Source organism: Haliotis asinina, chromosome 2 (assembly GCF_037392515.1).
Source record: "Haliotis asinina isolate JCU_RB_2024 chromosome 2, JCU_Hal_asi_v2, whole genome shotgun sequence".
In the NCBI taxonomy this organism is placed as follows: Eukaryota; Metazoa; Mollusca; class Gastropoda; order Lepetellida; family Haliotidae; genus Haliotis; species Haliotis asinina.
The window spans coordinates 51,248,616-51,320,704 of NC_090281.1; the positions used below are offsets into that span (position 1 = coordinate 51,248,616).

Below are 72,089 nucleotides of genomic sequence, written 5' to 3' on the forward strand. Positions count from 1 at the left end.
TTCACAATTCTTGTGACGTCATAATATAGCCTCGTTAGGAATATTAAACCGCAAATGGCTCTCATCAAATCTTTTTTTGCGCGCTGTACACCGAGAGTACAGCTCTACGTTCCCATTGACCTTATAATGAGACAAGTGTTCGTGTTTTTAGTAACAGCTGGGGGAAAATTACGATACTTTAGGCAATGACAGCTGCTGAAATCGGTTAAGGGCTGAGGACAAAGTTTAAAAAAGGGTATTATGAGTTCGCAACTGTCAAGGGCTGGACTTCCAGCATTGTTGCCTTTACAATGACTGAAAATATTACATAAGTAACTACGAAAGCAAGCTGAAAATATGAACTTCAAGGGAAATAAACTTTCATGTTTAATATTACATCTGGTTACACACGCACATGCGTTTGTGGAATACACAATAACTTTAAGCTTTGTTTTTAGAAAGAACAGCATGGAAAAAGCAGAATGTACATTTACGGTTTACTTTTTTCCATGCAACTATGTGAGAATGACGACTAAAGCACAGCCTTGAGCGAGTCTGTGTTTTGTTTAAAGCCTAACTCGACAACATTCCAGCTGTGTGACGGGCTGTAAATAATCGAATCTGGACCAGACAATGACTGACCTCATGGGCATCGATTTACGCAGTTGGATGTATCACAAGGCTGATCACCCGTTATATAGTCGCATCTGTCTTGAACAAATACAAACATTGTTTCGAAACACTTCTAACCTGGGGAATTACCATGAGTCATCGCAAATGTCTTCACGATGTCTTTACTTTAAACTGTACTAAAACATTGTGCACACAAATGTTTGATACCTTCATGTCTACCAAAGAAACAATAGGGTCGTGGAGTGATTATTAAAGCGTTTGCTCGTCACGTAGAAGACACGAGTTCGACTCCCTACAAGGGTACAATGTGTGAAGCATATTTCTCGGGTCCCCCGCCGTTATATTGCTTGGAATATTGCTGCAGCTGAATAGGTGTAAAGCTAAATACAAACACCAAAGAAACAATGGAATATTACATGTTCACATTGACTGTATGCTGTACCTCTTCGACTTATTGTTATTTAATTTACGATTAAAACATTGGGAGATATATCGAAGTCAATGTTGAAAACCGTGGAAATCAGGAATGACACGTGTATGAGGCTACTGCGTTGCGCACGTGCATCCCATGCCATGTGTTTAGGGGTGGTGATAAAGGGAAATAGTGGTGCGGTGGTGTCTGTCTTTGAAAGGCTTGTTAACGTGTCTATTTCCTATCCAAACTGAAATTCAGGTTCCCCCACTTTTTTTCGAAGAGTATAGTTCTTCTGGAAATGGTTGGTATGTGGTAAGTCTGGATTAACCGTAAAATGCGACTAACGAGATCGGGTGATCAGACTCGCAGATATGGTTTACACATGTCATCGTATCCTAGTTGCGTAGATTGATGCTCATGCTGTTGAGCACTGGATTGTCTGGTCCAGACTCTATTATTTACAGACTGCAGCCACATAGTTGTATTGCATATTGCTAAACTCACTCACCCACTCACTCGCTGCATTACCGGGGACGGCGGGGTAGCCTAGTGGCAGAACTCACTCACTCACACACTCAATCACTGCATTAACCAGTGATTTCTTATGAATATAGGAATGGATTTGTGGCTTGTATTTACAGACCATGGATTATAATCAAGGCCAATCATTCATTTGAATCCTTGATTAGCATATCCTGTGATTCTGTGACTGTACAGATTTAGATAAAAAATACTTGAAGTTCATTCGTATTACATGTAAAATTTTACGTGCAAACATTGAACGTGATAATGATCACAGATCAATACATATACAGTTCCTGACCTTTTCCCCAGTCACCCATCCCGCGTCCTTGACACTGAAATTTACATTGACAAGCTGAAATTATCACCCTCTTGCAAGATCTTCTTTAATCGTCATATTAACATTTAGAGAGTAATGGGATATGTCCGTTACCTAAGTGGTTCGACATTTATAAGCCCATAAACCAGTTTATAATCTTAACAAAAACAACGCACGAATAGTGATAATTATTATATATACACCATCATATAGCGAAGGTGTTTGAAAGTTACGCAATGGATTTGCACATTGGACGAGTCGATAGTAGGAAAATGTGAACGCACACTCATTAAGTGGTGTTTACATCCTACACTCATTATTTGCGAAGGATCATTTACATGTAGAATGTATTTGAAATGTACAAGAAATATACATGTACATCTTTTCTTATCTCACTCTTTCTCGCATGTGACATTGATTGCTATAGAAACCGACATGTTATGTAAACAGTGCCACAATGCCCCACGTGCGGGGATCTCAGTGCACGGTGTCGTGTAATTGGAATGGTAATAGATTCCTTTGACAAGTCTACATATTAAAAATAATAACCTAATGTGAAGTCATAATACATTGCATTAATATCTGTATTGATGACGTCATATGGAAGTGTTCTGGTGCACCAGTGTCCTGTTACGATGTATTGATAGCTGTTCTTGTACTGATCTTATCAATCATACTGCAACTGCGACTGCTGCAGTTAAAAGCTATTGTGAGTGAGTGAGTTTAGTTTTGTGCCGCTTTTTAGCTATATTCCAGTAATATCACGGCGGGGAACACCAGAAAATGGGCTTCACACATTGTAGCCATGTGGGGAATCGGACCCGGGTCTTCGGCGTGACGAGCGAACGCTTTAACCATTAGGCTACCCCACCGCCCCTAAGAACTATAGACCAGTTGCTGCTGCTGCCGTTAAGAACTATTGGCCAGTTGCTGCTGCTGTCGTTAAGTACTATAAGCCAGTTGTTGCTGCTGCTGTCGTTAAGAACTATAGACCAGTTGCTGCTACCGTTATAAACTATATGCCAGTTGCTGCTGATGCCGTTACGAACTACTGTCCACCCGCTACTGCTAGCGCTGCTTCAGCACGGTAACTTTGAGTTCTTGACTCGCACATTACGGCATTCCTACTGCTACTACAATTCAGCTGCGTCTGTGACGTCCTGTATAGCTGGTGTTGTTGATTCTTGTACTATTGTAGTGCTACTGCGTCCACTATTGTAACTGTGACTGCTAGTACAAGTGTAGTGCCACTGCTTCCACTATTGTAACTGTAACTGATAGTGCTAGTGTAGTGCTATTGCTTCCACTATTGTAACTGTAACTGCTAGTACAAGTGTAGTGCTACTGCTTCCACTATTGTAACTGTAACTGTTAGTACAAGTGTAGTGCTACTGCTTCCACTATTGTAACTGTAACTGATAGTGTAGTGCTACTGCTTCCACTATTGTAGCTGTAACTGCTAGTGTAGTGGTACTGCTTCCACTATTGTAACTGTAACTGCTAGTACAAGTGCAGTGCTACTGCTTCCACTATTGTAACTGTAACTGTTAGTACAAGTGTAGTGCTACTGCTTCCACTATTGTAACTGTAACTGATAGTGTAGTGCTACTGCTTCCACTATTGTAGCTGTAACTGCTAGTACAAGTGCAGTGCTACTGCTTCCACTATTGTAACTGTAACTGCTAGTACAAGTGTAGTGCTACTGCTTCCACTATTGCAACTGTAACTGCTAGTGTAGTGCCACTGCTTCCGCTATTGTAACTGTAACTGCTAGTGTAGTGCTACTGCTTCCACTATTGTAACTTAACTGCTAGTACTAGTGTAGTGCTACTGCTTCCACTATTGTAATTGTAACTGCTAGTACAAGTGTAGTGCTACTCCCTCCACTGTTGTAACTGTAACTGCTAGTACTACTGCTAGTGCTACTGCTTCCACTATTGTAACTGCAAGTGCTAGTGCTAGTGCTAGTGCTAGTGCTAGTGCTAGTGCTAGTGCTAGTGCTAGTGTAGTGTTACTGCTCCCCTAGTAAAACTATATCTGTTGCTTCTAGTGTAGAATGGTTGACATAGGTGATGTGCTGGCGATGATGAAGGGAGGATGGAGGACACATATGATGCACTGGTGATGTAGGAGGGAGGAGGGATGACATAGGTGATGTTGGTGATGAAGGAGGAATGGTGGAGGACACAGGTGATGTGTTGGTGATGTAGGGGAAGGGGGAATATATAGGTGATGTGCTGGGAATGTAAGAGGTAGGACTTTGGTGATGTGGTGGTGATGTTGGAAGGAGAGTGAATGACATAAATGATGACTTGGTGATGTAGGTGGGTAGGATGGAGGATATAAGTGATGTTTTGGTGATGTAGGATGGAGGATGGAGGACATAAGTGATGTTTTGATGACGGAGCAGGGACGGTGGGGGACATAAGTGATGCTTTGGTGTTGTAGGAGGGAGGGTGGAGGACAAAAGTGATGTGTTGGTGATGTAGGAAGGGGGTGTGGGGGATGTTCTTGTGTTGATACGTCCAACCATCGACTGGTTTTCATGAATACTGTAATAAGTGTAATTAAAATATCTGTTATATTTTCCCTTGCCTCTACACTACTGGTTATATAGTTAAATATAAAATGTGCAGTTGAATATACTGCTGGTGCAATAGTTTGACCTGAAGGGTTTATTTACGTCGAATTTAATCTGCTATTCATATTATGCCTATTATATTATATTAGTGATTCTATGCACCGCCATAGATCGTATATTGCAATATTAAAACCTAAAATAAACATTTTATACTTAAAAGCCTTATGTTAGAAAATAATAACCTGTTAGTGAGAAAATATGTATTATCATAACGAGTGATTGGCAACATCTATCGCTCCACAGCCATATGCAAACATAAATATGATATGTCCCGCTTTGCTATTCTCCCTTGAAACATGGGCCCTGCAACCACGTCGTCACATGGGCGGAGTTAACCGCATCACGTGACCGGTCGCCTTTGAAGAATCCACGCAAGCTTTTAATCGATTGCACGGAAGGTATCCGACGTGTTAAAGACAATATAGCCTTCATTGGAAGCTTCACTCGATATAGTGTCGTCAATTCAGCGACCGAGCCTATTGAACAGTGATAAACTGTACATTTACGTATTGTCGGTTTGAACGTGATGAAATTGACGCGCCGACGCAAATCGAAACAAATATCACCCGTGTACAAACGAGCCAGGTAGAACGCTATCTGTAACCAGGTAACACTGTTTGCATATATCAACTTACCTGGCAGAGTTTGGACAGCATTGTGGGGAGTATTACACTGTCGCTGATGAGTATGGGACGTCAATAGCATTTTGGAATTTTGGTACAGTGCCTCGAAGTCGTCCTGCTCTTGTATAGACTTAATTCAAATGCTCGTTGAATACTTCAAACAAATATTTTGTATTCAATTTTTATTAGTATTCACTTGTTTTCTTCACGTAGCAACATAGTGTTGTGATTAATTTTGGAAGCAATACTTTGTAGAATTTTGTCTCCTAAAAAGACATGAAATATTTAAGCATTTATTTAACATTTACCGATTTTAAGGAGAGCTGGACTGTGAATAATGGGTGTCATATAATAGCTAGGAATTCATATACTTGCAAAAGTGATAAATCTGATTTTTTATATTTTTTACAAGAAGTTAGTCATACTAACTCTTACGTCACCACAAAAGGTGTTACAGATTCATTTCCCAACAACAGACATAGGAAGGAGAAGACATTAAGAGGGGACGCTGGGTAGAACTCAGGCAACAATGACCTCATCAGTTATACACATATACTTAACGTTGATGTATCCCTCAAATCAGCACCAAATCATCCGATAAAATAAACACTTTTCACAGTTAAAATCCTCGGTGGTGAAGGGTGTTATCAGCCATTGTTCTCAGCCAACTGTTTACTTTACATACATTTATATCGTCAACTCATCTCTCCCGGGATCAGTTATTTACTTACATATTAACCTATATATGCCATATATCCCGTTTAACCTCTATATGCCCCACTTGGCCCCCAAAGTGTATATATTACTGTAAATGTGTCAAATAATATTTACTTAGACTATTTTCAAAATGCCTATACATGTAATTTTTTTGGCAGACAATTAGTAGAAAGTCAAGATAGCTAAAACAACATCACCAGAATAGAATCAGTACAAACAGAAATAAAGCGAAAATAGAAAGGGGAAATGTGCATTCAGCCCTGTCATTTACAGCTATAAACTATATATTTACCGTCACATCGGCAATATTGCAGCCACATCGTGACGGGTACAATTAAAAATGACATCGTATACCAAGATTATCAGAAACTAAAGCCCTGATGACGAAGAGCGGTAAAACCACTAGTATATCACAGGCATCCATTCAAAACTAGTAGTTAAATCTAAAACAGTGTAACCATAGAGGACAATACAATATAGGAACGGGCTATCTATAGATTGCCAACAACTCTCTCTCTCTCTCTCTCTCTCTCTCTCTGTCTCTGTCTCTCTCTCTCTCTGTATGTGTGTGTGTGTGTGTGTGTGTGTGTGTGTCTGTGTGTGTGGTTAACTCCGTATAGAACGCCATATCACACATAATCCCTCTGCAACAGCTGAATACCCTCCCCTTCTCTCTCCCCCAACACATCACCCACACATCACACATATGCCTTCTGTGCCCCATATCGGACGTATCCTTTCCGCGGGCTGTGTTTACCCGTACATTAACTGAACACACATGGCAATAAGCTATTAGAAGTTGACAATCGCTCCGGTTCCTCCTTTCCTAACACCGCCCGGCACCCTCGGCTCAAGGGGTGTGTCACATCTCCGGGGGACAGAGGTGGCCTGACCGGGGTAGCTGGTCGGTCCTTCTGGAACGTATTTTCCGCCTTATCCCCTACTACAAGCAAGTTTACGGACTCGAGGGCGGTGTATGGCAAACTACACCCCAGCGACGAGTTTTGTTTGACACACAGGTTCTGAGATAGCGTGAGTGACGCATACGAATCGTGCAGTACTTATCATAAGCGAGATTCTCTCTCACAGGGGCAAGATGTGCTAACTCTTGGGCAAATTTGTCAGCTAATTTTTGTCAGCGAATTTTTGACAGCCACCCACACTTCCAGCATTCCAGCTGCGAGACGCCTGACTTTCGTTCGTTCATTTGAAACATATTTATGTTGAGAGGAAATGGCTTGACATCGAATACTAATCATTCAATGATTTCCAAATTGCATGTTTGAGGCGCTATGAACGGTCTTGCTAAACGCTGTTGAGTCAAGTTGTCTGCAAACAAACGTGTTCACATAATATTCCTTACAGTCTTTGTTACCGTATTGTGATCAGTTAGCGCTCATTTTTTGTGACTTACAATAGAAAGACGACACAAGACAACAACAATATTTACAACAACAACGACTACGACGACGGTGATGAAAGCGACGAAGCAATTTTTTATTCATACTGTTTATGTCATTGAATGACATCATGACAAGGGCAGCGTTTTTATTTTCTGTTTCATATCGCTCGACCGACCCTTTTAGGTTTATTGCCGACTTCCCAAATATCTTTGGTTCTTTCATTTCACCACTGACTCGAACCTAAAACGTACGTACCGCCTCGTCATTTAAATGTTCAGCTTCTAATCACAAGTCCAAAGAACGCGAGAAACTGCACTAAGAATTACAATAAATGAGAATCAAGAATATTATTCAAATATTTTTGTCTTTATTGAGGTTGTTGCTCCCGACCGACCGACCGACCGACCGACCGACTGACCTATTTGGTGGCTACGTGAAACACACACACAAAAAAGATGCCACTATTCGAAATTTGTGTTTTGTTTTGGATTTTACTAACATTATTTATTTCGATATTTTTAAAAACAAATCATCTTTCTTGATCAAATTACGAAATCAATACGTCAGTGAAATATACTCATGGTCACAGCGTTATGGGCTAGGGAAATAAATTTAAAGTTGAAAAAAAATCAGCTTGAGGAGGACCGAGGGAACCCTGGTTTGCATAGAACATAGTGCGTACTCTATTTTGTGGCAACAATGCTACACCACAAACTGTGTACTTGGATAACACCTCGCCAGTTGTTTCAAAGGTATCGACACACGACCACAAACAACGTTGTACTGCAACTTAAACCACTGTATAAATAGAAATATGTCAATATCCAAAACTTCAGCACTATAAGCACATCAGCATTCACTCACAGGGATATGGATTTGGAAGCAAGGCTGAAGGAAGGCTATTTAGACTATTTCCATATAAAACGACTGCCACTTGGAATCCCTTTAGCTTAACGTTTGCCAATTGGGGACTATTTGCATTGTTTAGCTGGTCTGACCCCTGAGCCGCCAGGTCAAGCTTATGACGCCCATGTGTGACACTCGGTGTCTCAACTCCGTATTATAAATATACTTCCATCACGAACATATGTCCACGGCGCTTCGTGGTAGGCCGTTCTCCCGTGTAGGCTTGGCAAACGCTCCCATGTTTCCTCGTGCACTTGTATCCAAAGACAACGCGATACAAAACATGATATTTACTCTCATTTTGTTAGGGTATAACAACTTGGAGTGTTATACCATGTTGTAGCGTCCACAAATCATCTCATTTATATGATCAATATTTTTTAACCCAGATACATATTTTCATGGGGATATATATTGATTTTGATTACAGTAAAATGAACAATGAAATTATGTGACTTAAAACATATCACTCCATGTTTGATTGTAATATTTCTGTGTTTCTCTGATACCCACAATTCTTCCACAATGGACCTAGCGAGTATTTGAATAGACTGGCATATCTGATTATATCAAAGTTCAGCTGTACATAACTGATCATGTGCGTTAAATGCAGTCTAGCAAATCAAATGAAACAGGAAAATGTGAATCTTAAACGAGGCAAAACATATGAAACTAAAACGAGATGAATCATTTGAAACTGAAAGTAAAACAAAATGGTGTGGATTACGCGAAATATTAGTTCATTAGACTGTCTTTTTTATAGAAAACGATTTCTTCGTTCTGTGCAACGACCTTTCAGGGTACTTGCTGCCATTACATCAGGTGATAAATCTTTATATGTTGTCACATCGTCGAGTGTTGTGTAAGTTATGAAACCTGTCACAGAGCGGACGAAAGACGTCATGCTGTACGAAGATGGAGCATTTGAAACAAATAGAAGAAGAAACACGATGCCTTTGGCGAACTGTCTGAGGACGGTTGTTGTCACAATTTTTGCATCTGAAATAAAGGCGTAATTAGCAAACTCCTGTTGCTTGTCCTTACCTTTGGATACCTTTATTCATATTAGCGTTTACTGTGGAGTGAATCGCTTTGTTATGACAGACAAGCACTCATTAATATCAGCACGCATGCTTGGTCGTTGTACTGAATGGCACACTTTCATGTGTTAATCTACAGAACACTCACAATGGGGTTCTGGGAAAGAACAAGGACTAAGCACCCCAATCTGCTAGGCTGACTGTATGTCGCCCTGTCGGCAAAGATCTTACTGCCACCTCCGCAGACCAATATTTGCCAATCTTAATCAGGTTTTTAATTCATGACGGAATTGTTAAGGCAATGTTGTAGATAACTTCGTCCTTACCATTTCCCTATACCAAAGAAAACCTCTTCACATCTAACAAAGGATAGAAGATGTGAATGGTCCATCCATATATTTCGTCGAAGGTCTTTAACACGCGACCTGTTCTTCAAGCACTTTATTTCTTTATGCATGTAAAGGTAAGAATATTTGCATGTTTCGCACATCAAGTGTCTCAAAAGGGTTCGCAACCTATCCTCCCACGTCAGATATCTGCAATCAATGTACAGGTAAGGCAGGTGGGCAGTCCTGAAGAAAACACAACGTCATTTGACGTCAATCTATCATCCATTTAAAGGCGTGCATATGGACAGTAGGGAACCCAAAAGACAGAAACAAACTGTTAACTGTAAAAATGATAAGGATAAATGACACGTAATGTAAAAACTAACCGTCACCAAGCGGCCTGAGGCTCCTAAGATACCATCTGTTTCCAAATATTACACACATGGCTTGGATGGACTTTATCGCAAGCTTATGACTTTAATTATGCCGTTTCTCCTGCACTGGGACAGGTCTGTGTGAATGGAAACAAGATACGGCCCTCTTACACTAAAAACCTTTCATCGGTTCACGTGTATTTGAAAATATCAAAATAAGAATGACAATACAGCACACGCCTACATTCAAAGTCTGACTTGCACATTTCAGTCTTATCTCAAACTCTTTTTTCCGACATATCTTGCCTGACATAATCTTGCTGGTTGACTAAATATGCACGTATCGAAATGTCCATGCTTTTACCAGATACATTATGACTGTATCGGGGCTGGAGCAAAGCATGCATATTTCAATCAAGTTGAGTTACTCGGAGCACTAAAGTGATGTGTCACCCCATCTTGAATATTTACTTTGTAAAGGCTTTCTGTTTGTACGTGCATTGCGTTTTGAGACTGGAAGTAACGGACAGTGGCAGGGAACCCTAATGGACTTGTTACTGGATTGTGTACACAATGTAAAGTTTCAACGAACCTGTCTAACTCCCCAGTGGAACTTGTTCATAGTTCGACCATTATGTTCTTAGGTCCTGTCTGGTGGTGGTGAATAGTTAGTTCAGATTTAGGCATGTAGCCTTCTGATAAAAATGTCTATACACATTTAAGGTGTGTGAACTGCTGTTGTTAATAAGCAGCACGACCATTTCAATGAATGTATCTTTCAGGAATGCTAAAAAGTAATAAAAAATAGAACAAATATCATTCGAAAAGCCTTATTGGTTAGGAGTGCATCTTGCTGCTAATTCAGAGATTTGAGGGTGGTGGATTTGGAATCTAAGCTTACCCCGAATATGAACCTTGGACATGAGACGTTCATCCGTGTTGATGGGTTTCAACAACAGTGTAAACTATCACACGATTATGAGCCATGGACATGAGACGTTAATTCATATTGATGGGTTTCAACAACAGTGTAAACTATCACAAACTGCATCAATGAAAAGTTGCTCTGAAAATACTGAAATACAATGAATAAAAGGGACACCGACTGACTCCTTCCTTCAGGAAGATCTTAAACATCATCACGAGTTCTTAAACCTCATAACAAGATATTAATCAAGCCAGCCGAAGGTGTATATATTTCTTCACATAATATTAATATAATTACACCATTCAGGCTTTGTATGATATGATAGTCTTCTAAATAAGGGTTTTGCGCTGTATGCAACATGTTGTTCCAAAGTCAACATCGTCCAATTTATGAACACATGAGAACCAAATAGACTGACTGGACAAGCCGTACAGGCGTACTGGCGTCTAGGGCTGAGAAGGTGAGAAATGGCGGAGATCCCTTCATAAATGTTCAGAGGTCGGTGAGTGAAACTATCCGCGATGTGTCACACAATGTGCGTCAACATTTCTCATCCCTAATATTTGTCGTTGTTACCAGATCATGAATCATTCCCGAAAAAACAGTCGTATGTGGAATAATATCCTCTTCTTTGTCAAATTTAAACACGTGCTGGTAATGTGCATTTACTGAATTGAAGGAATTACGACAAAGTAACTGAAACTCCTGCATATTTTGTTACCGTATCTGTTTTCTCATTAACGCCTCATTTGCATAACCTTTTTTATACAAGTACTTTACATTCTCCGTATTTTCATAAGTATATTTTCAGGCTAAACCGTTCTTTAAGTATTGAATAAAGTTGGATTTTGCATCTTTCTCCTCACAGGTTTGTCTGTGTATGACCCATGGAAAATTCAGCGCCAAACCATTACACTAACGTGAAAACACTCACACTAGCTTCAACATGTGTTTCAGCTGAAGCTGTTTCACGGATATGAGGTGATTTAGTTATTTCGAAAGCTTGAAAAAGTCATTTGACTGAAGGTTTCGGACCGATGAAGAATTCCTTCACTGGGGAGCTGGGCGTTAAAAAAAATGTCATGTGGGTGAAGGTCCGAAACTCTTCCCCATCCCCCATCCCCCATCCCCCATCCCCACTCTCGACACCCGATTAACTCAATATACCCATTCTACACGACGTGCTTTCAAAGAAAAATGGAAACAAATATATGTATGATATAATATTATCAATTTTGACAAGCAGTATTGGATTTGACCGATTTTGTTCATGTTAACGTCATCAAACACAGAGACTGATGATGGAAAGCGCTTGCCCCTTCTGTCACACATTTCTACATTGGTATATAGAATTACTTCACACGATTCATATCTTGGTAGTTAATCCATTATGTGACTGTCCGACACTGCCTCAACCTTACTAGCAATATGTGATTTCCGTAAATCATTGGCACAGGCGTGTTGATGCATACACAGTTGTAGTTTGATTAGGATATGTATCTATACATTCTTCACAGTGCTTGAAGTAGAGAAGAGCAGGGTATGCTAAACCTTACAGCTAAAACCTGATGTCACCACTAGTTTTCAGTGTCCACTCATATGACTTTCACAACTGTTTTAACTTTTACGGAGATTGTGTCGATTGATATTCGAGACTGATTATTATCTGCCTTCTTATATTTCTCTATTAACTCGTATGTAAAACATGACTTGATGTGCCTTTTCAATTTCCTTTAGTAACAGAACCCAAGACAGCATTAAAAAAACCCGAAAAATAACGAAAAAAAGAAACCAAATATCATAAGGAAATTTGACAGACTTAATCATACACAATGCATTATGATCAAATAAATGTTCTGTCCATAAAATAAGAAAGTGTTTTTTTTTCTGCATATAACAGTATGACATACATCCGATCATCTGAGAGGAACACGTTTTAGTCATTTCATTACATAAAATCTTCTTTCCTTTGTTTCTTTATACACTTAATAACTCAGTTGGTTTACCTTCCCTAATTGGACAAGATTATGTCCTTGTCATCGCCAAGACAAAGAACATGATCCCACAATTGATTAATCAAATTATTCTCAGATTCTCAAGATAACATCGTCTTAATAAGAGACGTTTAGCAGCGGGCAGCTCATCCAATTAAGCATGGAGGCATAATGATTCCTCCCGCCTCTGATCTTCAAGAGACGGTCGACATCACTCCCATAATACACAGCGTTTCCGACTCTGTTTTTCCCCACGTGAAATGCACGTTCAAACTGTAGTCTTTTCACGGAGTCACATATCAGTCACTGCCTATCTCTCGCTCTCTATTGATACATTGATAACTGGCCTTTCACGCAATCGTTTATATCGCGAGCAATAATTGATCAAATCCGGTGGTTTTACGTTCACGAATAAACGTTGTATGCACGCTATCCAATCAATGAAGACGTTGTAAATGGTGGGCGGGGCAAGGACGCACTCAGGTAAAGGCCACCTGCAATTTGCACGTGCAATATGTACATAACGCCATTACGCTGATGTTTTTCACAATCTATTGCAAATAACATTCGTCATTTTTGTGCGTTTATCAATATTTCTACAGCAAATGAATTGTTGCAAGAAAATAATCATGATGCAGTTGAGGTCGGTTTCGTTTGTCGCAGGCACAAACTGTGCGTCTTATTTTAATTTTCTTAACAATGGTATGAGCGATGAACTTAGAATAAACAACTGGGCTGATTTGTGAAGCTGTTCATGTTATCCATTGTATCGATGCTGACTTGATTTAGAAACAACCACTTTAGCGACATATTGTCGGCAACCAATAGCCGTCGATTCCATGTGATAACGGCAGTGATAATACGGACGGCCCAATGAGCAGAGATATCGAACGTTCCAAATGGAGGCGATGCATTAACGGAGACAAATACTGTCTGCTGTTATTAGAAGTATAAATATATATGACATATTACGATAAACTAGATTGCTTCAGACTGATAGAGTTGTATTTCGACCCATTCCTTTTTAAAAAGTTACTTGCGCAAAAGGCATATCAGTTGTTAGGAAAATGAAGTGTATAAAAAGGTTGCCTAATTTCTCGTCTCATCCTGTCAGATCAGATTATGTACACCGCAGTATCTCAAACGGTCTTCTGTCTCAAACATAAATCGTGGATATGACAAATATGCAATGTAATAGATCGGTTCTCTAATATATGGCATTTACAATGCTTTATTGACGAATAGGGATATATGAGAATATACGTAATGAATTGTGTGGAAATGGGAGATTGGGAGAGTATGCTTATCTGTCACTCGGCAATGAATGAATTAAAAAGCTTGTACTGTTGTGTATAGTTCATTAGTTTTTATATGAATGCGTTGAGCAAAGCAATCATTATTCATATATTTTTGTTTTTTTTTGTCTCTCAGTCACTTGTTTGACTCTCCAGAGATTGGTAAAAAATATTAAAATCATTATTTTAAGGATTCGGCAAAATCGAATGATGATGCCCGTCAATAGAAACCCTTCTGCAAAGATATTGTTACAGTAGCATGATTCGGGTACATTCAATCCGTTTCTGTGTGTCCACATACCATTGATTATGTTCCATAACTGTTTAATCAGGTACAGTTTATATTACCTCGTGTTCCAGGTGACGGATGTCGCTCTCTGTGCCGTCCTCGACGTTAGAAGACCCAGGCCTGCTTTCACACTGCGGCTTCTGTTTGTACTCATGGTCAGTTTGTACACCATTATTACAGCCAGGGAAGGCGTGATCACCTTACCATGAATTAAAAGATGTACGCACTAAGATCATCATCACCTGCAGTCAACATTTACATAAGAACACAATAGCTTTACGGGGGTTCAATGGTTCCCTGGTAAGCTGTTATATGCTGCCTATTGTTGTCGTGTGTGCCCATGGAACATCGCCGTTAACCAGACAGTTAATTTATTATGTCAGTGCTTGCATAACGGTATTTATTAAGTTGACATGTTCTTCATGTTTTCCCCATGTCCTTCTTTTTGTCCTTACATCAGACTAATAAAGTATAAAAGAAATCCTATTTGATATCCTAAGCTATTTGATTTCAGAATAGTTATGTCAAACGGAATGTCTTGGTGCTCTTCCTAAATATATTTAAAACTGTCGGTTATAAGATTGAGTTCTGTAATCATCCATGTTGCTATTTGTTTAACTATGAACATTGTGGGAATTCATATTGTAATATGACAATATCGCCCAGTTCACCTATTAGATTTAATTGTTGGGTTGTTGCACTATTCTGCGTGGATAGCTGCATGCTTGCGTCAAATAGTAATAAGGAATTCAATCATGATATTACTCAGTTGATTATCTTTTACTTTTCGCATTGTTCGCATGATGGAAATATTAACATAAGTCAGCACAGGTGACATCTGAGGCCATGGTGAACCAGAACATCATAACCGGTAACCAGAAGTCCAGTGACCCCAACCAAACCTCAACTCTTGGATACAGTGTATATGTTTCAAAGTGAAGTAATTTCTCCTAGACATAAAATGCTAACACAACTTTTCTCAACCTAACATTCCAGCCTTGGTTCAGACGTTTGTATGATTGCTTGTTTCGCGAGGCCACCCATGCATTACCTTCAAACCATTGACAAGTATGAGTAGCCTCACTATGGTCAGCAAACACACATCAATAACCCGACTCTTCTTTAGAACTAGTGACATTAACATTTTAATGTATTCGTTCTGAATCTAACTATTCAAATATTTAACACTAAGACACAACAAATATGCCACTTTCCAAAAGTACCACGCCAGACCGGTATATCAGGAACATTCTTCAATAAAGCACCTATCAATTTCAATTGCTATTGCCGCATTTTCCGTAACGACCTGGATGAGGGTGGGAAGCGGGTTTGCAATACAATGACGGATGGACATGTCAAATTTACTTTCACCTCTTCCCAAAATAACGGCATTGAAAAGATGACATTTCTTGGCAGTAATAGGGACGTAACCTTGTGGCTTGTCAGAATATAATACTCAAACTATGTTTACCACTGATAAAGTCCTTCTCGAGTTGTTCTTGTTTGTGACACACAGAGGATTGTCATGGTTTTGCACTGTCCATTATCTTCTGTCAACAGTCATTTCAGAAAGGAAATTTGGCACCTAGCTTTTGTTTGATCGATTTTGTTAATCGCCACCTGTGTGGACATTATGAGGCACCGGCAGGGCACATGCTTTATCGCACCATTGTGTTAGGTAGGTAGAAAGGGGACCGCATGCATCTACTCATCGCTGTTTCAACTTTCCATTGTTGAACATGGAACAGATTATCAATGTCTTTGATAGTAATATTACAGCTGAATATAACTTGTTTTCGCACAGATGTTACAAGTATGCAGTGGGAGGTAAAAACAACTTCACAATTTATTAGAATGAAAACTTTATATGTTATGTACAGATATATTTAATGAAACTAGCAATTTCGATGACTGTGATTCGAACGATAAAACGTAAAACAGTTTCGAGAAGTTGGAGCTATCAAAATATATTTGTTTAAAAATATTGAAAAATAACAAAAACCTTTAACGTTTTCTTGTATCAACAAAGCATAAATTTCCTATTACCCTTAATGCCTTGGCGTCACGCCCCTCGCTTTCCTTATTTACAGACAATGACCAGCTATTGTCTGATGCGGTCGAAAATCTATCCCAGTTTTGTCTATATCATGCAAACTTTATCTGAGATACTTCTGGGTTAGCGTATGCATTCTCTTACATGTTTGTTCAGTGACACAAGTGTGTAGGCTAGTTTAATTATCCTGATGTTTCTTTAGATCAGCTGTTTCAGCAAATGTAGATATATAATGTAGTCTATTACATTTCGTGTCAGTTTCATGACTTGATCAATAGAACTTTGAAATGGGATGTACATGCACACGGTCCAGTATGGAGGATGAACAGAATTGTTTTGTTTGAAACATGAATCAAATAATGGCCTCTTTTTATTTCCTTAATAGATTTCGATAATTTCCTTGTTTGAATACACCATGTTTTGTTATCTTATTACAAACGTTCCCTTTGTGTAATATTCTGAGGATGGCATGGTTGAAAATTACTTTTTAAGTCCACTACATGTACCTAGTGTTTTCAATAATTAGTATTCACTATCGATATATTCTTAGGCAATTAGTCTGTCGATACACAGTACATCAAATACACAGTACTATTTTGCTGTTGCAACCATTCTGTGACGTTTCTCATTCTGGATTATATTTCCATGTATTCCAGTATGACTTCCTGCATGAAAATCTGACTGAAATGTGAGCGAAAAAAACCAATTATCTTTATTACAAGTAATTTCTGCTATTCCGATATCAGCCTAATTATGTGTTTATGAATATCAGTTGGATAAATGATATACTAAAGTTGGACTTTTGTCCTAACTTATTGTATCACTCGTCATTTGAAAGAGAACTCTTGAGTGTTGATGAATGCCAGCAATCAGATGATAACATCCGGTTTATTGTATCAGTCTAGTATATTGTCATTTGTTTTAAAATACAGCATGAGCAAAGTCAATTAAATTATTATACGAAAACAAACAATAATAATGTGCGTGTATCTTTACATTACAGCTGTATATGTATAAAACATTATTTATTTAATTACAAATGTTCTCCATGTTTTGGCACGCGGTTGACGAAAGGCTGTGGCTCATGTCACCCGTATCAGAACCCAGTAAACAACTTCTTCTATTTTTTGTATTTGGCGTTTTGCGTAAAAAAATGAACACTCTTTGGTTTGCAAGTCTCACATCCACAACTGACCAGAGCCAGTTACCATGATAACACCATGTGGTATATGACAAACCTAGTTAGTATGAGCGATGTTTCATTCGTTAATAGCCATGGACCAATAATACTCATAACAACAACAAATATTGAGAGGCATTCCAGAAGTTGGGAAGGTGTGAACAACAACAACAGCATCAAAACAACAACATCATCAACAACAACAACAATAACAACAGCAGCAACATTTACTCTTAGGGCTAAACTCCATCTTCGAATGTAATCAAATCTTGACAGCAACATTACACAACTAAACCTGGCCATACCCTTTCTAATGTCATAAGATATCCCGGTGTACAGTTCTACGTTGAGAACAAATTGCCTGATGACACCGGGTGTTCACAAAGGTGTGTATACCCCCGTATAAGTACCGGTGTGCATTTAATATTCATTCTTCATCTCCCTGGGGGAATATAAAGGGCATTTGTAAGCCTAGCTTGAATTGACCATCTCTCAGTGTGTACTTGCATTTAAAAGTGAATTATAAGAACTAGCTCCGGTACTGATCCTTCAGTCATGCGCCTTTCCATTTTATCCCGATCTCTCTAAGCAGTATCAAAAACAATTTACAATATTTCCGTCTCTTTTACAAAAGAAGTGACAAAGCCATGGAATCCTAGGAGGGACATTGTCGCGTTTTCACATCAATAATAAACCTTCACAAAAAGCCGAATGCACTGTACAATTCCGACCTATATCATGAGTAGGTGTCTGTTTGTTCGTTCGAACGAACGTGTTTGTTTAACGCCGCATTCAGCAGTTTACACCTGCATGATGACAGTCTATAAACAAGCACGCCCGGACTAGACAATCCAGTGATTGAAGTTATGAGATACGATGACACAGCATGTCTTTATGAACCAAATAGCGTTGATACCAGGTGTTCGCGAAAAGTTGAGCGTATCTTGACCCGTCGGTGGTACCCGTCATAAACATGCAAAGTCTGGTCAATAATTCACCAGAAAAAAAATCGTGAACGCATGGTACAGTTGAAAAATTGCACTGCATCGGATAATAATTGTTTTCATCCAGTAACTAGTTTAGCCGTGGAGATATAATGAATTATTGCATGTGATACATGATAAAAGGATCTCAGTTGATATTATGGATACCGTTCATAATTATCCATTTAAAGGTTATGTCACCTGGATACATCAGTTCATATTGATCTTCACCCAATACTTTGATGTTTGCACTGGTTAAGCAATATAAACAATTGACATGGGTTTGTTACGCTACTATTTGTGACATATGGCATCTATGGATTTCGAATGGCTTTCAACGACGCTTTATACTCGATATCGGTAACATCATATTGAATGAATAGAAGCAATCATGTTCCAGTGGTGATACCCTAATGTCAGATTTGGAATTTGGTGATATTATATGTTATAGTTGTAGGAGGTTTACAATGGACGTGCTGTATACTAGTACACGACACGTGTACCTCCATATCATTATAATTTAGCAGTAAGTGCACACTTTCACATTTGTTATTTTTATACCATCGAAGCAACAGAAGTGGTGTGTCAAGAGAATATCATTTCAAACCATTGATTAAAATGAACAGTATGAAAAAGTGATATTACAACATTTACAGGGCTGTAATACAAGGAAATTGTACATTTGGCTGTTTTCATTCGATATTTATTGAATATGGCAATACATAATCACAGGTAAAGACATGTCAGTATTTCAATGGTATTCAACATGGTTAAAATATCAGTGAAATGTATGATGAAACAAAAACACGGCAGTCACTATAATTTGGTTTCGTTCTGAACGTCTGTGTGGAGCTTCTGTTACTGTTTGTCAAGCTAAGAGAACAAACAACAAGGGTTCCCATGTCTCGCCACACAGGAACATGAACATAAGCAAAGCAAGCGAATGCTGACTCGCGTTCATCATTCACAGAGAAATCTGCTTGTAGAATGTTGCTTGTTATTGCTGTTAGGCGAGGTATAATAAATCCCGTTTTAGGTCCACAGAAATTCATTATCTGCTCTTCAGATTTTATCCCATGGTGATCGTAAGGAGACTGAAAATGTTTGAGTTGTTTAAAAGCTTGTGTATATTTCATGGAGAAATAAATGTCAATATGGTTTTCTTTTCTTTTAAGTCGAGTCGTATCAGAGAAGTTGGTTCATGTTCATTACATCCATTTAGTCACTGGATACGATGACGCATCTTTGGGTGAAAACGTGTCCTGATTACACATTTAAAGCAAATAATTATGTGTGGTGTATATTGTTACAAAGTACCTGCTTATCTAGCGTGCATAGACCTATAGTATGTAAATAATATACAATTCATCTACGTGTTGCTGATGGTAGTAAGTGATCGATGTTATACGTTAATCCATGTTTTGTGATTCAGAAGCACTCGTAACTCAACAGACGTGTGTCAGCACATGTCCATGCTTATAGTGTAAAGAGAAGTCTCGTGTGTTAAATGAATCTATACTTATGCATGTTTCTTTAGAGGGAGAAATATAAGTGTAGAACTATCTTGATATCAAATACATATATCAAGTGCAATCGTTCCATGTAAATATATCGGCAGTTGTAAAGCAGTCATTATATTACGCTGTGTTACACAAACATCTGTTAGCATCAAAATGGCTCTTTTCCTACAAAATTTTCTTGCAATGCACAATGTCAACAACGTAAGAACCACTAATGCGATACAGGAACACGCCATTTTTCGAATATTATCGAATAACCAAATGATTCTTTCATTCATGGTTTCGTCATCATAGATATAGGTGTAACCAAATTTGCAGTAAGGTGTATATGTTACAGAACATGCACATGTACTTCTAGATCTATGACAAGATACCAAATGTTCATGTAACACTTGCCATGTTGATGTATATAACAAAGTCTTCTACTCTTTTCTTAGTATGTTTTCTTTATATTCTGTCTTGTTCTAATAAACTCTTTTAAAAGGTTTAAAGAATGTTTTATCTATTATCTCAAGAAGTTGAACTAGAATATATAATTCAACTGAGAATTCGTCGTTCCTGTTCTGTGGTAAAGCTTGAAATGGCTGTGTCATTTGGTCAAACCTACTTTTGGATATTGTTTCTGTGTGTATCTGTAGAAGGCATGTCATTTGGCTGGCGTGCTGGGCCTGATAAAACCTAGACTTTCCCAGGACTGGAGAAGCTGTAGATCAGTGAATACTGTCAACAGTTGCAACACTACATCCTGTCAAAAAGCCCAACTCTCGGTATTTGCTCTGACCTTCCAGAGTTCCTCCTGTGCCTCAACGTCTCACTGGCGTCGGCCAGATTGCCTATTATTACATATGCTTTTAGAGTCTGTATAAAAGATGTATCACTGTTGTAGAAACAGGAAAGAAGGCACGAAGGCACTGACAGAACAAACAAGGCAATATGTAACGTTGGCCATTGAAATTGCACTTTATTTACACGTTATTTACACAGACAGAAAACAGTAGAACCTGCTCGTGTCATGGTGCTACGGAGTTAAAATCAAACTGATTCTAGCCTTGAAACAACAATTCGGCGTTTAGAGCACAGTGACGATTGCAGAGGAAACATCGACATTCCCAAAAAGAGCTTTAAGTCCATCACGTTAAGGTCGGGGATGGATAATGCATGTGTGTATTTCACATCGCTACGATAAGTGTCTTCTTTTGAAACTATTGTGTGAATATATCTAGAAGTATATAAAGTTACAGTGAAGCTAGCGACTAACAAAGTGAAATATTGGTGTTTTCATTGCGGTAACCTACCCGGGGTCCTGTCTTTGGACAAGAACGACGAGAGCACGGGTCTAGCCACGCCTCGGCGACTTATTGCCGGCACGGTGTTTACTCTCGTATTGTCCGACGGAGACAGCGAAGGAACCGCGGGGCTCTACCGCCGTTATTTAAACCATTAGCGAACAACACGGCCAATGAAGAGGTTGAAAAGAGACAGGGGGAAAGTAAACACCCTTGCCGTCTTCCTAGCTAAACAGTTTCGCAATCTCTTGTTGCGGGTGACGGGTCGCTTAAACCTTTCTCCACCCCTGCCCCATCGGCTTGCCTCAGTGTTTGCTTCAGGCGCATACATTACGAAGTGAAGAAGCCGAGACTGCTATAGGTAAATGGTTTACGTCGACGAGGGAAACACCACGTAGAATCTTACACAGGACAAACATTGCCGGGACGTCTACAAAGCCATATACGTTACGGGAGTTGGTCTTTGACTCGAGTGACTAGACCTGACTACAACTGTCTTTGGCCACGTCACAAACCCCCCACTCACATGTATCCCATTTTGGTCTATTCTAGGTTATATAGTGGTGCGATACCTTAACAGAGAATATGCGACCGGGCGGGCTGGTACATGCAACTCTATATGCTACAAGTGTATTTTCTTTTATTACTTATGGCAGCACTTGAGTCCCTTTGATGTGAATCGTGATTACACAACCCATCGAGGACATCAACGAGATTTCACTTTCAAACGATCCGGTGAAGATTAGGTGACGTCTCTCCGATCCGATACCCTCTGTCAGTGTTTGTGCAAAATAGAAACCTCTTCGTTAAAAATTTTATATATAATCATACAATCTCCACACAATACTTACAGTTACATGCTGCATCAACCTGTCCTAGCGTTTAAATTACAGAAGAGACACCTCATGTTAGACAGAACAGGTTCATGTTGGATCTTAGGGGTATCAAAAACCCTTTGTAAATGCATTGCACTTGGATGAGAAGTCAAGGCCGAATATGTCCTGACTTTCTTCTGGGCCTCTATAGTCCTTTCGGGGCCTCATTCATCCACAAGCATTAACCCTCAACAATATCAAGAAACACAATGTCCACAATATTCAGTCTATATCTTTAGAGTCTCTGGGAGAAGAGGATTCGTCCCAACCATCCGAGATTTGGTCCGAGTCAGTCAGACCTGACTTGTCGCTGTTCTTGTCTGGGGTGCGGATTGCGGGTGGGGTGATGTCAGGAGGGGCAAGCCTATAAGGGTGGAAGGAAAAAGGGGAACCCATCATCCCCGGGAGATTGGTTCCATGCATCCCTCCCAAGCCCGCGTATGAGAAGTGAGGAGCTGGTATGATGTCGCTTGCACGGGAATGATGGGCAAAGAGTGGAGATCTAAGAGCCTCTGCTGAGAAGGGTGACATGTGAGGACTGAATGCTGAGTGAATACCTGGGGGATGGGCTGAGGTTGGGGGTAAAGGAGTAAAAGCAGATTTTATCCCTGCATAAGACAGTTTATTGGAACCATTGACTGGTCGTACTGGAGGGCTGTTGCTCATAACACCGAGTCCATTCAACCCACTGAGTCCGTTAAGAAAAGGGTTTCCTCTACACTCCCCTCTACTTTGAGCATGTAACACTGCCTGCTGTTGAGCTAAGACAGTGTCCTGAGCCGACAGGAAGTGTTCAATTGCTTTGACTAAATCCCCACTGCATCCTTGCAAAACCAACTCCAGGACAGTCTTTCGTTGGAATGGGAAAACGCGCTCAAGTATTTCCAGCGCAGAAAGTCTCCCAGGTCTGTAAGCTGTTGGTATTGAGTTGGCCGATGACACCGGTGGCAGAGTGGTTGTGTGTTCAGACTCCTTGTTCTTCTCAGGAACCTTTGGAGGGTGTTCTCTCACCGGGGTCTGGGGTTTCCTGGCGGAGTCAGAGCTCTCCACCACAGAGGAGGTTATCGGGGACTCCCCTCCACTGTCATTGCAGCTGTCATCGTCATCTTTGCTCTCGACATCTGCAACAACAAAATACCGTGTACTTCATGATGCTATTAGAATTACAATTGTCAAGTTTCACTTGAAGATCGGAAACAAGAAAATAAAATATCATGTCAGATAAAATATCATGGCTGAATGACTAAACAGACGAGAAAGTTTAAATGTTGCTTATTTAGTATCACTGTCTTCAAATTCTGTGAAATGCTTCTGTTCTGTGTGGGACACAATAAACAGGAAGGAGTTTGGCCATTTATCATTCAAATGCCTCGCGTTTCATTTTAATAACTGTTCTATCATACATAAATACTAGTGAACAGAATATTCCAATACTATGAGATTCATAAATATATCTCCTGAATATCAAAGATGTAGAGACCAAGTACGGTGTGCAGCTTCAATATGATATTACGTCTTGGGTTTCATGATATTTGACGTGGTTCTACAAGGTGAAAGTACTTGATACGTTCTTTTATCTTACATAGTCCGGGCAAACGGAGCACAGAAACTGTAATAAGGTGCTCAAAGATAATGATGAGAACTAGAAATGCAGATATAGCGTATCTGAAAAGAAAACATGTTTCAGTGTCTGTTGTTTGATCCATTTTTGTCAGCTAATAGGTTTTGAATGAGTAGGCGTGTTCGTTTTCGAAGCATCAGGGTAAAAGTTCATTTGTGACAAACAGTAAGTCTCATGCAGTTTGACTTTCATCAATTTTTTTTCTTAGAATAGTTCACTGGTCTTTGCTTGTGTTTGTTACAGCTACATCTTTACTCAAACACCTGGCATGACCACGGTTGGAATGTCCCCTGACTTCTATTTTTTACAACTTTGTTACACTATATAGTCACTGGTACCTACTTGAACTTTACAATGAGTTGATAACACATCTTGCATAGACTATAATTAATATATTGACATCACCACTTTCATGAAGACCATTCTAAAGGGATAATTCTTATGCTTATAAAACTGGTAAGAGATAAGTATTTTTGTAATAGTTTCATTGATTTTATAAATGTACATGTATCTCCAATATTCCATAAGCGAAGTTTTCGATTACCATAAACAGAACCTAAAACTTTAACGAGTTGTTTGAACGACTAAAGAATATAAGCACAGCGCAGTGCACAAAAGAGTGAGCGGTGTTGTGTGGCGGAGAATAGAGCCTAGCGTTCCTCGGTCACGTAACAAAAGCCTAATGAACATATAAACTTTTCGCCACGAAGATAGTATTACTGGCAAAAAATGTCAACTATACAAATATATAAACATACAGAGTGAGTACATTGGATCCTTCAGTATAACACACACAACAACGGGACGTCTGTGCAGAAGATATATTCGTCATACCCAGTCGCCGGTCTCAGGGTTATTTATGAGATAATAACATTTTATACTGTATAATTATCGGAATAAACTGAAAATGATGTATAATGTATCATTATTTTTGTGATATCCACTCGGAATCAGGAAAGCAAAATAAAAAACATTAATGTAATTTTTATATATATATAATTTATAGAGATACTTGAATCGACTATAATACATAAAACATACGAATTTGTATAAAAATATGGCAATTATATCTGTTTTGAAATGATTAAAAAATCACATTTGAAATTTCGATTAATCTAAACCCCAACTGACAAAACAACTTTAGCTTAGCCCCATGCGCCCCCGAAAGCACTTTCTGGCCCTCATCAGCTGTAGAAAAAATTCAATTTGTCCCAATTTAAGGAGAATCGTTACCATGAAAACCTGTCACAAGTGCCCGCAAGATTAACGGCATGTGCTACTAAAAAAGCAACATTACCTAGTAAAAATAAAATATAAAAACACCGCGCATTTGTAACAGGCCATGCATGGGATTTGGTACATCTATTTGAAGTGTTATGTTAAGGTACGCACAACTGTTTAGGCGGGGCTTGCAAACTGTAACAGGCAATAGAGGATATACCAGGTGTGTTTAAGCATAATTAAAGCGATGCCGACATTTGTGCAGGGTCTTCAAGAACCTGTCAAGGAGCTTGGAGAGTAAACTTTTATTATTGATACTACTCGGCTAGAGCGAAAGTGTCAGAAAGCTATTCCAGTGACAAGATTCCAAGAATTTCCAATTTGAGGCCCATTTTGCAACGCATGCCAACATAAAGACACTATGTTTATATTTCACGTCTATGTTGTCTGTTCTGTCAATTAAAAGATTTGCAGGTCAGTTTGATGAACAGTTAATGTTGAAATGCAGAAATGTTTTTCGCTTAATTTATATTCTTTTAGTCTTAATAACCGCTCATTATACATGTGAAGTGATACGCTTTGTATATGTAAAGTCTTCAGTGTTTGTGTAGAAATCTAAAGGGTATTTATTCAAGATCTCGTTTGTTTTTGGCTGTCTCAAAGGAATAAATCTATTCCACAATTAGGTATTGAATATACTTCTATGTACTGTTAGGGTTACTAGATCTATTGACGGTCGCAGAAACATTATTACACTTATTTGTGTCTGTTTTTTTCATAAAAGTAAGAAAGTAACCATTAATGTTAGAAACGTATGAAATACAATGTAACCAGAAGCATTTAAAAACTAATGTGTTAACTAAATTTCCTTTTTCATCATTAATAAAAAACACACATCTGTTTTTAGAACACTGGTAAATTAATTCTAATGCGTTAACTCAAGAAATACACAACAGCAACGTCTCGTTCTTAAAATCATATATCTGTGATAATATGATTTAAGTCGATTAAATGATTTTCAGAATAAATCTGAAGTATAAAATATAGATTAAAAAAAGTTCGAGTGCACTGGGATTGCACGTATTAGCCAATGCTTCCTGATGAATTATTGAATCATCGCATTTTTCCATGTATTATATTAAACAGGGAAATAACATAAAAAACAACAACACGGGCTTCTACAGAAGTGCTGTATGACTAGATTTATACGTGACAGCAGTGAAAGCTAAGACAACCACACAGCTATTTATGCATCTAATGCACATTTGGAATGCTTTGTCATTAAGTATGATTTAACTTCATCCGTTGTGGGGAGTCTTTTAGCCCAACTATGATTTTCAGCATGGAATAAATGTTTATGATTAACTTGAATGTAAACATTTTATGCGTTTATAGATTCAGATGAAGTTGATTTTAACATGATACTACAAATACTACTTTTAAATTTTAACATATTAAAATGAAAGAACATAAACACATAAACTGAGATAATACTTTCATTCCATTATTTGCAAGAAAGACACTCTTAATCGGGAAAATATATTTTTACTTCGAAAGATATTCTAGTTACAAGGGTGAAATTGTTTGGGGTTATTTGATATTATTTTCTATCAGCTTTGAGAGGATGGTTAAGTAATTATATTCCATGTTTGCAGTCATTGATGAGATGAGATTTATCTGTATTGTTCACATCCCCATTAACAATACATTTACCAGTCATAATCCATCAACATATATTCATAACATTTACAATTAAATCTTTAACTATAATTATGCGCCCTAAAATGTAATTAAAAAGATATCTTGTTAATGAACCATTTGAAGTGCTCAATTTATAGAATATGGCGCAAACTGACAGACGGCAAGTCAATTGACCATTCCTTCCGACCTAACATATTTGTTCTTCCTGACTCCATCGACGATAATTACAAACAACAAATAAACATTGATTCCGAAAATACTGCAACACAACGAAGTAACATTACAAAAAGCCTCATTTGAGTAGCAATTATCAAATAACGATTTCCGAGTAAACCTTCTGACGTTGACCTTCCGAGCACCACTACCTTGCCGTACAGGTACGTGTTACATAACCCTCAAACACTGGCAGTCCGTCTCAGTCTCCCCATATATTGTCACAACCTAAGTCAATATGACTGCATGTTCTAATGCTTGGATAATTCCAACGTTACGTTCCCCATGACTCCGTATTTCCTCCCCCAGGCGTCACGGCGCCGGGAACGGGAGCTACCACGGTGGCCAGGCAATGCCTCGGAAAGGGGGTAATATTCTGGGAATGTGAAACAATGCAAAACTAACTGTTCCAGCATATGGCATAAATTCGAATCAATCTAACGTCATGGGAGCAAATCCGGTTAAAACTTTCGACAAGAAATTCTCGAGACAAATCTCCAAGACAGTCGGCGGTTCTATTGTGTTTAGAGTTGGTAATTTCGGCGCCGGAACAAGGACTATTCACCCGGTCCCTCCCCCTCGAGAGGGAAAGGCGTTTGTATCGGACTGAATACTCCAAGTCGATACATCCATGGGTTACTTCTGAATGCTACATGAAAAGATTTGAGGAAAATTCCTTGCATGGAATATGTGCGAGAATCTTTGGTCGTAGGTAGACAATCTCCCAAGATGCATGCAGATTGTGTTAGATCTTGACTCAAGTGTCTCTGAACAAAATGCCAGCACCTTTGACTTTTTCACCATACTACTCGTTATAGCATCAACAAAGGATGCTTTTCACTTGACGAAGAATTATTACAGAGTTGATATTCTTCTACGATGTAAGTTTACCTGATCCCGGAGATGCTATCTTCAATAATGATACGCATTATCAGTAATCGCTGAAGCTTGTCAAGGAAAGGTTTCAGCACAATGAAAACAGAAGGAACAAATCGTGTACCCAAGAAACAACTCTAAAGCGATTTCTGTTCGTAACATTTTAAAATATATGTTACTTCTAAGGAAGTGTAAAAATGCTATATTTAAGATCATTACCTCCAAACTCGTACATTTATTACTGGACTTTTCGGACCATGAACTGCAGAATCAAAAGCCTGCTATTTGTGTGTTTCCTTTGACCTTCATATGTGATCCAGTTAAGGGTGTTTAGACAAATCCCCTCATATGCCTCGAAAACATTTGTTACAAGTGCTACCACACAAAAAGAGTTCAAGTAGGGGGTCCTCTTTCTCCTCTTATTTCTCGTTGTAACAATCAACAATAGTATATTCTGTTGTTGTATCTACTTGAACGTCCCTGCATCAACACGACCTCTACCTACAGTTCCAACCATCTGCCCGGGAAGGATGAAAAATGTCAAAAGGTTCCTATTATTTGCCTCCTAAACTTCCAAAGTTAAGTGGACAACTTCCACACAGTGTTAATTTTCACAGGACCCTTGGCGTTATTCTAAGTTGCCCACATATTGTTCGTATCCCCCGCCTCATCACGACCCTGAGAGATCATGATATGTGTTAATTTGTTAAATGACCAGCGGTCAGGGCTCATCCCCACCTCTCCGTCTGTCCACGTCTAGTCATTTCGTGGCTTGAATCTAACTTACTGCATTAATTAATTCCAAATAAACACGTCACAGACTGGAGTTAATTTCACACTGTGCTTTCTATTGTCAGTGAGTCCACATTCAAATACACCTAGTCTGACTTTGACATAGGCTTGTTAAGAGTAAATATATTGACAGATTGCTCCACGAAGGGTGCTGATGGTCCTTAAACACATAACAAGACCGGGCGAGTTGGCGACCCACGGGTTTCTCTGTTTGGTGATTAATCCTTATATTTACTGGCAGATTTTAGTGGAAACGATACCTGGTCTAAACACGACATATTGATAGGGATATTATCAAAATATGTCATTAACTACTATTTCGTATACTCAAATACTGAAGTCTGTGATAGGCATTTAGAATGTGGTTGCAGATGAAGACACAGTACACTTGTGTTACACTTTTCAAGACTTCTTCATGATGCTTGGTGTGAGCCCCCACCCTAAAATGTCGTTACATACAATACAGAAGTTCCTATCCATGGACGGTTCATTTTGTTCATGCACACACAGTTCTATTTGTAATAATACCATTACATTTCAAATGCATATAAAAAGTATCGTTGATTACAAAGAAGAGCCTAGGTGCGCTGACAATTTTGATATTTTATTTTATTTATTTTTTTGATTTTCTGTCTTAAATCGACTGAGTTTTTGTAGCTTATTTTTAATATATTTTAACAAGGAAGACACTTTAACATGTTCATTTAATGGAATATATTATGGTCTAAATGACTTATAGTACTGAAAGTCAGACTCACTATATGTTTATATTTTCACATCGTTTGTTAGTATTTTAATAAAACGACAAAAGCATTTATGATAAATGGTCAAAAATGTGTGGATAATGGATATTACGTTAGTTTTATCATTCACAAATTAAGGAGATATTCCCTCATTATCCCTCAGACAGAAATCTGTTTGCTGTTATAATTTAACAAAAGAACCGTAGAGCATATTTTCCACTACAATGCACACAGTGCACAATGTTCAGTAGAGACACTCAACATCTGGAGATGATATCCGGTCCAATAAGCATTAACAATGTTTCTTTTCTATTAGTTTCGAGACTGGTGAAAAAATGGAAGAAATATTTTTTGGTCTATTTGGTGAATATTCGCAACCATGAGCAAGAGGCATCAGAATATAACTTGTCAAAAGAGATATGTAGCAATTTTAAATCCTTAGAAAACAAAGCCAGACAAGATTCAACAACTTTTCAAGAAGATTTTCCTAAATATATTAATTATATTTTAGAAACAAAATCACAAACCCACTGAATTATACATCACGTTTCTCTGCTAAAATCGTAAAGATCAAATACGTAGTTGGGGAAAAATGAATCCAATAATTTTTTTTGCATTCGGTACAAATTCAGAGAACGCACTATTTCTATTTCAACAAAAGCAAAGCTGCAGTCACATTCTGCAAGAATATCACACTAAAGAATTATGAATGCATGGCCATCCCCCATTCATAAAAAAAGCATGAGTTCATGGAAACAGCTTGTGTTTAGAAAATATACTACAATTGAACTTTGCTTTTGTGTACCTTAAATCGGTATTTATTTCATTTCTATTTGAAATGATATTGAGATCAAACACAAAAAAAACGCGCATACGGCTGTCGCGTGTAAATGTGGTCTAAAATTCAAGAGTGCAAAGCAGGTATTATAAATAATCTGGAATCCCATTTTTCAAAGATTTAGCAAAGAACACGATGACTTTGGATCACACGATGGGCCGGGTAGCCTCTAAAGCCTTTGTTTACTTTGAGATTTAGAGCTGCGACCTAGATTAGAGTGGACATTTACCCACTGACGGTATTGATAAATGAAAATTCGCGGAGTACACATTGCCATTGTGGTCATTTAAGTTCCCGGTAGAACCTAAAGGTAGGGAAAATTATTTCCAATTGTTTCCATAAATTAATCTACACATATATTCAATCTATGCGTTCAGTGTGAGACGAAAAAAATATACTGGTCATTACTGATTCATTTCGTTTCTGATTAATTTACAAATTCTTCTTTCTTACTGTTCTTGCAAGAAATTTGGTTTTTCACTTCACACATTCACAAAGAGCATTACACATTCGCTGAAATGCCCGTTTATCTAATCTATACATGGAAAAAGATTAATTAATCAGTGAATCGGTGTGAAAAAAGTTTGCAATCAGAAGCAATTATGCCTGTGTCGGAGTATTAAGAGTAAGTCACGGAAGATCCTGAACAGAACTAACCCATGCTTCAGCTTCATCATAAGACAGTACGTGAACAGTAAGATGCTCATTTTTATAGAACAGACAGTCTACGACAGTTGTTAACTATCCTTATTGCCCATACTCATATTTACTAATTAATAAACAATTATAACTTATGAAAATTCATACGTTTCTAGGTTACAGCCATTTGTTCTAACAGGGAAAATAATGAGATACATGTATGCAGTTATTGTAGTAGTTGCCTTTAGAAGCAAAGTGGTCTGTCGCGAATGAAAAGACACACCAACTGACAAGATTGGAACCTTTGACAGCGCTATATTTCTGAGGGTTCCCTGCCTTAAGACGATGACTACTTAGCACGCACGTCGGTTATACTGTGACAGTGAACGAGACATATTTGCAGTTTCATAGTTTTGTGGATTATTCAGATTACGGTGAGTCTGTATGATAATAAGTTGGCATTGACGTATCTAAATATCGGGTTATGTCAATATTCGGCGGCGTTTTTGACGGGTTCTTTACCTGTCGTTCCACGGGTCGTCATGTCTACTTAGAGAAGTGCGTACCTACCTATATCGGATATGACCTCCTCGTCTCTGCCGGTCTCCTTCATCCTTTCGGACACCTCTGGCTCTGTCACCGTCCCTGGTCCCCACAGGGGTCCTGATGTCATGATGGGCAAGTTGCTTTCACTGACACAAGCTCGAAGACCAAGGGCAATAGCATCTTCTGCAGCTTGCTGCCTCTTCAGGGCCACCTGAGCAGCCATGACCCTCTGTCGTTCAGCGATCAGGTTGCATTTTGGACAAGTACAGTCTTTGTACCTGCAGTGACGTTTGTGTCCTTTAAGCCAGGATACCATTCCATGATTTCTACAACGAGCACATTTGGGCTTCCGGGACCCCCTTTCCGTAATGGGGTAAAGCGTGACCGAGTTCATGGCGAGATATGCTGGATCTAAACTCGTCACCTCGCGAGTGTAGCAGATATCTGTTATTTAGTTAATTGTAAACCCTTAGACCCGCCCACTTGAAGAGAAGGGGTTGACCACGCGCCTGTAACAGCCTGGAAACACTCTCATAATTGGCTCAACCCGCTCCCAACCCAACTCCGTGCCTCAAACCTAGTCTCCTATTGGTTAAAAGCTGTGTAAACATCGCCCTAGTTGAAACATAGTTTTAATATGCCAGTCAGTGCCGTGTCACTTTTATGACAGACAGGAGTTGGTTTGTTTTCTTTGATAAAATAGTAGCAGGTTTGATATACCCACCGCCGTCCTAGTCGCCTTGTTGAGAGAACGTGGTAGGCTCAATGTTAACTCTCCTGTCTAGGCGTGGGGAGGAGATTTTGGGGTAGAGTGAAGGGTTTATAGTAGCGGGACTACACTAGTGTATGGAGAGTGTGGTGGGTAGGAGGTAGTCTGTGGGCTATATTAGTGGATCGGAGCGTGAGTAACAGATAAATGCTTGCCTTATTCCCGGAGTCGATCGGAAATGAATAGGAGACTTGGAAACTGTCTTTGTTGAATTTAAAACAATAAATAATTTTCAAAAAAATTCATTGTTAATGCACGAATTGTATTTGCAAAAAAATGGCAAAATTATTATTGTTTTTTATCAATATTGAAATATCCCTGCAATTACGATATTTTTTATTTCTAGAAGCCAAGACAAGTATATATAACCGTCACCGGAAATCAAAAGTAATTAAGTTGGAAGCCCATTGATGTATCGCTATTATTAGTCAGAAAGTCAGTTTTATTCGATATTCATTTGTTGTCTGATATTTGATAATTGTGAACTGTGCCATATTAATGTTTGTCTGAAATACACATGTTATTCAATTAAAATACTCTAACTGTATACGGGGCCCATATCACATATGATCGTCGAAATGACTTCATTCAAAATGTGTTGGAAGAAGTTAAACTGAAAAGCTTTGTGCAACGAGCCATTGCATATTTAGGGTTTTTCACAAAGTTTTATTTGCATAATTGTGCACTTTAAACGTGAATGCTTTACATGAATTTCGGGCAATTCATTTCATCAAATAGACCAACGCTTTGGACCGTCCACACAGCCTGTGACAGAAGGATGGTATATACTCTGTACACTGAACAGAATTTTGGCGACCTTTGTTTCTCAAATATACAGGAATATCCCTTCCTTTAAAACATAATGACTTAAAAAGCGGACAAAATGAAATCTCTTGGAAATATGATTTAAAATTTTTGACGCACATGTTTTCCTTTGTTTTTTCACGCATAAGTAGTAATTTCAATTTAAGAAAAGTTTTTATTTAGAATATTTAGTAAATGTAAATCAACATCACTAAATTTAATGCAGCCACCGGTGGTGTACAGAGTTTTAGTGAAGTCAAGGTAGAGTACATAATATACATGCTATTAACGACCCCAAATAACACACCATGGCAATATCTGCTTCATCATTTACCGTTACCCTTCTACACGCGACAACATACATACAGTCACTAGCATGTATGTCTGAAATACCTTCCAATAGGGAGGTATTTCAATATACATGTCTATGATGTGATATAGACAACCCTGCTAGGAAATACATGCTTTTTGAGGCTTATTTCGAAAGCAAAGCAAACACAGACAGTTATACAAGAGCTTATATGAAAGATGAACAGATGATCTGGACGAGACACGGATAAAATAATCTGATTACGTTCGAGGTCAAGACTGTATGATTCATAATAACATAGTATTACCATATGGCTTGTGATAGAGGATCGCACGGAATAGCTGCACCGTGAACTTTAAACTTTACAACAACCTACAACAATACAATCTCCCTGAAGAAGTTGTTGCAGTGATGACCACGTGTTGAAACGTGAATGGGCGATCCTATTGCACATTACATGCGAATCTATAAGATGTACGCATACATACAACGCATACACAATAAAAAAAACACTCATACCAATTGCCGTAATGATGACTGCGATACAAATGTATTAAATACTTCAATTAGACGTAAAAACGAATTAAACGGTAATATGCACGGAACACGATTTTTAAGACTCGTCAAGGAATTTTTGGTATCATTTCTTCAATGAAAATATTAATTTTTCTTCAACACCCATATTAGGTTGCATGAGAAAGAATTATTGACTTAAGGAGTGGATGTGTTGTAAATGTCGAGAAATCTAGAAGGACAATTACTGGCCAACCTGGCTGAAATCAATGATGGTTTCCTGGGCAAGGTAAACAGATAAGGGGATACCAGCGAGCTGCATCTGATGGTTTAACGGGTTGTCAGTGTACATTTACTTCGAGTTTCCCAGATAACGCTTGTATAAAAAATATACCGTGTCTGCAATTACTATGGCACATGCTATTTAAAATAGTTTAATGACTAAAATAATTATCAAAAATACTGACATCACTTCATCACACCCGTTTTGTGTGTGTACTGTATATTTTGTATGTACACCTGAGTGTATGTGCGTGCGTGCGTGCGTGTGCGTGTGCGTGTGCGTGTGCGTGTGCGTGTGCGTGTGCGTGTGCGTGTGTGTGTGCGTGTGTGTGACTTGGGTACTGGAGAGGACAGACCGTGTGTGACGGGTGTTACGGGCGCGGAAGGTGAAGCGTACCGTGTGCCATGTGCCATGATGTGTGACATGTGCCATGATGTGTGTCATGTGCCTTGTCTGTATATATCGCTAGTACGGATGGACACCGACTTTGTTTCTGTTTCTTTAGGACATAGTGACTGTGTAACGTAAATTACGGGTACGGCTGGACATAAACCCTGCATAATGAATGTTCCGGATCATCAAATAACATCTAATGTAATCTTAATTACAACGATTCGCTCGGGGCCAAAACTATACTTTCCTATTTTTTTCAGGACGTCTAATCTTCCATATCAGATAAAATTCTTCTGTTGCGAATTCTTGATGCAGTCTAGAGTTTGACATTTAAACATTGTTTTGCTTTATATATTCGATTGAAATGTAAACGTTAACCTGATTGGATAAGCTGCAAAATATTGCTTGAAATATCAAAAATCAACGCAAGAGAATGACCGGATTCGGAAGTCAGGCTTAAAAGCAAAGTAGCGGGGAAAACTATACGTACGGATCAATAAATATCACTGATGTTACATGGTGTCAGAGAAAGGGGAAAGCGTATAATGCCTTGCCTGCATCTCCCCTTCATACAAGACAGAAACAGTACAATATATATTTTAATATATATGAAAAGTAATAAAAACAGTACCACGAAATCACTGAATGATTAACTGGATCATTTTTAAAATTAATACAAGCTATTAAGATATTTCTATTATGAAATGTAAGTGTATTTTTAAATATTTGGACCACAAGAATATAAATTTACTTAACTTGATGATTTTGATTCAACTGTACGTACATCGTTAATATGTAAAGTCAACTGGTTACTTGGGATATTTCAGGAGAACAGCTATCCAAAACCACTTAAACGACCTATTCCTTACGAGCGCCACTTTACCGACCTGTTTCTATGAGAGTCACTCCTCTTCTGTCTGTTAGCGAGTGTTTCCGCCTCGCTGTGCGTGCTTTGTGACCAGCACCAATAATACCAATAAACAGAATAATAAACACTTATCACCGATTCCCAAGTCAATTAACAAATGGGATGTACTCAACTTTCTACAAACAAAATGATTTGATTTCAAATTCTAGTTCTCACAGTTCGCTTAGACGAACAGTCTCCGAATGATGTCAATAAGTGACTAAATATTAGCCTTTGTTTTAAACAATAGAAGCAATATACTACAGCGCAGGACCTGTCATCGGACTTCTGTTAGTTTATTTTGTGTGGATAATAAACGTGCGCGTGATACATATTTACAAATCATATAATATATAACATAAATATAACAACAATATTTTTGTGTTCTCAGTAATAATTACAGATGTGCACCTACACATCACAGAAGCCATTATGGCTCTCACCAGAAACTGAATGAAAATGGTTTAAAATTAGATACACGTCTCAGATATGAGAAAGCTTTTTTCTTAACATAAGCACGTTGCCCTTTTCGGGAACATTTATATCATCAGTGATAAAGAGTGATCCATTCACTCAGTTTTCATGACACGTTTGTCTTATGCATTGAATGGAATTCGTTTTGACAGAGAATCAAAACTTATTTAATTTAATTTAATTTAATTTTTTTCTCGCGTTCAAAAATCAAATCTGATGTAAACTACATGCATATCGGAGAATGCATCTGATAAATTTCGATCACACAACACAACTCTCTTGGGAGCAAAGTGGTATTTTTTAAAGAAACCTGATTAGACATATTCGATGCACAATAGAGTTGTGTTACAATGCAAAGAATACTATAAAAATTATCATCGTTTTCTCTAACTTTATTCTGACGCTCAAAATATGTCAGTACTTTAAAGCTTCTTTCCGGTCTCCTAATTTACATGCCCCTTGCAAATGAATCATGGAAATGGCACTGATGTCTTAAGTTAATTAGAGTCCAATATTTGTCCCCGACCAAAGAGGTATCGCCCCCTACAATAGCTCTTAAGCGCGAGTATTTGTACCTCAGCTTGGCCAGATCTTCAGGTTACACGACGGCCGACACACGGCGCAGACACTCTGTCTGAGGCCCATAGGAGCGGTGTGAGAAATTCCTTATTCATAATAAATACACAGTGCTGGTTTATATGGCTTTTATTAAGAACTGAGATCTTGTCAATTCGTGTGTTCTAAATGCCGAGCGGTTGAGGGAAGTTGTCAATTTCATGATATAGGAGGACTTATATTGACTGTGAGTTCGTAAGCTTTGGATCGCTCATGTAAAGTTTGGTATTCCTAACTTTGGCTTTTCAATTGTTTGGAATATATTGTAATTGTTTTGTCTGTGTTTTCTATATTTTTGATATTTCCCATGCTGTGTTATGAGTTTCGAGATTTCCGGATAACTTCAGAAATATTTTATAATTGCGAAGCATTTTACAGGTTATGCGTCGCTGGTGTCTGCACAGTACAGATTCTCGGTGCTGTTATATATGGACTATATTAGCAATAGATTGTCAGAGTAGGTACATGCAATACATGTTCGTTGTTAACCCGTTAAATGTCACTTATTGAGGGATTTGGGAGAATATATAAATAAATACATATATGTATATAATATGTGCGTGTGTGTATTAGACGCATGCAGCAGCGAGTGTTAGTTTTATATTGATGCATCCGATGAGCATGTAAATATTATATATGTATGAATTAATAATATATATTAATTATATAATATATATTATATAACTGACTTCAAAACCGCACTGAAATTATTACAAGTGGATTCTAAATTTAGTACAATTTAATAGTTTTCGTTAAAATAATTAGTTAATAGCAATTTTTGTAATCATATTTATTTCGGATGTTATCCATTACTTAATTTCAGTAGATTATTTATAAACTTGATTGCATGGTACAGGATTGTGGACTCGGACTACATTCGCATCTAAAGAATTTCATTCCATTCATTTACCCCCACAGTTAACAACTTTGAAGTATTGATCTCGTCGAGTTGTCGCAGAAAACCAAAATACATGTAACTGCGTGTAATTCAGTCTTATTTTAGGTTAGCGATAAAAATATACTGACAGAAATACTATATTAATAGTGTCAATATCGTTCCTTCCTCCCTTCACTGTCTTATACATTTAGTACAAAATGATATAAATTGTGTTTCATTATCTCGTCTACGGCTCAATTGTATTTTATTGCCTTATACAAAATACGAAAACATTTTCAAATAAATGTTTTGTTGGTAACTTTCCTAAGACACCTACACTGAATACGAAAGTTTATTTTTGTGAAATGATTTGTGAAATGATCGAAAGATATTGTGATATTCTTTTTGTAAAACGGCAAGGGTACGTTACATAGACTTTCCGAGTCAGACTCAGACTACAGCGCCTTTGAGCATGACACATCTGGATATTATTGGCGTTATGTAAATCTGTCTATATATTATCATCATTATTATCATCGACACTGGACAACTACAAACGTATTTCAGTCCACATCGCGACTGACGTCATATGTAAGGTTGTAAGAAACTATTAAATTTATACATAAATCATAGAAGGGGAATTAAATAAACTGCCATATATCAGTTTGAGTGTTGAAACATGTATAGGTATAACGGCTGCGAAGCGTTGTGAATTCGTAGAAAATTTAGGAAAACGCTGTTTTCTTTTACGAATAAACAATCAATTGCAAATGCTTGTTACAAAGCAGCGACAGCCATAACTGGAGAAGGCGTTCCTCCAGTCAGTAATGTCACACTCTCTAATAGTTTGCAGGGTGTAATATTATTGTAACCACCCGTCTTCAGCCACCCCACCCACACCCCGCTCCCACCCCACGCTCTCGCCTTTGATTGGCACAACCCACAGCTATTTAGTTTTTCCTGCAATGTAATGCTTGTGCTATGAAATTACCTCCAAGACAATGATAGGCCATCGCTGTCCACCGATCTGAACAACCATAGCACACACAATATACATAAATGGCGTATATATTCCTTAGAAAATTTGATAGATTTACTATATCTCAAGATGTTTTCATAGATGATATTTTCATGAACTTTGTTTCGTTGGAAAAAAGAGGTTAGATGAATGGGTAAATATTGTTTCCTCGAAGTATCCTATGATTTGCAGTGAAAATATAATGTTATACTTTTAAAATGGACGTCACTTACATACATACAACATTTTCGTTAAAAATGACATAGCCATGTATACCTTACCTAAAACACTATAACACGCACACGGATTGTTTATTAAAGTCTCACCTCAATATGAACAATATACAGATACAGTTAAAAAGCAATAAAAGTTGAGCCACGCCTATAATGAGTTATGGGAGATTAAGATCTGTAAATGTTCACAAAGACAAAATATTATTGTATATAACACATTTATAGATATCCAAATTATCTTTGTATTGGCTAGTGCCATTATAGCCTATATCTCATACATGGTATAACACAATATTCCATATTCATGCATGAGATTATTTGTCTATCAATGGCATTCGTGGTATTTCAGACATACATCGTCCCCCTAACCTTCTGTTTGCAAGGAAATGCATGAAAACATTATAACCATAAACATCCCAGTGCATTACACCATTTTAGTAAGTAAATATCCCCATGTTTTATTCATCAAGGCATTGTAATCGTGACCATAGCCACGACTGGTCAATATGGGGTTATAGATTTCCCCTCATTTTCTTAAGGTGTAATACGACGTAAGACCGTATATGTACTCCGCCTTCCAATTAACAACACATTGCACAAGCTATGGGTGGTCCCCCGTGGTCCAACTGATGGGGTTCTCGTGTAAAGTCATTTACCCATAATGTCCGTGATAAAACATTATACTTTCTGATATGTTTCATAAACTTTGATATATGAACATTGTGCATTGGATATGAACACCTTTGTTGGGTTTTGTTTTTCGACGTTCTTATTGCCTACTTTCCTTGGTTGTGGTTATATACTGGTTAGTGATTAGTAAATGGTGCTGCTGGATTCTAGTATTAAGTAGATACACTTTAATTTATCACCCTGTATTGTTCATCTGTATTTTAGACCCACCCGTCGTAATGAATGGGTGTAGTAATCAAGAGTTCTCTCCCCTGCACCGTTGACGACAACAGATGTTGTTGAGGCACCCCATTAGTAATCTCACTTGATATAACGGTAAAATCCCAATTTCCTCTTTTCCGGATTGTTATGCACACATAGTATTGTACTGATACAAATACATTGTTATACATAGCTTTAGTTAGTAACTGATATACCCAAATTGTATGGCAGGACTATTATTGTTGGTAAGGCGAAGGTAGTTTTTATGTTGGACGTTAGACAAAACGTACACTCCTGTAAGAGAGAGTTTCTCATTGTCATTGCTGGATGTACAGTAACACAAATCAATCATCACCGGGCGTTGATTAGTATAATGCTATGATAATATTAAAAGAAAATCACACAAATAGAGATCAAAATGATTTTATCCACAATAACCACTATTAGTCATTGTGCATTTATATACGAATTGAAAGAAATGAAACAAGTTTTGTGATATTCAACATGCCTAAGGCATATTTCAGTTTGTAAAACATGTGTGTTTTATTACATTCAACACGTCTTAGACCATTTAAATATTTTTTAAAATGCATTTAAAATAAAAGGAATAAGATGTGTTTGACGGGTGTAACGATGTCTTATGACTTGGTTCAATTAAAAATAAAATGATTCATAAAATCAGAAATGCTAGAATAAAATTCATTTTTTAAGGATTCAAAAACAAAAACGTATTCAGCGATACGGAGGAAATTAATCTACGTCTTGAAATATACTGTGGTAAATGAATATCCGTTTGTTATCCTGATCAGCTCAGGTAGATTTCCATGTCAAGTCATTTCAAATTATTAGAACTATACAAAAAGTAAAATACCATCCACGCCGGATCTTGTTCCCCTTCCCAGTAAAAGCCATTGGTATGATTCACGTAGTTAGACGGTGCAGTCTTCGCTTCAGTTGGATGGACACTTTCCACACGTCAATACATAAGAAACAGCAATTGTTTTACCTTCGTCATTATTCAATTGTTATATTATTACAATCGAACGCAATCTGTTGGCGCATGTTCAAGAATTTCAAAAAGCTGCAATGTGGATAAACACGTGTTGTCCACAAATTAGAAAGATCACGTTTAAGTTGCCATAGAGAACCGTCCTGTCTTATCAAGTAGTTTCAATGAAATATCGATAAAATTTGGATGCTCTTAAAGATAAAATTTCATCAATACCCGCATGCAGAATTCGTTAAAAACAGGAACATTGTCTCAGGAAAGTGAAATGTATTGATCCATAGCTGAAAGTGAAGTTTGCGCCCAAGGCTATTGTTTGATAAGAAATAGGATACTCAGCGTTTTACACTAGGAATAAAAGCACAATCAAAGTGTTTCAAAATATGCAGCTGATTTCGGACCCATCAATACAGTGCGTCTTATCTGGGAAATCTACACTTTAACAGATACACGTACTTGAACTGGAAACTGGAAATAGCTTATAGAAAACGGGCAGAAAGTATTAGTAATGCTATCGTAACATTTAAAGTGTGTTGTTTAGCTCACGGTGAGCTTCATGCGGTATGCTACAGTAACGATTTTACCGGACGGAGAAATAGTACAGTGTATCTAAGTGCATTTTAATCGAATTTAGATATTTTAAGAAGGTTTGATTGATTTTTTAGATAGTATGATCAGTAACATGATTCGCAATATTGATTCTGATAAAAAATAGATCAAAAGAATTCTTCAAATTCTGGTCTGCTCGATCGATATATTCGCGATAAAAAGAGGCCTAAGATTGGGCATGTTTCAAAGTAGAAGTAACATTGATGCAGATGCGCATACAAGATATAGCAATTCACAGGATATATAACCATTAATATGACATATCGTTTTTGATATATATGTATAAATGAAAGGCATTGATTATAAGATTATATGCATATGCATGCATATTTGTTGCGCTAATGTTGTTTCACAATTACTATTTTTCCAAAAGTCAGCGAACATAACCAGAAGTGATAGTCATTCATATCTTACAGTGTAAAACAGGTGAACTACTTATTATTTCACAACTGAATTTGCCTAAAATACGATGTAAATATTATTACGTATAAATTCTGGGATTATACAGTGAAAATACTATGTATAAAGTTAAAGATATGTTAATTTTGATGCTAACTTTCTTGAACACACACCAACGTTTTGCGCAGAAAGGAAGTGATTGATGTGGCATCAACATGTACGAAGATATGTAGCCCCCGAACACGAGACGAGATTGTCAAAAAGCACGTGACCTCAGACGGCACGTGCAACTGTCGATGTGCCAGATTTGTGTTTTGTCACGTGTGTGCTGACACACATGTCGTTGGAGCCAAACGCTCAAAAGACACTTTATCAAAGACATACAACCCCTAAGGAAGTAACAATATTGATCACGCGACTTTCGCAACGCCATGGACGCTTACGTGCCACATGTTAGAATATTGTTGCCCAAACGCCGTATATTGCTCAATCTGCCATGAGCAGACCTGGTGCAATCAACACATAACGTAGATCATCCCCGCCGCACTTGACGCTACAAGTTGCTAACTGTCGTTCGGATTAGGAACTGGATGCAAGAGTACATGCCCAGTGCTCTTTTAGATCATCTCCATCTCCACAGATGACATTTGTTGCACAACATCCACGTGTCACCCCGCACACCTCTTCAGGGTCAGTAGCGCAGTGAACGTCATTAGAGGAATAATCAACGCTGAACTATTTTCAAGTTTTCTGATAGATCGAAGATCACTCTCGACTTCCTCGGCTAACGGAATCGAGTTTGGAGACGTGATAATGAGCGTTTCATGGCCGCTAACCTCATGCAGCATGGTCAGTTTGGAGATGGGTCCTTGATGGTGTAAGGATTGAAATCTGGTTAAACTGCCGCTCTCCATATCGTCAATGTTAGAGTCACAGGCCACTACCAAAGGGAAACCATCACTGAACCATGCGTAGTAAGAAACTTTTCGGGGAACATTTCATCCTTCAAACATTCTGGATCAATTCCTGAAAAGCAAAGCGCCGATGTCAATACTCACACATTTCCCTCACTGGACACGCCTGGTAGCCTCTAGCAGACGTATGCGATAGGTCAAAATACAAACGACAATACCTTTCCACAGATCTGATAGAAGCAGGGTTGACTGTACAAATCCGTCTGTGGTATTGGCACGTGGGTAAGGATACGATACGTGGATGAACAACCTGTTTATTACAAGGAGTAGCACCATCAACCGGACTGTCCAGACCATCCAGTCATTTACACCTTGAGATGACAGAGCATGGGAATGACTATCAAATATGGTACCATATGTTTGCAAAAAGGTGAGCGTATCCTGCCTCGTTGACGACACCTGTTATAAACAAAGGCCGGTTTCTTTCATCACCTGAAAAGGATGAGGAACGTACGAATCAAATTAAAACAGGGATTCAGGATTGCATGATGCTGGGAAATAAGACCCATATTTGTAACTGATGCATCGTATACTGAGGGAAACAAATAAGGCAACACATGACAATACAAGTGTTCCTTGTTTCCAATTTTCTTCATGAGCTTTGTATCGCGCTGTGTAAAAGAGCTGGAAGAAAATAAAGGAAAACTGCTTTCATTTGTTCCCTTATTTGTCTCCCCAAGTATATTTGGAAATGTCCACCACATTTCTACCATAAACCTCTAGAGAGCTTTCATGGGGTTTTGAAAGTTGCAATCATGTTCGAACGAACGGGAGTCCAATGAAGTAGTGGCATGTTTGATCGTGCCTTAAAAGTTTAGAAATGTTAACACCAAAGGCTTTCGCTGTGAAACCATTGCTAGGCATAGTATGAAAGATGATGAAATTGAAAACGTCTCTTTTATCCTGCAGCTTCGTGGAGTGATGTATCACACTGAATCTTTATGCATTGATCTAAATATAAAATATTTGAGGCGATCTCTCTTGGGTTAATCAATTTGATCTGTTTTGATTTTGCCAACCCGAGCCTAAATTCATATGCCACAAGGAAGCTGGTCCACAAGAAAGGGACACAAATGGTGCCCCTGGAGATGAGCTCTGTTTGTCTGCATGTTTTACTCCCACAGTTTACATAGATATTATCAAAAAACCGTCCTGCGTTTAACAGATTCCTTTTCTTAGTTAACTTTGTAATGTACAAATTGCCCTGAATCTCTGCAGGTAGACACTAGCATTGTTTGTTCATTAACGAATGCCCTTTGGATCAATGGATGAATACTCAATATACAGAGATATCATCATATCATTGCCAGTGCCATATGGCTCACAAGATATGGTAAGTTCCCTATTATCACTTTAGTGCTATAGTATATTTGTAGAATCGACGTCCAGAGCGATGTTCACACAAAGAGTTTAATTATGCTTATGAATGACACAGAAGTTTGGGAGTTCAATCCATCCATGACGTTCGCGGGTTCATGCTAACTAATGTAAGGACGTTTTACACTTGGGTAGAACTACGCCTAACTTAGTAGCTCGTCGTGAACTTGGTAGGTATTCTCTTCGTGTTAATCGTTACGTTAAAATTATTAAATATTGGGTTAGGTTGTTTTTCCCAAAGAAGATAATTTTATTTTAAACAAAGCCTATATGTGTCAATATAGTTTGGCAGAAGCTGGAAGGATGTGTTGGACATTAAATGCTAAAAAATGTTGTTTAGTTACGGATTCGGCTCTGTATGGGTTAATCAAGATGTAGACTGTCTTAACAGTTTCATTTCCAGTTTTAAGGAAAGGTGTGTTGTAATCGATGATACCAGTCTTTCTTTGAAAGCATATCAAATTATACCAAACTTCAGTTATATAAGTCTGTCAAAAGTGAAAGTAAATGTGAGGATTATTCACTGCTGATTACTGTACCAGGTTACCGTATTGCACTCTGTAAGCGCCGATGCTCTATTGTACCCACTATCGAGTCTGAATACCACTTCTGTTTAGAATTAATTTAATAATCTTCGTAAGGCTCTGCTCCCAAAGTATTATTACTCTTTTCCATCTCTCCTTCAATTTTACAGTTGTTGTCATCTAAAATGCTTCTATCACTTACAACGTTGCTATATATGTATATGTTGCTATATATGTATATGTTGCTAAATATGTATATGTTGCTATATATGTATATGTTGCTATATATGTATATGTTGCTAAATATGTATATGTTGCTAAATATGTATATGTTGCTATATATGTATATGTTGCTATATATGTATATGTTGCTAAATATGTATATGTTGCTAAATATGTATATGTTGCTATATATGTATATGTTGCTATATATGTATGTTTAGCAGCTAAAATGAATGATGCAATGTTGCATCGTACAGCACTTCATCGTCTCAAATACATCATGTCGTATGTACCTGTATAATGGGCCGGTGGCTCCTTTACTGAAATAAACACAGTTACACTACATTAAAAGGTCTTGTATATTTGTTTCCTGTAAATAAAACATATGAATGAGATTAAAATGTACACTATGCACGATATTTGCAATTATTGCGAAGGATTAGTTCCCTTAATCGATAAACCTAAATGCATTACGAAGGTATCCGGTTTTTGATTCATCACATCGCAGTCATCCGGCGCCATCTTTGTTAGTAAAGCAGTTGTGTGGCCTCATGACTGTCAGTAGCTATAGCCACTTTGTGATGCCAAGAATCTGGCCCCTAGTCTGCTTCAGCTGAGTCGAGTGTGATATCATGACCGCCAGTAGAACCGTTGACTCTTGCCATCATGTAAAGACAACCACTGTAGGATACGATAACCATTACAGGAGCTATTGTGTGTTGCCATAACCATTATTGTACGATGCAGTGACTGCTAGTAGAGCCACTGTGTGCGGCCATGGCCACCAGATGAACCATTACTTTTATCAGTTATGATACATTGCTTGCAAATATCTTTTGCATTTTTGAGCTGTGACATTGGTGCGACAAAATCCTTCCACTATGGACAACAAATTCTGTGAAAAAACAATTCATTGTAGCATTCCTACGACATCGTGAGCACGTGCCGGAGAATCGGTTTTGGTGACGATATTAAGTATTCTCGAAAAGGTGAGCGTATCCGATTTTACCGATGGCACCTGTCACAAATACACACACAGAGGCAAGTCAGTTCTTCATATGAAAAATACGAGAACAAAAATTCCATCAGAGACATTTTTGTCGTAAAGTGGGGTTTATAAACTTTAAAAATGAAATGGAATGACAAATAAGTTAAAATTATTTAAAAAACCGTAAGTTTCATATATTCCGTTGTTACGATTTGACTAATCGTAGCTACTTTTGCGGGAGACTTTGCTCTGTTTATAGCAATAGAGATCATTCCTAAATGGCTCCATATTATTTCAAGAAAAGGAAATTCAGTTTACGTCAGATGGGCAGTATGTCAGGAATTGTAAAGGTATTGTTTGTTTTAAATCTCATAATTATGATGATATTACTGTGACATTTTCTCTTCTTAAAATATGTCGGCAAGTACTTCAAAAACATTACAGAACAACAGCCTGTATTGTTCATAATGATATCTCGATGGCACGAACATATGACGAACTAATATCATTAGGGATGATACCAAAATATTACAGTCAAAGAAAGTTTCACTACGATATGAAAAGATATCAAAGAAAATGTGATGGCGTTGTGAAATCAGTCATTGAAAACGTGATGACGATGTGAAAACCATAAGTGAAAATTTGATGAGGTGAGTCCAAAACTACACGATACTGTTGCCGGTTAATACTTTTATCATGCAACAACAGTGTATATTGCAATCGACATAAGTATCCTCACTATGACGTTCGATATTATGACGTAATCACATGTGAGCAAACAGAGCGCCCACTGTGGGTCAACACTTGTGCCGTGATCTGTGACATAACGCTAAGTGGCTCGGGAATCACATGCAAGTAATTAAATGGATGGAGATAATTATTTTGTAAATCGCACGCCCCGCGGCATATGGTAACTGTCGATTTAAGAAATTATCGATATTTTTGCAGGGAGACTTAAACGCCCTGTATGCTATCAGGGAGTGCTACATATGGGACGTGTTGTATTGTAACGGGTCGATGGTGTGTGTGTTTCATGAATTTATTAACTTATTGCTGACAGTTACAAAATAATGGCCGCTGTTGAATAATTACTTTCGAAAAGAACATTACTTTCGTCCCCAGTGTTTAAGGACAGAGAGAAGATATAGTTTCGGAAAGTTGTTCCCATCGTTGTTTCATACCGTAAGGCGGTTTAAAGATAGCTGTTGTTATAATACCAGCAAGCTCATCCTCTGATCGTGTCATTGAAACAATATTACTTGCAATTATCTTACCTAGTTCATTCCCTCCACATTTCATCCTGAAATACTTTTAGAAGCTATTTCTTGTTATTAACTTACCTAGTTCATTCTCTCCACATTTCATCCTGAAATACTTTTAGAAGCTATTACTTGTTATTAACTTACCTAGTTCATTCTAAATCCTAAATCACTTTTAATAGCAATTACTTGGTATTGCCTTATCAAATCCATTCTCTGTTCGTTTCGTTATACAATACTTTTAAACACTATTACTTGTTATTACCTTACCTAATTCATTTTCTGTTTGTTTCATTATAAAATACTTTTTAAATGCTATTACTCGTTACTACCTCGACTTGTTCATTCTCTGTTCGTTTCATTATATAATATTTTTAAAGCTATAAATTGCTATTACCCTACGTAGTTCCTTCTCTATTCGTTTCATTACATAATATTTCAAAAACCTACTACTTGTTATTACCTTATTATGGATAGTTTTCGTTATAATACTTTTAAATGCTATTACATGTTATTACCTTACCTAATTCATTCTGCATTCATTTCATTATAAAATACTAAGTCTTTTAAATACTATTACTCGTTATTACCTTTGCCTTGTTCATTCTCTCTTCGCTTCATTATATAATATTTTATAAGCTATTACTTGTTATTACCCTACATTGTCCCCTCTCTATTCGTTTCATTACATAATGTTTAAAATCTATTACTTGTTATTACCTTACATAGTTCATTCTCTGTTCGTTTCATTATAATATACTCTTTAATTCTATTACTTATTATCACCTTACCTTGTTCATCCTTCATCCTTCATCCTTCATACTTGGTATTGCCTTGTCAAATTCATTCTCTGTTCGTTTCGTTATGGAATATTTTAAAAGCTATTACTTGTTATTACCTTACCTAGTTCATTCGGTGGTCGTTTCATAATAAAATGCTTTTGAAAGCTATTACTTATTACTTCCTTATCCTATGTATGAACTGTATAAAACAAGGCCTGTCCTGCTCGGAGTCACTATACTGATTCTGTGCTCGGTATAAAACGCAGTAGAATAATTAACCACGAACTATAAAAAATTCAAATCAATATCACTATCATCTCTCGATTACAAGCAAAATCACACACATGATATTCACAGCTGTACGTCGACTCTGTTTCTGGCAAAGATTTATTATTAATATGGAAATAGTCACCTTTATGTACTCAAAAGAAATTATCTAAATGTCCTTAGTGAGTTAGAATTCTGCACACACTTGTTCCAGACCAGAAGCTGTATTTTATTAAATAACGATCGAGGAAAATTTGAGATGGAATTAGCAATCCGTTTTGTATATAACCTATCGGGTATACCATGCTCACTGCCAGGCCTAGCTCGCCGCGTCCTGTTGTTACCTACCCATCTCACACTTCCGTGCTTTAAACTGTTAGCCTTATAAAACGTTCACTGACATGTTCTAACTACAGAAGCCGAGCTGCCGGTTCATTCCGAATTTCCGTCTAGATTAAAGCAGGTCAGACTGAAACAGCTGATGACTTTTAACTCTGCTGGTCATGGTACCTAGAATGTAGAAACTTGTACTCACATAGTCCAAACAGGTTCAACCTGGTCCAACTTTCAACACTGTTGGTCATCGTACTCTCAATGCATGGGTGTTGAATTGTATAATCCAACAAGGGTTAACCAGGTTAGACCTTTAACACTGTTGGTCATCATCGTACCCTCAATGCACTGGCGTTGAATTATATAGCCTAACAAGGGTTACCCAGGTCAGACCTTTAACACTGTTGGCCAGCGTACCCTCAATGCACTGGCGTTGAATTATATAGCCTAACAAGGGTTACCCAGGTCAAACCTTTAACACTGTTGGCCAGCGTACCCTCAGTGCACTGGCGTTGAATTATATAGCCTAACAAGGGTTACCCAGGTCAGACCTTTAACACTGTTGGTCATCGTACCCTCAATGCACTGGCGTTGAATTATATAGCCTAACAAGGGTTACCCAGGTCAGACCTTTAACACTGTTGGCCAGCGTACTCTCAATGCACTGGCGTTGAATTATATAGCCTAACAAGGGTTACCCAGGTCAGACCTTTAACACTGTTGGTCATCGTACCCTCAATGCACTGGCGTTGAATTATATAGCCTAACAAGGGTTACCCAGGTCAGACCTTTAACACTGTTGGCCAGCGTACCCTCAGTGCACGGGTGTGTACTCACAAAGTCCAACAAGGTTTACCTAGGGCAGACTTTGAACACAGCTGGCCATCGTACCCTCAGTGCACTGGACTTGACTCACATATTCCGACAAGGGTTACCCAGGTCAGACATTTAACACTGTTGGTCATCGTACCCTCAATGCACGGGTGTTGACTTATGTAGTCCGACAAGGGTTACCCAGGTCAGACGTTTAACACTGTTGGTCACCGTACCCTCAATACACGGGTGTGTACTCATATAGTGCTACAAGCATTACCGTGTTTTAACACTGCATGTCATTGTAACCCCCATTGGATGATTGTGTACTCAAACAGTCTAACAAGAGCCAGCAATGTAAAGTAAATGGTCTGTGGTTGATTGTACCTTGAACTTGTGAGCGTGTACATGTACAGCCCAACAAGGGTTAACCGAAGAGATTATATCAGTTGCAACTATTGATGTTCGTTTTTTTTCAAATATACACATCTGCAAATTTCAAATAAATTACTTTGTAAAACCGTTTTAAAAATATCATACGCACAAGGAATCGACAACACAAATAGCGTTAGAAAAGGTTAAATTATTTGCTAGCCAAAAAACCTCATTCTTTATGAAAACAACGCTTGAAGTGGATGTCGAAGGGTTACGTTTGCATAATGGCTGGTGTTACAGATGTATTTACAACACCATGTCCAGCACAATAGATAGCCACGTTTCAGAATAGATTTATTATACTGCTGAACTCAAAGGCTGCTCTGCAGGAAACATTATGAAAGTTATCAGTACACTGTTACCAGTGTGACAGTATTGATGACGCATGTTGTCTGCGACAGTTTGGATCAGACACTGTCCCTGGCGATCAATGCATATGGCATTCGTGTTTAAACACATTCAAACAAGATTATCTCGGCTTACATATTCTTCATCCGGACAATATATCTGATTGCAATGATTGACAAATATCGTAGCGTGACTTTCCAACTCGGCTTGAATCGATGCCCTGTCGTCTATGAAATCTTTGCGATACTCCAAAGATCGTCCATTGCTCAAGCTGCTGCTTAGATCAATGGTAAGACATGACAGAAAGTGTTGTAAATTGCGTGGTGAGAAATGCACATGTCACACCGATTTCAGTTACAAAAAGGTAGCCGGGTTGTACACCTTCAACTAGATAGATATGACGAGTAGGCACGCTTTGCTTCTTGACTGAATCAACATAGGGGTCTAGGACGGCGCCAGCAGGCTCCAGACACTGGTCAGCTGGTCGGCACGAGGACGTCAGCTGGGAGTGGTATTAAGTGCAATATCAATTGGCTAGCGGTCCTCTTGGTGTTGGTGACAAGTTCGATACAACGCAGTATCTCCTAAGTATATGTGTACTTGGTTGATATTACTATTAAGAGTTGAGTAGTGCAAGAACACTAGTTTGACGTTTAACCTTATGTTTCTGACAGGTTCAGTAAAACATGTAAATACGTAATGTTTATTGTACACTATCACTTTCTAATGTTTAGCGTGATGTTTCTGACAGTAAAACATGTAAATACGTAGGTGTTTATTGTACACACTATCACTTTCTAATGTTTAGCGTGATGTTTCTGACAGGTTCAGTAAAACATGTAAATACGTAGGTGTTTATTGTACACTATCATTTTCTAATGTTTAGCGTGATGTTTCTGACAGGTTCAGTAAAACATGTAAATAAGCAGGGGTTTATTGTACACTATCACTTTCTAATGTTCAGCGTGATGTTACTGACATGTTCAGTAAAACATGAAAACATGTAGTTCTCTGTTGTGCACTATCACACTCTAACGTTTAATCGTTTAACCTGATGTTCCTGACAAGTTAAATATAACATATAGACATGTGTGTGTTTGTTTTGCAATTTCCCTGTCCAACAGAGCTGCAGGTGTTTATAGTTCAGTATCAATCCCAGTATTAATATACTATAGTGTTGTGGGTGTCTTTTCTGCAATATTAATATCAATATGTTATAGAGCTGCACGTCTTTATTGTGCAGTGCCAATACCAGTATCAATATGTTATAGTGTAGTATTAAGGCCAATATCAATATGGTATAATGTTGTAGGTGTCAGTAGTAAAGCATCAATGCCAGTGTCAATATGCTATAAAGGTATAGGTGTCAATAGTGCATTCACTGTTAATATTTTATAGTAATGTAGGTGTCTATAGTGTAGTATCAATACCAATGTAAATATGTTATAGAGGTGTAGGTTTCAATGGTGCATTCACTGTTAATGCTAATATCAGTATGTTATAGAGCAGTAGATGTCTGTAGTGCACTATGAATACCAGTGTCAGTATGTTATAAAAATGTAGGTGTCATTAACTATACCAATATCAGTATGTTATAGAGCAGTAGGTGTCTATTGTGCACTATCAATACCAGTGTCAGTATGTTATAAAATGTAGGTGTCATTAAGTATACCAATATCAGTATGGTATAGACCAGTAGATGTCTATAGTGCACTATCAATACCAGTGTCAGTATGTTATAAAATGTAGGTGTCATTAAGTATACCAATATGTTTTTCGGTTGTTCAGATCAGTATGAATCATAAAGCGATAAACCTACAGAACCGTATGTAGAATGTGTAGTGCAATACATAGTGTCAGGCAGTATAAGCTGGTTACAACAAATGATACGTTCGGTCTAACATATGGCTTGATGTGTGTAGTGCTACAGCATGTTATAATAGTCACTGTTTCTTGTGTCCAGTTGGTCATAAAATGTAGTTTGAAGTATCTAGTGCATTTTCAAGCGTGGAACTTTTCGCGTGTCTCTTATCACAAACTGGTTATAAAATGTAGTGTGATGCATCTAGTACATTGTCAAGCGTGGAACTTTTCGCGTGTCTCTTATCACAAGCTGGTTATAAAATGTACTTTGATGTATCTAGCACATTGTCAAGCGTGGAACTTTTCGGGTGTCTCTTATCACAAGCTGGTTATAAAATGTACTTTGATGTATCTAGTACATTGTCAAGCGTGGAACTTTTCGGGTGTCTCTTATCACAAGCTGGTTATAAAATGTAGTGTGATGCATCTAGTACATTGTCAAGCGTGGAACTTTTCGGGTGTCTCTTATCACAAACTGGTTATAAAATGTAGTTTGATGTATCTAGTACATTGTCAAGCGTGGAACTTTTCGGGTGTCTCTTATCACAAACTGGTTATAAAATGTAGTTTGATGCATCTAGTACATTGTCAAGCGTGGAACTTTTCGGGTGTCTCTTATCACAAACTGGTTATAAAATGTAGTTTGATGTATCTAGCACATTGTCAAGCCTGGAACTTTTCTCGTATCTCTTATCACAAGTTTATTATAAGGACGTTGAGAAATGCAGAAGTAGGCAGTCCTATAGACACCAGGTGACTCTTAAGGGTTTTCTCGCTTCTATTTATACCATTTTGTTAGCTGTATGTGGGTTAACTTCTAGACGTTTTACTGTCTCAGGAGTTCCTTGTGGCAGGCTGGTTATAACATATGGGTTCTTGTTTTTCCAACTAATCAAATATCAGTGGTCAGTGTGACGCATGAATCATGAATAGATCAACTTCTGCCATGTAGTGCAATGCTAAGATTCTAACCGTCTGGGGTCTATAACATGTAATGCAATATGAAGCTTCTGTCGCGTTAGCTTTTGGCATAATCAACAATCTGTTACCTTTCCTGTACAGAAACTTGTCAGATGTCATTTCCCCCGGTAACGACTACAGCATGCAGACTAGTCTGTCATACAGATCCTGAAACAAACATAGATAGATCATGCAAGTCTAGAATATGTGGCAATGAAGAAAGTATCTGGGTTCCTTTCTATTATATTTTACAAGTTTGTGTTAGTTTGTGTAGCTATGTTGATGATTCTACCAATATTTTCTGTTGCCAGGAGCATATGGATGTTCTAATGTTGCACTTTGAACATTATTCCTGAAAGTTATTTTCTGAGTGAGTGAAAGTGTTTAGTTTTTATGCCGCACTCAACAATATTCCTGCTATATGGCGGCGGTCTGTAAATAATCGAGTCTGAACCAGACAGTCCAGTGATCATCAGCATGAGCATCGATCTGCGCAATTGGGAACCGATGACATGTGTCAACCACGTCAGCGAGTCTCACCACCCGATCCCGTTAGTCGCCTTTTCCGACATGCATAGTCGCCTTTTATGGCAAACATGGGTTGCTGAAGGCCTTTTCTACCCCGGACCTTCACAGGTCAGTTTTTCTCTGAACCAGTGTGTATCAAAATCGTTGCACTTGTACTCAGCAGATGCAGTTCAGACTTCATATATTTTTAAGTTCTACAAAAGGACTGGATGCTCAAAAATCTAGCTAGATTTCAAATCTGGCTGAGATGTAGATCACAGCATTGACCTTGGTGATAATGTTAGCGCTTTAACCATACACAAGTTGTCTATAGAAGTTAGGGTACAGAAATACATTACTGTTTGTTCACATCTCAACGTGCCATGGTACGGGGACTATTGAACGGTATCAAGCAACATAACTGTACTTGTTCAAGACACTTGTGTGAGTAAGGGGTGGTGGCATTATGATTGCCAGTGCTGATTCTGATCGATGTTCATCATTATATTGAATCAAGACTGTATGTATATTCTCCGGCGTTAATGCACAATATTTCTTTTCCTAAGTGGCTTAATGCAATACACAAGTTGTGTAAGTTCACGTGGTAAAGTATACCCTGTCGAAATTCCACTTGCTACATTTGACGGACGTTGCTCAGGAAGTCGTTATGAGTATATTTTGGTTTTACGTGTTTCCACATGGTTCAGCAATGCGCGTGTTTTCCTGTGTAAGTGTGATCTGTGTTAACTGCAATCTTATTCACAATTTCAGATACTTCACAACGTGATACAAGGGTTCATTTTATCAAGAAGCCTTAAATGGACTCCTTGATTTATTCAAGTTCACTACATCGAATACGGCTCCAACAAGTCAGGGAACAAGATCCACGTTCAACGGATACTGACACAGTAAAGTGACGCTATGCTTTAATTACCCTTCACATCGCCCTAGATCACTCAGAAATTCTATTGTAATGAGAAAAGCAAGGTGTTCTGCTCTCTAGACATTATTCAGATTGAAAAGATGTCTCATAAGTAAACGTGCCATATATGTCCGTTTAGAGACCATGACAGGCCAGACGGGTTGGAATCATTTTAACGCGAAATCCCTTCTGTGTTTCATTTATGTTCACTATGGTGCTGAATGGATTTGTACCCGTTAAGGTCCGGGTTAGAACATTGGCCTTCAGTAAGCCATGCCTGTCGTAAGAGGCGACTAACGGGATCGGGTGATCTTGGTGATCTTGACTTGGTTGACATGTCATCGGTTCCCATCTGCGCAGATCGATGCTCACGATGTTGATCACTGGATTGTTTGAGCCAGACTCGATTATTTACAGACCGCTGCCATATAGCTGGAATATTGCTGAGTGCTGAAAGCTAAACTCACGTGCTCACTGAATGGATTGCTATATGCTACATATTAGTGGGTGTAGACGTTGTGCATTCACTTCATACACATGCCAATACGTGTACAAAGATGTAGTTTTAACTCAAGGTAACCTCGAAACAGTGTTACTTTTATTTGCCAGTTGGCTATCGGGACCTGGTGTCGCCTGCAGGCTTTAAACCCTGCAGGTCATGAATGAAATCTGCAGATCCATTTTGTTACAATCAAACCAATTAAAAACAAAACAGACTTCACTGTCACACTATTTCTGCAAAAGCAATAAGTGAAACCTAAGGCGCAGAGAGAAGTTTATATTTGTTGAAGACTGGTGTTTAAATTCTGATGCAAAAAGCACTGAAAGCAGTGACACAGTAACATGAAGGATGCTTCTCGAACATCAATAAAGAAAAAAAACTATGGGAAAGATTCTAGCTGACAAACATAATGACAGATAATTTAGTGATGGCCGCAAAATGCCTGCAAATATCTGAAACTGACGGCCCGACACATTAACAGCCGGCGGTGGGCCTCCGGGCTGGAATTTGTTTCGAACGCTGCCTCGAAACATCTTCAGTTCTCTCATATGTTATGGTCTAAAGACATATGAAACACTGCATTCACTCTACATATTCAAACAAAGGCTGAATCGGGATCGATATATTTCTGCTTTCACATCTTGTACAGATATTCCGGACCCAGTTCCAAACACTTTCACACAATTCACGTAATTTTACCATCAGATCCGCCACAGAAATAATGGTTACAATCCGTCGCATCGAGCCTGACACGTCCCGTTACTGCTGTTAACAGCGAACACCATCAGCGTCACAAGTGCGCACGACCACCGCCAACGTTGCAGAACTCGCCACACCATGTTACGTGTATGATATTCATCAGACAAGGTCGGAGGCTGATGTAAAAGCGCTCTATGTAACCGCCCACTTATTAAGCAAGCGATCAGATGTTAAATAGCGACCTTTTAGCCCCGCATGGAAACAATAACGATACACAGGCGACAGGTAATATACGTAACTTGATGCAACATGGCGGCCGTATTGTTTACGCCACAGGGTCAAGAGGGTGCGCTGCGCGCTGTGAGGAGCTTGCACTGGGCGGGTTCCACTTGATAATTTGTAGTAATGTTTACGTCTTTGTGCGTTTTAGAATTTGATATACTGCATAATGGATTTATACGGGCTGTGGGTGAGTTTAAAGTTCAGCTGGGTCAACATATTTTTCTCTGCTAAAAGCAAATTTGTCCACGGAGTAGAATCATGCACAGTGTGTGTCCGTGAACTTATTCCATTAATCAATACAACTACCGAAAGGTCATTATATTTTAGGTGCACTTTCAAGGTAACTTTATTTAAAACGTAATCGAAGAAACAAAACCGTCCGATGTTTTAATGATGCAGGTAAACAGAGATTATGTCGTGGTTGCTCTCTCACAGGATATACTTGGAATTCGAAAAACAAAAAAGTGCTGTCATCACCGTTTTAACATGATTCATAACACACGTGTATCATAGTAAAATTTAAAAACAATGCCTTGTGAATGTGGCATGACTTTGTGACTTTCATCAATTTATTTCACCACATAAAAGGCAGTCGAGAATATTTGCTCAACATTGTTATAAATGTAAACTTTATGTGGAGTTTTTTGGTCATTACATTTCCTTCAATAACCGGTATTGCCAATGATTGCCGAACTATTTGCGAAGAAAAGCAACTATTTCGTCCATGGTACTGCGAGCGATTGGTAAAAACATTTAAGTTAATCGCTTTACGATTCAGGAGTCAAACTGAATATATATTGAATCCGTATTTCATAGTTTCTGTTTGACAAGAGACGTACGTTATAACGAACGTGGAACAAGAAACACTCAGACTGTAAGGCGCCAGATATTGCACCACATGCAGCTAACCCTATGTTATAATGAACCCTTTCCACGCCCACTAGAAAATAAGAGTCGATTGTACACTTGTAACTGCATGATGAGGATGAGTTTGTTTCGTGTTTGTTTCAGCAGTATGACAGCTGTACTATGTTGTTTGTAAAGAAATCGGGTCTCGACTTTAGTTAGTTTTAATGTTATTTTCGATAAATGCTATAAAACCATTTCAACAAATGGTTTTTTTAATGATTATACACTCAACGTGTCTCTCCAATAAGCCAATAAGCACGGTTTATAATTTAACTGGAAATCTTTACTTCTACAAAATATTTCTCTCCGACGTTTTTGGACAATGCTCACACGTAGTATATTTCTCGTATCATGTCATCACGAATAATGTTTCCAAAGTTTCTCCAGCGAAATGTTATTGCCGTTGGCTGCTCCCGAGATACGTTTAATATTTTCCATCAACCCTAGTGACACTTTCTGACATCCTAGGCCTGTGACCACACCACAAACAATTTTTTCTACATATTGTTAAAGTTGTTCTGCAAAAAAATCCATTACTCCGTCACAATTGGCTCCAATGTCGCACGAACATAAACAGTGTTATAAAATGATGATTATGTAGGCGGACATATTGATGTTTCTGTACGGCTTTGTGTCGAGCATGAAAGGTTATTCCGGAGCAAATCACTCCAAACACAAATGGACAAAAAACAATATAAAACTGTAATGCAATAATACTATCAATTAAAGTCTTCATTTTAGGATCTTTAGTAGGCATTTTGAACCAATAAAGTAGTTTATCGAGCTTGCAACAGCTCGTGTTGATTGCTGAACTCAACATGTAATTCTGTCCTTTATTGTATGGATTTATTTCAGATTTACGTTTTGACTGAAACGATTTGGTTTACCGAGAAACACGGGGCTGAAAGCCTTCAGCGGCAACACGTGTGTTGTGGTTTATTATGGGGAGTTTAACAAACAATTTGGAAAAATGCTCGAAGCCTTAGTTCTGTAGTATTGTGCTCTGTACCACACAGAAGACACGCGAACTTTGTACGTCACGTGTAGGGTTACGTCATGAAGCATGTCACCTGAATGTTATGTAGACGTTTTCTGACTGCTCATATTTACATCTTAACATGCTTAATCTGGAATTATCCGTGATGCGTCTTGTGTTCCGGCAGGTAGCTAGGAAGGGCCCTCAAAATAAGTCACTGTCTCCTTAAATCAACACAAGTCACACTTGGTTATCTCACGATCTGTTTCATCACACCCAGATTACACTGTAAGTGCCATTTGTCGTCTCTCAGATTGTGGTTATTATGTAATGTTACGTCAATTTCTCACTTTTTAAACAACATTCAAAGACTATAAAATGACAATGACCTTTTAATAAGGGTTATGGTTGCTACACAGTATATATATTTTTAAATTTGCTGTTTTTTTTTAAAAACTTAATAATTCAGAGATGCTTCAGTGCACAAAGGGGCTAACATAAAAGAATACAGGTAGAGCAAATTACCACCGTTTTACTAGACCACCTTACTGACTAGACCACCTTACTGACTAGACCACCTTACTGACTAGACTACCTTACTGACTAGACCACCTTACTGTCTAGACTACCTTACTGACTAGACCACCTTACTGACTAGACCACCTTACTGACTAGACTACCTTACTGACTAGACCACCTGACTAGACCACCTTACTGACTAGACCACCTTACTGTCTAGACTACCTTACTGACTAGACAACCTTACTGACTAGACCACCTGACTAGACCACCTTACTGTCTAGACCACCTTACTGACCAGACCACCTTACTGACTAGACTACCTCACTGACTAGACCACCTTACTGACTAGACTACCTCACTGACTAGACCACCTTAATGACTAGACTACCTCACTGACTAGACCACCTTACTGACTAGACTACCTTACTGACTAGACCACCTTACTGACTAGACCACCTTACTGATTAGACCACCTTACTGTCTAGACTACCTTACTGACTAGACCACCTCACTGACTAGACCACCTTACTGACTAGACTACCTCACCGACTAGACCACCTTACTGACTAGACTACCTCACTGACTAGACCACCTTACTGACTAGACCACCTTACTGACTAGACCACCTTACTGACTAGACCACCTGACAAGACCACCTTACTGACTAGACCACCTTACTGTCTAGACTACCTTACAGACTAGACCACCTTACTGACTAGACCACCTGACTAGACCACCTTACTGTCTAGACTACCTTACTGACTAGACCACCTTACTGACTAGACCACCTGACTAGACCACCTTACTGTCTAGACTACCTTACTGACTAGACCACCTTACTGACTAGACCACCTGACTAGACCACCTTACTGTCTAGACTACCTTACTGACTAGACCACCTTACTGACTAGACTACCTCACTGACTAGACCACCTTACTGACTAGACTACCTTACTGACTAGACCACCTTACTGACTAGACTACCTCACTGACTAGACCACCTTACTGTCTAGACTACCTTACTGACTAGACCACCTTACTGACTAGACCACCTGACTAGACCACCTTACTGTCTAGACTACCTTACTGACTAGACCACCTTACTGACTAGACTACCTCACTGACTAGACCACCTTACTGACTAGACTACCTTACTGACTAGACCACCTTACTGACTATACTACCTCACTGTCTAGACCACCTTACTGTCTAGACTACCTTACTGACTAAACCACCTTACTGTCTAGACTACCTTACTGACTAGACCACCTTACTGACTAGACCACCTTACTGACTAGACCACCTTACTGACTAGACTACCTCACTGACTAGACCACCTTACTGACTAGACTACCTCACTGACTAGACCACCTTACTGACTAGACTACCTTACTGACTAGACCACCTTACTGACTAGACCACTTGACTAGACCACCTTACTGACTAGACGACCTTACTGTCTAGACTACCTTACTGACTAGACTACCTTACTGACTAGACTACCTTACTGACTAGACCACCTGACTAAACCACCTTACTGACTAGACCACCTGACTAGACCACCTTACTGACTAGACCACCTGACTAGACCACCTTACTGACTAGACCACCTTACTGACTAGACCACCTGACTAGACCACCTCACTGACTAGACTACCTTACTGACTAGACCACCTCACTGACTAGACCACCTGACTAGACCACCTTACTGACTAGACCACCTTACTGACTAGACTACCTCACTGACTAGACCACCTTACTGCCTAGACTACCTCACTGACTAGACCACCTTACTGACTAGACTACCTTACTGACTAGACCACCTTACTGACTAGACCACCTTACTGACTAGACCACCTGTCTAGACCACCTTACTGACTAGACTACCTCACTGACTAGACCACCTTACTGACTAGACAACCTTACTGACTAGACCACTTGACTAGACCACCTTACTGACTAGACCACCTTACTGTCTAGACCACCTTACTGACTAGACCACCTAACTAGACCACCTTACTGACTAGACTACCTTACTGACTAGACCACCTTACTGACTAGACCACCTCACTGTCTAGACCACCTTACTGTCTAGACTACCTTACTGACTAAACCACCTTACTGTCTAGACTACCTTACTGACTAGACCACCTTACTGACTAGACTACCTCACTGACTAGACCACCTTACTGACTAGACTACCTTACTGACTAGACCACCGTACTGACTAGACCACCTTACTGACTAGACCACCTTACTGTCTAGACTACCTTACTGACTAGACCACCTTACTGACTAGACCTCCTTACTGACTAGACTACCTCACTGTGTAGACTACCTTACTGACTAGACCACCTCACTGTCTAGACCACCTTACTGACTAGACCACCTTACTGACTAGACCACCTTACTGACTAGACTACCTCACTGTCTAGACTACCTTACTGACTAGACCACCTCACTGTCTGGACTACGTCACTGTCTAGACTACCTTACTGACTAGACCTCCTTACTGACTAGACTACCTCACTGTCTAGACTACCTTACTGACTAGACCTCCTTACTGACTAGACCACCTTACTGACGAGACTACTTCACTGTCTAGACCACCTTACTGACTACACCACCTCACTGTCTAGACCACCTTACTGACGAGACTACCTCACTGTCTAGACCACCTTCCTGTCCAGACTACCTGACTGACCAGACCACCTCACTGTCTAGACTACCTTACTGACTACACCACCTCACTGTCTAGACCACCTCACTGTCCAGATTACTTTACTGACTAGACCACCTCACTGTCTAGACTACCTTACTGTCTAGACCACCTCACTGTCTAGACCTCCTTACTGACTAGACCACCTTACTGACGAGACTACCTCACTGTCTAGACCACCTCACTGTCCAGACTACCTTACTGACTACACCACCTCACTGTCTACACCACCTCACTGTCCAGATTACTTTACTGACTAGACCACCTCACTGTCTAGACTACCTTACTGTCTAGACCACCTTACTGTCTAGACCACCTGACTAGACCACCTCACTGTCTAGACTACCTTACTGTCTAGACCACCTTACTGTCTAGACCACCTCACTGTCTAGACCACCTTGCTGTCTAGACTACCTTACTGACTAGACCACCTTGCTGACTAGACTACCTTACTGACTACACCACCTCACTGTCTAGACCACCTCACTGTCCAGATTACTTTACTGACTAGACCACCTCACTGTCTAGACTACCTTACTGTCTAGACCACCTTACTGTCTAGACCACCTGACTAGACCACCTCACTGTCTAGACTACCTTACTGTCTAGACCACCTTACTGTCTAGACCACCTCACTGTCTAGACCACCTTACTGTCTAGACCACCTTTCTGTCTAGACTACCTTACTGACTAGACCACCTTACTGACTAGACCACCTCACTGTCTAGACCACCTTACTGACTAGACAACCTTACTGACTAGACTACTTCACTGTCTAGACCACCTTACTGACTAGACTACCTTACTGACTAGACCTCATTGCTGACTAGACTACCTCACTGTCTAGACTACCTTACTGACTAGACCACCTCACTGTCTAGACCACCTTACTGACTAGACCACCTTACTGACTAGACCACCTTACTGACTAGACTACCTCACTGTCTAGACTACCTTACTGACTAGACCACCTCACTGTCTAGACTACCTTACTGTCTAGACTACCTTACTGACTAGACCTCCTTTCTGACTAGACTACCTCACTGTCTAGACTACCTTACTGACTAGACCTCCTTACTGACTAGACCACCTTACTGACGAGACTACTTCACTGTCTAGACCACCTTACTGACTACACCACCTCACTGTCTAGACCACCTTACTGACTAGACTACCTCACTGTCTAGACTACCTTACTGACTAGACCACCTTACTGACTAGACCTCCTTACTGACTAGACCACCTTACTGACTAGACTACCTGACTGACCAGACCACCTCACTGTCTAGACTACCTTACTGACTACACCACCTCACTGTCTAGACCACCTCACTGTCCAGATTACTTTACTGACTAGACCTCCTCACTGTCTAGACTACCTTTCTGTCTAGACCACCTTACTGTCTAGACCACCTGACTAGACCACCTTACTGACTAGACTACCTTACTGACTAGACCACCCTACTGACTAGATCACCTTACTGACTAGACTACATCTCCATGTGGTACATAGCACTTGGAAGTACATATACAGGGAACATGGAAATGGCGTTCTACCACATTGGCGCTTTCTTTCAAGGTTTTACATTTTGACGACCTAAAATTCGTTATTTAAACGCAACGCTTGCTGACTATGAAATGAAAATATTGTTCACTATTTGCATATTCATTTATTAATGTCAAACATGCAACCCAAGCTTCTTCAGTACCTGTCGATGAACAACCAACAGCTAGTATACAGTAGTTATAAGGCATGCCATAATATGGTATGTCAGCAATTATTTGTATAGCCTGTAACATCCACTGATCCTAATAAGCTGGTTTTGCTTGCTTCTTGTTTTACCCCGCACTCAGCAATATCCCAGCTATATAGCGGCGGTGTGTAAATAATCCAGTCTGGACTAGACAATCCAGTGATCAACAACATGAGCATCGATCTGCACAATTGGGAACCGATGACATGTGTCAACCAAGTCAGCAAATCTGACCACCCGATCCCGTTAGTCGCCTTTTACGTCAAGCATGGGTCACTGAAGACCGATTCTAACCCGGGTCTCCACTGGTCAGCTAATGAGACATTCATAAAACGGACGAAAACATACATGATTCATTGGCCTCTCTTCTTTAATATTAAGAGTTCTGAATAATTTTGTTTTCAAATAATAGAGTATCATGAAATGGTAATATTTATCAGAGATAAATGACATTACATTTCAGTATAAAGTCTTGTGTTCAATGTGTCACGATCCTTACATAACACACACAGCTTCTATAGGCTGGGTGAGGGCATGCATTGTTATTAAAAGTTGTTTATTTACATTCTCGGAAAAGATTTTAAGGTGGAAAACCTGGTTAAATGTCCTTTTCAATCAGTTTCGCTTTACATTTTACATTAAACAAAATTAAAATTTGCAGAAACGTTTCCACGTGATATTTCCATATATTGGTTGCCACCCTATAAACTGTTTAGTTTCAACATACCGTGTGCCTGTGTATATAAACATTTACACGGGGACTGTTTTCATGTGAAAACTGACATTTTGAAGTTGAATTGAATGTTGGCAATGTTGTTGCACTTAACCTCAGCCATAACAGCAGCACCACATTGACTCGACCACACTGGCCATTGGACACAATAGACGCTGCCAGACACTTTGTGGTACAGATTTAACCACTGTGCTACCCCCTGTCTTGACAGTACACATAGGATAGTGAAACCCAATGCTCAAAAGGTAGACCTTAGTATTACCTTTGTTCTCGCGTTTGATGAACGAAACCGTGTCCATTTGTATATCGATGTGATTATTTTCAAGGTTCTCTCTTCAGACCTTTGTTTCCCTACTCTTAAATGTAGTCCATTTCTGGCATCCCCAGTCGTGATATGGCTGGAAATTTAATCAAAGCGGCGTAAAACTAAACTCACTCATTTAAATGTAGCAGTATTGATAGTTGTTATGTTAGCCCTTTTAGTTGGTGATAAATACCACTTAGAAAAGTAGGGGATACTAGATGTAAAAGATTGATAAAATGCAAAATTTAATGATGAAACCTAGGGGGAAACAGATGATGAAGAGAAATTAAGGGAAAATGTGACAATTAATGTTATTCCTTTGGATGTGTTTCATTTTTAATTACCTTTCCTCATATGCATTGGCACTGACAATTGGTACACTCGCAAAATGGAATATCCTCTACTTTTTGGAAATGGTATGTGATAACAGTTCGGTGCCAAAACTTCTGCAGCAACAGAGACGTATCACTTGCAGACATATGCCCGGATGTATATTTGTTCCCAGTGCAGCCTGACAACATAGAAAGTGTTGAACACACAGGCGAAATGTTAAGGGTCTTCTGTACAGTCTTCTCAGTTAGGCTCAAGATCTAGGTAAGAATTGATCATTGGGTAACTCAGACCTCTTTGTAAGAGGGGACTACCAGGATCGGGTGGTCAGGCTCGCTGACTTGATTAACACGTACGCGTGTCTTGATTAACACGTGTCATCGGTTCCCTTTTGCGTAGATCGATGCTCATGCAGTTGATCACTGGATTCTTTGGTCCAGACTGGATTAGTTTTGCAGACCGCCGCCATATAGTTGGAATATTGCTGAGTGCGGCGTTAAAATAAAGTCACTCACTCTCAGTTACACTCGGGACTTTTCATTCACCCACTGTATTACTCAGTACTTGAAGCCAACTGGAGAAACATACTGCGTTCTTGTATTAGATGCCAGGTATCACACTCACCTTGCACGCTGATAATAGCCATCATGGTCACATAAGGTGTATGTATATGTTACGGTCAGATAGTGAAACCAGCTGTTTGTCACAAGTGACTACGAGGGTCAGCTATTTCGGGTTATTTTGTCTAACAACAATCAATATAGTTCAGTTCTTTCATGAAATTCCTTTTCTTCTATATGTGGTGGACAGGGATTTGTGAGGCGTGGCTGCTCTGGACACAGTAGATGTCGAACAAACAGGTGCAAATGCTTCAAAGCCAAGCTGAAGTCGCTGCCACAATAGTTTTAACTGTTCAAAAAAGTGATGTTGAAATTGTGATCCACTGTTGTAGATTAAGAGAAGTTTCATGAAATGACTGAAGTATATTAAATGTTACACAAAACGACGCGAAATGGCTCACCCTCATAGTCAAATCACGAAATGGCTGAAATCCTTAGTCATTTCACCAAATGACGCAGTCTGACGGTAACATGTATATGTATCTATTTTCAAACTATGCACTGACGTTAAGACAGAGAATATGCAAGGCTATGCTGACCTACCAGCATTATGAACGTTACCATGTATGAGTGTCAGCACAGCTTCACGCTGTAATCTCGCGCTGTTAGATTTCTGACATATTTCACATTGTGGACAGGGATTAAATGTCTCTACACCACGTTATCAACACGCCATGTCGATGTCCTCTCCCTCGGGATTAGGCGTACAGCTCGTGTAAGTAGTCTGGCACAATGAAAACGTATCTTCAGTTTTTTAATATTCTAGTTTTCTACCTTACACATTTGTTGGTATGAAACGTTTAATCAGCATCTGTCACTAAATGTACCTGGATATACCGAGCGTCTCAGAGCCGAGTCAAACTCAAACCTTACACACACTTTACATTCATTCTATTAACAGTTACCAAAGTTAGAGAGCTGATTTTTCTATTACAGAACTGTTATCGTCAGAAGGAACGCCTGTAGATTCGTTTTTTCTGTCTAGCCCTGGCAAAACATAGTGAACTTCGAACCGTGTAACAGAGATGTAACCTATAAGGTAGTAGGGCTATAGTAAGTAAGTGTAAAAACTGTATTTTCAAATAAACAAGTTTGTTAATCACGTGTCCTTATATCCTTGTTTATCGTATACCTTGTTGTTAACATACTGTCACCATGTAGACAAAAAACCCAACATTTTGTTACATTTAGCTTTCACTACTCAGTACTATTGAAGATGTGCCTCTTGCATGTGCGTTCATGCAACTTGTATTGTAATCTACCTTTGGTCTATTCAGAAATAAAGCAGATATATGTCAAGTTAGTCACTGGCTTTCCTCGCCTTTTTGTTCCGCGCCATCTTTGAGGCACCGCCCATTCACGTATAATGTAATCGAACCACTGACCATTCCCTCTAAGTGTAAACTGTCAATCTCCATGACAGCAGAGGATAGTATATGACATCGTGAGTTAGTGAGTGAATTGATGAGAATCGTTTTGGGTAGTATTTCAGTTACACCCAGAATCATTATGACATGATGAGACCCGAACATCAATAAAACAGTTCAATGATTTAAAACATATATTTATCATCTTTATTCTGTATTAGTCACTACATTAATCGGGGTTATTTATGCAGATGTAGATGCTGACTTAACATACTTCACTAAAATAGCTGAAAAATTCTCTTTGATTTCACTATAAAATGACAAGCGAAATCAGTGATCAAAGGGAGGTAACTGCGACATTCCTAAATGACGATCTCCCTGTGACAAGCGTGACACGTTGTCAGATGTCTGTCAGTGCGCGCCATCAAACTGATCGAAGTGTTATACAATACTCACGCTGGTAGCTTCACTAATGAACAAAGAAATTAGTTATTTTGTTAGACATGGTGGTAGCGCTCACACTAACAAATAAGAGAGAGAGAAAGAGAGAGAAGGGAGAGGGAGAGAGGGGAAGAAAGAGCGGGAGAGACGGAGGGAGGGGAGAGAGAGAGAGACTGTGGAAAGATCAGATATACAGCAACTATTTCCTGGACCTGATAGTGTTGTGTCAAGTAACATTACACTTTACCGACAATGTAAGATGCAAACAATGAGTATTGACTTTGTCTGATAATACTGGTGGCATAGCGAGCATGGAGTTTTGTTAAGAACATAATAAAAGATGTGTAATTTACTATTAAAAAACACTCTGGAAAATTTCTGGAAACAGATTCTATCAGACGCAACAGAAAAAAACAACAAAAAAACTGAAGAACAACTGAAAATATACCAAAATATATATACATACCTTCATGCAGATTTAATCATATGTTTACTTTTCCATTGAAAATACCTTTAGTTTCATGTCCACAACATCTATTCCCAAACGAGACTTTTCTTTCGTATATTTAAATATGCTTCGATGTATAACTTTTAAAAAAAAAATTTAAATATATTTTAAAAATAATTTTTTTTAAATGCATATCAATATCAATCAAACTTTTCAAATACGGTAATTGTGAGGTTGCAGATTCATTTCTTACACACACACACACACACACACACACACACACACACACACACACACACACACACACACACACACAAACAAACAAACACACATACACAAACATACACAAACACACACAAACACACACAAACACAAACACACACACAAACACACACACATTTATTTTCAAACTGTTTTCTAGGATGAAAGCTCATTAGGTCCACATACATAAATTCAACAACAGTTGTTTCAGTCAAGTTCCAGAAACAAAAAATTAACATATGTGCATTACCGAAACCACAAGGTGATCGTGTATACTCACTTTTCGAATCGTTCAAAGCACGATCTTGCTGAACTGATAAATTGTGTTGTGTGACAAAATTCATTGTGTCAAGTTTTACCTTTGTAATTTGAAAAATAGCAATGCACTGGAGATAGATGTAATTCAAGATACTTCACTGGTTACAGTCATATAAGATTCAAAAGAAATTCCAGACACTCCGATTCTTCCAAATAACCGTGCCTTATCTGTTTACCGTTACATGTAGTTAACTTGAAAGAATAGATTTGTTCTTTACTGAGCATGAACAGTATGCGAATATGTACAGAGTGAATGTTGTTTCAACGTTACCACCACGTACGTCCATTAACAAATGGCATTTTAGCTAGCATTTAAATTAAACCATCAACATCAAATACTCAGTCTTTTGATTCGGTTTAAACTACCAGCAAACAGTCGAGGATGTTTTCTTTTCTTACCAAGTATACCACTCGATAAGCCACGAACAACCGGTCTAGAAAGTTAGTTTTCTATGTTGATAAACCACCAACAAATATTCTTGGATGTTAGCTTATAGTTTTAGCATACTGATACGCCACCAACAAACAGTCTAGCATGTTTTCTTTTCAATTAATAGGCCACCAACAAACAGTTTTGGATGTTGTTTCTTTTATTGATAAGTCACCAACAAAACAGTCCAGGATGTTGTTTCTTTTATTGATAAGTCACGAACAAACAGTCTAGGATGTTAGATTTTTACTAATATGTCACCAACAAACAGTGTCGAATATTTGGGTTTTTTTATTCATTGGTCACCAACAAAGAGTCTTGGGTGTTAGGGTTTTTTTAATTAATAGCCCACCAACAAAGAGTCTAGGAAATTTAGTTTTTTTATTCGTAGAACCACCAACAAAGAGTCTAGGATGTTAGGGTTTTTATTAAAAGTCCACCAACAAAAAGTCTAGGATGTTAGTTTTTTATTCATAGGCCAACCAACAAACAGTCTCGAATGTTAGGTTTATATTTATAGGCAGCCAACATAGAGTCTCGATTGTTAGTTGTTTCTTCATAGGCCAACCAACAAACAGTCTAGGATGTTAGTTTCTCTATTAATAGTCCACCAACAAAGAGTCTAGGATGTTAGGTTATTATTCATAGGTAACCAACAAAGAGTCTACAGTGTTACTTATTTTATTCATAGGCCACCAACAAAGAGTCTCGACTGTTAGTTTCTTTATCAATAGGCCACCAGCAAAGAGTCTACGATGTGCGTCTTTTCCTCGTAATCCACCAACCTTGAATGTTAATTTTTTTCATTCATAGGCCACCAGCAAATAGTTTGGGATGTTAGTTTCAGAATTAGTAAGCCACAACAAACAGTCTGGGATGTTTGTTTTTATTGTTAATAGTCCACCAACAAACAGTGTATAATATTAGGTTTATTATTGCCAGATGTCATATCCACTAACAGACATTTCAAGAAGTCATTTCTTTTATACTAAGAATCCATTAGATCTGCCACAAACAATCAGTCCAGGATGTTAGTCTTTCATTAATCGGAAATCCTTTACTAGCTATTTTGTTCAATATCAGGGGCGTAGCTGCCATTAAAAAAACCCCGACTTACACAAGATTCCTGCAACAAAAAGACTGGACGATATTATATAAATATATAGCTTTGAACCCTTACGAGCTTTCAGGAACAAATGGCTTGTTACGCGCTTGGGTAATATGCAACAACAGATAGAGCCAATAAGTTGCTCCATGTTGAAAATAATGTACTTACATACTAAAGCGTGCATGCAACTAAAGTTAGTGCTGCAGCTATTGCACACACGGTTCGCCCGGTGCTTGAATGAAGTGTCTCATCTCTCAGTCAGCATACAATTAACCAGTAAGTATTTAACTGCTTCTTGTGCCTGGTGTTGACAATATGGTCACGGTTTAAATGCTGTGAGATTTAATAGCTTCCAGGTGTGTCCAGACGTAGTCAGGTTAATCTCATTGTCTCCGCGGGATTACAGCTGGGTTCGTCAATGTTTAAACTGTGACAATGCCGAGCTGAAAAGTACGGGAATCGGAGCCGGTTGTGGTCTTATGTTGACGCTAAGAGATACAATTTCTCTTCAGAAAGGCTCTGGGCATATATTGGCACGTAAATCATCAGATCAACATGTGATGGGTAATAATCCCAGAAACTGAGAACATTTAGTTCATTTGGATTTTTTTTCTGAGTCGATCTTCGTGTGAAGTTACCGAAGACTAGTCGCTGTTTGACACGGATAATGACTTTTAAGGGTAAAAAGAATCAACATAATTTGTTACGTCAAGACGTCCATGTTACCATGTTGTAAATATCACTGGCTAGAGCTAGGGGCATCACTATCACGAACAGTAAGCCCAGGTGTTACGTTTTCAACAAAGTATTATCTTCGCCTGGCTCAGTGTATTCAACGTGACACATTTACGCTGTAGGTATTATGCGAAGTAGCGGTATCAATACTTAGCTTATTTCGTACCGTTTTCAAATCTGAGCATAGGTTGTTTGAACGATGCTACAAACACCCGAATTGAGCGAGACGGGCTGGCAACATTCAAGATGGGGAACGGAAGAGTCAATGCTGACTTTGAGTGTATAGAGTGAGTGAATGAGTCTGGTTTTACGTTGCACTCAGCAATATTCCAGCTCTGGATCAGACAATTCATTGATCAACAGCATGAGCATCGATCTGGGCAATCGGGAACCGATGATATGAGTCTACCAGGCCAGCGAGCCTGAGTGAGTGAGTGAGTGAGTGAGTGAGTGAGTGAGTGAGTGAGTGACAGGCACAGCTGACACGTCCGTAAAGTATTATTAACTCTGCTAAGAAAATATTTTCAGCAACAGCACTGCGTGTCACAAACTGAACACTGGTTTCTGTCCCGCCATAAGACCTCAACCCTCCATAAAGAATTGGGGCACCCCAGGCAGACATGGTCCCACTAGCAGGTGAACCCCCAAAAAGTATATAGTGGTGTTTAATACAACGAATAAAAGGCCACCTTCAATAATTTAAATAGACAAAAAAAAAAACATATTAAAGGACATGAAATGACGTATTCCTTCGGAGCACACATCACTCAGACCCTCCCGGCATATTCTTTCTGCGAATAATGTTTGGACAGGGACGAGCCAAATGTTGTAAGATACAATATATACCTCCTTGCAGTGCAGAATATAGAACCATAGCTGTATACGTATAATGGAGACATCCTGTCATGATGGTGATGATGTAAAAACGACAGCGTGATAACGATGCCATTTGTCTGCAGGATGGTAGTCTTATCATCGCCTTTACAAAAGACTCGAAATAATATCCAAAACCAACAAAACACCACACAGTATACAGTTAAAAAGATTTCTAAAAGATAGCCTCATTATACATTTACCTCTTAACATCTTCGTTCATATACAGCTTACGCTTAACACATAGGCCTGTTTATATGAACGATGGCGCCTTATTATGAACTCTGTCTGTCCGTTAAAACATCATTTGGTTTATACTGAAGGGGTACATTGTGTCCACTGACAAAGTCGGATAATGGATGCAGGTAATACCCGGGTTTCGCCAGTGCAGAATAACTATAAATTTTCCACTTTTTATAATCAAGAACACCATATTGGCTGCTCTGCGACAATCCCCACACGATACGCTTCAAATGAGGTTCATCTGACCGCCGTTACTGGATGTAGTTGTATGGAAAGACTTTTCTTAATAAAGAAACCTCGTCATAAATTGCACATTACATGACGCTAATACAACACAATTATCGCTTAAATATCAACAAACAGCTTCATAATCAGTATGCTCTTTATACCTAATGGCGTGGAAACCTAATTTAAACAGCTTCAAATTACAGCATCAAAAATCTTCCCAAACTCTCTCCTCCACAGCGGGTTCGGCCATGTTATTTCACGCATAGGTTAAGTTTGATGATATTCTCCTAACAGCAGGCGGCAGGAATATATCAAATCATATTTCACTCGACGGCCGTATAATCTGGCGTATTGTCGAGTAAGAGCAGCGTTAGGACCTCCATGACCACGACGCCAACTCCACCATGTACAGCCGCTACAGTATCACGGTGTATTTTATTAGTTAAACGCTGGCAAACGTCTGCATAATGTCCCCTCCCCAACCGAGCTCTCATAAATCGGAGTTACGCCAACCCCTTGTTGAAATCAGCGAGTGGTTTATAACTATCTCAAGCTTCGTATCGGCGGTCTATTTCTCCCCGTGAGTTTTCGTAAAGCACACTTTTTGGTTCTTAGTATACATTTATTCAACCGTGTTACGCATTCAGAACATTGCTTGAAGACATTTTTATCTCGTTCTATATGAAGCTGACTGGACTAGGTATTTATATTATACTTTAAGTTGATAAAGAGAAGCGTCCGTGAAGCTATATCATAAAGGCTACCTTATTAATCTCCATGTAAATCTCGTCTGACTGTGTCTGAAGAGTCAGTCATTGTGCATCTGTTTCAATCTGGCTCACAATGCGCCACGCTCCTGGTAGGCGCGCTGTTTGTAAAGACGTCAAGAGACTTTCTGACACAATCTTGGAAAGGACAGTTGAACACTGCACCAAAGTGGATAGTACTGAGCTCTCATAATATCAATACCAGATGAAGAATAGTTTGTAAACTGCTCCTTTTCCGTGCTGGTATTTAAGGACGTTCGTCGTTACATCCATCAACACTCTTTCCAAGAAACACACACTTACATTTACAAGCATGCTTACTAACATGATGGGGAGCATGCTTGCAAAGAC

At 38.7% G+C, this 72,089-nt stretch overlaps 2 protein-coding genes across 2 annotated transcripts; both read right to left on the reverse strand.

Moving 5' to 3' along the window:
- Positions 1–3,879: 3,879 nt before the first annotated feature.
- Positions 3,880–4,401, reverse strand: LOC137271869 (uncharacterized). The gene has a single exon (XM_067804261.1). The coding sequence runs from the start codon at positions 4,399–4,401 to the stop codon at positions 3,880–3,882; it is 522 nt and encodes a 173-aa protein (XP_067660362.1).
- An 18,125-nt stretch (positions 4,402–22,526) lies between these two features.
- LOC137272638 (doublesex and mab-3 related transcription factor 3, truncated-like) lies at positions 22,527–31,888 on the reverse strand. The gene is made up of 2 exons (XM_067805034.1): positions 31,519–31,888; positions 22,527–23,425 (listed from the first exon to the last, which is right to left on the reverse strand). The coding sequence occupies exons 1-2, from the start codon at positions 31,886–31,888 to the stop codon at positions 22,527–22,529; spliced, it is 1,269 nt and encodes a 422-aa protein (XP_067661135.1).
- Positions 31,889–72,089: the final 40,201 nt, after the last annotated feature.

Coding starts and splice junctions, on each gene's coding strand:
- LOC137272638 (XM_067805034.1), bottom strand. CDS start 31,888: ATGAACTCGGTCACGCTTTACCCCATTACGGAAAGGGGGTCCCGGAAG. Junction 23,426..31,518: donor GGAGGTCATATCCGATATAG/GTAGGTACGCAC, acceptor TTGTTGTTGCAG/ATGTCGAGAGCAAAGATGAC.
- LOC137271869 (XM_067804261.1), bottom strand. CDS start 4,401: ATGGTTGGACGTATCAACACAAGAACATCCCCCACACCCCCTTCCTAC.